At 40.3% G+C, this 72,089-nt stretch overlaps 2 protein-coding genes and 1 pseudogene across 4 annotated transcripts in view; 2 read left to right on the forward strand and 1 right to left on the reverse strand.

Moving 5' to 3' along the window:
- Positions 1 to 333: 333 nt before the first annotated feature.
- LOC105282163 lies at positions 334 to 6,941 on the reverse strand (annotated as a pseudogene).
- A 9,016-nt stretch (positions 6,942 to 15,957) lies between these two features.
- LOC105282162 (homeobox protein DLL-3) lies at positions 15,958 to 21,639 on the forward strand. Of its 3 annotated transcripts, XM_011343930.3 has the most exons (5): positions 15,958 to 16,156; positions 16,229 to 16,297; positions 16,471 to 16,650; positions 16,806 to 17,005; positions 19,103 to 21,639. In XM_011343930.3, the coding sequence occupies exons 4-5, from the start codon at positions 16,855 to 16,857 to the stop codon at positions 20,050 to 20,052; spliced, it is 1,101 nt and encodes a 366-aa protein (XP_011342232.1). In that variant the 5' UTR covers positions 15,958 to 16,156; positions 16,229 to 16,297; positions 16,471 to 16,650; positions 16,806 to 16,854; the 3' UTR covers positions 20,053 to 21,639. The 3 variants fall into 3 exon arrangements, with proteins under 3 accessions (XP_011342232.1, XP_019888117.1, XP_019888116.1); XM_020032558.2 differs by having other exon boundaries at positions 15,958 to 16,297; XM_020032557.2 differs by lacking the exons at positions 15,958 to 16,156; positions 16,229 to 16,297; positions 16,471 to 16,650 and having other exon boundaries at positions 16,694 to 17,005.
- Positions 21,640 to 50,975: 29,336 nt separating this feature from the next.
- Positions 50,976 to 72,089, forward strand: part of LOC105282161 (homeotic protein proboscipedia) — a 26,618-nt gene continuing 5,504 nt past the window's right edge. Inside the window, exon 1 of the mRNA XM_011343928.3 lies at positions 50,976 to 52,878. Within this exon, the coding sequence (XP_011342230.1) occupies positions 52,350 to 52,878 (529 nt within the window). The 5' untranslated portion in view covers positions 50,976 to 52,349. The remainder of the gene's footprint in view (positions 52,879 to 72,089) is intronic.

The raw sequence follows: 72,089 nt of genomic DNA on the forward strand, positions 1-72,089 counted from the left end.
AGACAAAAAAATTGTTACATTGATTGATGCATTAATTACTTCTACGTGATGGAAGATCTGGCATCATATTTATATGTCGGCATCTGCTAAAAGGCTACAAATTTACCGAAAGCAGTTGAAAATTTATGTTCAGTGATCCGTCGTTCGCACACCGAATCGATAAACCTTTTCCATATTACGAGATATTCCCCGATAGTGAGACTTGCATAAATCGTGGAAATGTCAAGAACTATCGACGAACTGGAAAAGGATAGAAGATCTTGCAAATGGATATGCGCAATGGCGACATACCCGTCACACTTATATGTGCGTGAATAATTGGAATCATTAATACCCACTACAATTGAGGAATCATTAATACTTACAGATTCCTCAGGTAAAGCCTAGATGTATTTCCTTAATTTACGTCTCAAGAAAATTGTTTACGGGACATTATTTTGAGTTATTCAAGATGGTATTAAATACGGCAATCAAAGCTCATTTAAACAAGTAGCAGCCGTGCTGCACGCAGCCAAGTCGAGTATAAGATATTTCTTAGATGCACATTAGCTCTAGAAACGACAAATCGCGAATGCTTCTGATAAGTTTATCAGTGTTGGATGGGACCGATCGCACAGCCGTCCCTGTGCTCGTTGACGCTCGGTTCGAGTCGTGGAGTCTCGGCCCGGAGTCCCTGTCAACCGCCCCGCTGGAGGAAAAGGGATGCAAAACCCAGGGGCCACCCTTCGTCTCATCATCTTTTCGCGCTCATAGCTGGGCATATCTGGTCTGAGCCAGGCCTGGTCTCCTCTCCTCTACTCCTCGAGGAATCGCCTGGAAAAGGTCCCTTTGCTTCGACCCCTTTTCGCTCCCCACAAGCACGAAAGTCTCCCAATGACGTAGCTTCCGTTCCTTCTCCGTTCTAAAGCGACGTATTGATCGTCTCTCTGCTCCTGAAGCTGCGAAGGCTGACACCAGAGGGAAACGAAGAGTGGAGAGAGAGAGAACGTGTCTATGGCGGCGAGAGGGTGAGGGTTATACCGTAGAGTGTGTCTTCGTCGACGCTTAGACAAGTGGGAGGAAGACGGACAAATTATGTATGTATGTATGTATGTATAACAGATAGAAAAAGTTAAGTAGGAAAAGAAAAGAGATACGTAGTTTGTGCGAGGGAATGTTTAAAACGACGAAGGAGTCGAAGCGCGATAAGATGAACGAATCAAGCAGAACAGCGATGAGCAATTTCCCCTATTGTTTTTCGCCATTAAAAATGTCGCTGTTGAAGAATGGATAAAAATAATCAAATAGAAACAATAAATAAATAAACTAACGGTACGTTATATAATATTTTTACTTACGCATAGTAAAATATTTTTCTTTAATATATAATACAATATTTAAAAAAATGAAAAACAGAGGAAAGAGAATCTGACTAATGTTATTGCACGTAGAGAACGAAATTTTAACGGAGAAAGACCAGGAGGATTTAACTCGATAAATCGTGACCACACCATTCGTCTCTCCACAACATCAGCCCCACGTCATACACCATTCAACTACCTTTCCACCTGTCATTCTCTCTACTCACACACAATATGTCTTCCTAAAGTTTGCGTACGTCTCATCATCGGGTAAAGTTGTGGCGTGGATGAATCTCTGACACCAGCATGAGGATCTCTGTCTCCTGATCATTCCGCAACTTTGAGCATGTCTTCATCAAACAAGCAGCTTGCACTTCGTAACGACTGATTAGTTAGACACCTGAACATAGATTAAGCATTAAGCTATAACAAATACATAACATGATCCGCATAATGCCTAGCCCGTACACTGATCAGTTCATAATAGTATTAATTTTTAATCGGTAATATTAACGCTTTTCTCAATATCTATGGCAAATTAGTTTCTAATCCCTTCATTGCAAAATAACAATCAAAATAATAATCTCAATCAATTTTTTAGTATTTATATATTTTCGATGATAGTTAAATACAAACTAAATAACTGTGAAAATGTTTGGTCATTGAGCGGCGCGTCTGCGTTCCCAGACAACCGTATACAGCTAAACCGTAATGTAGTTCACGCAGTAGCTACGTATTTATTGATTAATTCACTTGAGGTCATTGCCATAAAAGGCCGCTTAGTTCAACGCGACAAAAGAGAAATAATATACTAATAATATACTAATAAATAAAGTTCAATAATAAAAATTTGTTAAACATAACACAGCAAAGTGCTTTAATTACTGTTACATATTCTGAATTATTTATTTTCTATTATTTTAGTAGAAATCGTATAATGTGAAATTGAACGTTGAATAAAATTAATATAGCGTACAAAACAATATACTCTCACAGTTATAAATAAGATAATTTGTTTTAAACTGTAAATCAAATTTTATTAATTCTATTGATTTTATTAATCTTATTAACGCGGAATGAAAGAGTGCTTTTAAAGTGTAAATACCTTTTACGAGATCGGATTCGCAAACGTATCCCATTCGCGCCGCACTTGCACGTTCAGAAAGAAGTGTTGTCTTCAACTGGCACCACCCGCGCTGTGGAATGTTTCAGAAGGAATGAACGTCCAAGCAGCATGCTTGGAATAATAATCCGATAGCCAGTCGATTTCCTTTTCTGTACTTCGATGTGACATCCGCATTCGTAACTCGCAACAAATTTGAATCTGAAATCAAACTTGCCATAAAAGAATCGACAGCATTTTATTCAAATTAACCTGTTTTATGCGATCGTCACGCGATCAGATCAACAACGTAACAAGTCTTGAATTTTTAATTAACTGAAAAGTGCAATTTAATATCTAAACTTTACTTTTTCAAAATTTAATCCGTTTTCGTGTACGAATTGCATAGACTCAAATGCCGAATAAAAAGATTTTTTTCAGGATTTTTAATGTGATTATGATAGAGTTCAGCGAATTGTATGCAAACAGAATTTCTACAGAATAGATATAAGGCGACGCGTAATTAAAAGCTTGAACGATTAAGCTAATGTTATTAAGATAAATCTGAACCGTGGTAGGTGGGTTAAGGACTCTAACAAGAAATTGCAATACCGCCCACTACGGTAAAATTTAGATTGCCACTCTCGCTCTTGCCCCTGAAAAATATCTCTGCTGTACGTAAATTGCACCAGTACATACGCTGATAGAGTTACATTAAATGCGCGCTGACAGAATGATTGCGGAAAAGTTTTGTTACTGTTCGCATTTTATTAATTTACGAAAAAAATTATGTTCGGCGAAACGTATTGATCAGCGTAAAAGGAAACTATACATGAAAGAAACTCAATTGGTTGTTTGCTTGCTAGAAGCAGACAGCAGTTCGACGTAATCATCTTACGTTTGTTTTAGTACCAGAAATAAAACGGTTAATCAACATTTTCCGTTCTCGCGGTCGAAGAAGCGTCGTTGTATGTTGCATTAATGAAACCATAAATCATAAGGAAAGAAAGAATGGGAGAAGGTCAGAATCTGAGTGACGTCCGCCGAGAGAACTCATTGCCGTTGTGATCCTGTCCATTCGTGAAGATCCGTGAAGAAGTTTCACGTAACTTGAAAGGCCGTGGGTCGGGAAACGAAGGGGGTTCGGCTTCTTCTGTAGGACGTTGACGCAGCTCCCGTGGGGCACTTTTGCGGATAAAGACCACCCTATCTTATACTTAACATAGCAGAGGACACTTTGCTTTCTTTTTTTTTTCTTTGCGTCTGCCATTTTTCTCATCCTTTTATATCATTTTTTGATTCTTTACTCATATTTCTCTCTTTGTTAAGATGTTATCTTGATTAATATAATATAACAAACATCGCATCAACTGAATAATACATCAACTACTGTGTTTAATTTCCGTTTACCGTAAAATGAGATGCTAATATTTCAGAATTTTTAAATGAATAGAGAAGAATGTTTCTGCGTGAATAGCAATATTGAACTATAAAACACTGTAACATGCTTCAGAGGCGCTTCAAGATTCCGCAAAAGACGATCATTTGTCAAAGTGAAGTGGATGCGAACGTGAACACGTTATCGCGGCTTTACCGAGGTAATCTATCGCGTGTCTCTTACAAGAAAGAGATTTTTAGGAGAACGAGACCGTCATGTGACAGTAAGAAGCTCTGCAAGATTAAACGTAACAATGTAATTTTAAAGTTATGTGGCAGTTTAGAATTATACGACATGTACAACTTTCAAAATCTGTTATGACGAATCTACGACAAATTTTTAAATATACAACCTTGAAAACTTTTGGCAAGTCTTTTAATTAAACATAGATGTATGAACCAAATGCTAATAACATGAATAACACACACACACACACACATGTATTTGTGTCATTTTACTTAAAAAATATATTTTCAGGAAAGAACGAAAGGAAAAATAACTCTAAATCTGGAATTATATATATATATATATATATATATAATATATATTGCAATATATATATTCGTGACTTGTGGAGTTACATACCCCCATACATATAGGCATAGGCGGAGACGAGGGGTTGGCAGGCAGTCCAAAGCATTGGAAGGGGGTTGGATCGTGATGGCAGGTGGTGGCGAGGGAAGAGGAAGTTGCGATTCCATCTGCCAGCCTGTCATTCTGATACTACGTACAATGTCGGCAGTTGGCGGAGACGATCAATACATTGCAATCTATATAAAATGGCTGCAGTATTTGGAACGCCGTGCATAAAACGCTTTCCCTCGTAGAGACGAAAAACGAATAACTGCATATGTACGGCAAATTAAATCGGAATTACACGAAGTAAACTTGTTATGTGAATTGCACGGTCAGTGCCATCACAGCCCAAAATAGCCACCATTCTCCTAAAAAACTTGTCTCGAAAACTTTCATATTAGGGATGAAGTATATCTCCAATAAAGCTTCATGAAAGAAATATCTGTATATTATCTGCCATCGTCACACTATATTAAATTTAATCTAATGAAAACATTTGTAAGAGTTCAGAGAAAAAGCACACATTTATGTAAAAAATAAATTTACCAGAGAAATGGAAGATTTTCATATTTTATCTTCACCATAAGAGATAGATTCACTGAAAGATGAAACATGTTTGTTGAATTTTATTATAACGATTGGAGAAAATAATTTATGAACAAAGGAGATCAAAAAAGATACTTTAAAATTGTTTATTTAGTTTATTTATATCAATGTATATAAAATTTAAATAAATTTCACTCTATATAAATAAATTATTTATTTCGTAGAAAACTGTATGTGATATATCTTAATTCGATCTTAATTTTTATTCATTCAAATTAATTTACCTAGTTTATTGACAAATAGAAATTAAATTTATTATGCAATATGATTAGTGGATTTCTATTCTACTGGGACTGCTACAGAAGAAAGAAGCATAGCAAATTGATGTAGCAGCGTCACCTTTTGCATACCCGTCGATACTATATTTTACGGAGATCGCCAACAGATGGCAGACATTATACCAGTTGTAGTTCCTTTCTCAGTACGGAGTACCTTCAAGAAATAAGAATCGTTAGATTTAGACAGTATTCATAGTCAGATCTTGTATTTAAGACCGTCTTAAGGTTATCTGCAGATGCTGTATGGATTATTTCATTGCCTATGGAATATCTGAAGATATACTTAAGGTCTTAAATATAAGATTCGATTATGAATACCTTAGACAAACATTTACGCACTTACTTTTAACTATCTTACAAACATTTCACTCTTTTAAATTTTATGTTTTATAGCTATAGTTTTCAGTTTTCTTTTTAAAATTTTAAACAATTGAAAGTATAGATAGTGATATACAAACTTTATAAAAATTATGCTATTGTTTTTAAAAAACTTCACTTAAATTTCAAAATCATTGCACATTTATCGTTTTATTTTTGAAAAAATAAAGACATTTTATTTCAAGGTTAAAATATCTTATTATTGTATCTGTGCCTCGTGCCACACTTGTTATCACAATACATTTCTAAATACATGCAAAAATCCGCGACCATAAAATATTATCATGTGCATCACTTTTCAAACACCAATTCATATCACGATTTATATGTCGGTGTGCGTCGTGCCAGATTCAATATGGCTGAGATATATCGCGCGTGCAAGTAACACGTGATCGTACAATTAATTGCCGCGGCCAATAAAAGTTCTCATAAAGCAAAAAAAAGAGAAAAAGAATATCGCATTCCCAGGAGCACGAGACATAGACCGACGACGTGACTGTACAGGAGGCAGGCCAAGGCGCAACTAACTCAGCTTGCGTGCAATAAAGGAGATCATTTTGAATCCGTGCCGCTGAAATTTATGGCCTCCCACCAGGAGAGTTCCGGCCATTGGTGCAGCATAGTAAAAACCGGCTATTAATTTTACGTTTGGTATGCGGCAGGTTGTCCGGTTACCGCACACATTCTCTATTTTCTACAAATTTAGGAAAATAATTTAAGCCTTTATCACTAGAAAGTATCGAAATTAATCGTTTACTATTATGGCGATATAAACACCACACTATTTGTCAAGCGATGACAATTAGTATAGTGATCACGGCAATTACTCACAATAACTGTTCACAAAAACAGCACATTTCTTCATGTTAAAACTGCACACGCAAGAGGCACGAAGTTCCAACGCTTTTTCTCGACTGACGTTGCCAACAAAGCTGTATCCTCTGAATCTATTTCCAAACTTTTACACAATAGAAAAGAATCCAAATGTTAATAGGGTTTTTCTTAGAGATACATCTTAAAAGTGTACCTGATTTTCTGTAGAATAACTCGTTTCTGCGGTCTCTTCACAGGGGCAAGTCAGTTCCTCTTCATGCTACGCTCCAGGTGATGTTGACCGTTCGCCGATCAGCGGTGTTATGGTGCAGGAAAACGCCGAGGGGTAGTATTGCGGGAGAATGATTTATGACTTCAGGGACCAGGTAGGGCGCCATTCAGCACTAGGTTCGTTCTCTTCTTCCGCCACCTCTCCGACGGGCTCCCTCTCGCAGTCCGGTGACTTGCGATGTCAATGCGTTTTCAGTTGGCTTATTTGCGCAATAGGCATAAGACGTCCCTCGTGGATAAAATTGTGATTAAAGAAACATGCGTCGACATTTTTGTGCCTCGTGTGTTGTAAAGCAATTCGTGAATCGATCGACAATTGAACATCTGTACTCAGCTTCCGCAACGATGGAACGATTACGGTAAGTGTCATTATTCTTGTAACATATAATTAAAACTATTATTTCACGTGGTATATATATATATATATATAAATCTTAACTTTTGTATATATATATACAGGGTGTCTCAGAAAGAATGGGACAATGCTCGTGTGCAGATAGAGCGGACTGAACTGAGTCGAAAAGTCCTGTACCGTTTTGCAATTTTCGCAATAGTTAACGAGTTATTAATTATTAAAAATCGCTGTATTAGTCCGGCCTACCGCCGAATGCAAGCGCGCGGCGAGATGCGACCGCCTAGCGATCGAGTGCCTAGCGATCGCAGTGGCAATGGCTAGGCAGGCCACTTGTAATAAACAACACCCCGCGCGCCTAGCAACCTCGATCGCTAGGCGGTCGCATCTCGCCGCGCGCTTGCATTCGGCGGTAGGCCGGAATAATACAGTAATTTTTAATAATTAATAACTCGTTAACTATTGCGAAAATTGTAAAATGGTACAGGATTTTACGTTCAGTCCGCTCTATCTGCACACGAGCATTGTCCCATTCTTTCTGAGACACCCTGTATATATATATATAAAATAAGTTTTTATGTACAAAGAGGCTTTATAAAAGAGTTGTAAAATGACGCTATAAAGAAGTACTTTTGATGTAGTCTGTATATATATAATAATATACAGAAACCATATCTTACAAAACAAACTTAACGGTACAGAATTATAAAAATAGCATTAACATTGTAATAAAGAGATTCCATTGATAACGTTTCAGAAGACAGAGCAAATGCTAATGAATTAAAAAATAAGATACTTTTATGTACAGCTAAAATATCTTTCAAAATAAAAATGTGATTTGCTTTTTAAAAAGAAAGCAACAAAAGTAGAGTTATGCTATCTGAGCATTAACCACGTGAGAAAAAGATAGTGCACTATGTGTCAATGTTCATGTAGCTAATGCGTATTGCGACGCGGGATAAAGTACAGATCACCTCAGTCAAGATATCGAATTGGATTGGCGGCGATGCGCGGAACTTCGTCCGCACGCTTCGTCCGTCAAGCAAAAACGACAACCGGATATCACGTTTCTGTTCACGAAGGCCGGCGAAGGAAATTAGCCCTTGGAAATCAGCTGCGGCGGCGCGCAATATCTGGGTACACGCGTGAATTTATGTAACTTAATTTGTAACACGCCGCATGTAGCTACCCGCGCTGGCCCCGAGAAGTCAACAAGAAAATAAGAAATCCTCGGAAGCTCACATAAGTGCCGCGCTCACGCACATGAGGAGGTGAAGGCTACGCGCGCTCGAGCAACGAGAGGAATAATGGTCAGCCCTATGGGCAACTTTTTCACTTTGCATGTAATAACCACGAGAGGAACCAGCAAGAGGGAGAAAGGGAGTGGGAGCGAGGGAACGAAATGCCTCCTATGCGCGGAGGAGCAGTTTAATAAAATCTCGTTGGCCTAATGACGAGAGCAGCTCCGGTAGTCGTCGGGCGAGACAGGGGCGACGATGGGGAACGAGGGATGGACGGAGACGGTAGCAGACGGCGAATCCGTCGTGATGGTAGCTGGATAGGGGATGGGGAGGAAGGGGGTAGGTTGGCGGAGAGAAATAAGAGGGGTTGGGACGAGAGAGATATCGCCCGTGTCGCATGCGATGCTGCCGCCTTGCTGATGCCTTCGATGCTCCGTAACGGGCTGTTTTTATGCAAAGATGTTCATCAACGCTTTGATCTTCACCGGCAAATATGTATAAGCTTGTAATTCAGATGTACAATGATATACGTCGCGACAGAATTGTGACAAAGGCAGACGGGGAAATGCATCAGTGAAAAAACCTAGAGAGAACTAAAATGAAATATAATCTACAATATGAAACAAACATAAAGATATGTAATAACGCATTAATTGTTCGATTTTCATAATTGTTGATTTGACTGTATGGATTTAATTAAACATAATGACGTTAGCATATTTATGAATTTTAAATCTTTTATTGTATTAATATCTTTGTTATTATAGAATCAAATAATATCTCTGTTTGCATTTTATATTCATTATAAACATCATTATTTATAATAGCAAAATGCTGTTTTAAATTGCTAAAAAAACCATCGTTACTGTCTTTCACCTTTTCTTTTTTGTTTCAAGTTTTCGATGTTTTATCATTCGTCAATGTTCTCTTTTTTCTCTCGTACTCGTTGTCCCGTTTTCATGATTTTTCTTAACTATTTAAAAAAAAATTCGTCGTGTATCGACCTAGTACGTTGCACTGAAATTGTCAGGGAAACGAAAAAAGCTGGAGGGAAAAGAGGGAAAAGACAGACGTGGAGTCAAGACACAGCAGCAGCTACCCCGAACGATCATCAATCATCAAGAGCGAGACAATCGAATAGTGCAGCCAACCGGCGAACAGCTGTCGCTTCGGTGGGCTCTAAACGTACACGTTACACGTTGCTACTGCAGTTTCACAAAAAAGCACACAGGTCATTGCAGAAAATCAACTGCATAAGTAATGTCCTCGTGTCTTTTTATATATTTAAATAGAAATAAAGACTTTTAATCATGTCGCTTATATGAAATGCTAGCATAAAAAGAAAATAATTCATAATATTACTACAAAGAATATAAATACGAAGGGATGTAAATTAATGTAAAACAAAAGAATGTTTCTAAAAATGGCAAAAATAATGGAATTAAATAACGATAAAAACGTGATAGAAACGAGATAAACAGTATTTTTATGAAAGATCAGAAACTCATTCATTTTTTGCCTTTCAATTTCTTATAATTTATTTTCTAAAACGCTTCATACGTCGAACATTATATATCTCAACAAGCTCAATCCTCCTCGCATCGCATCACATCATATCAGAGCGCTACCATCACATGCCGACACCCTCCCTGCGTGTTCTTATATTGCCTGCTACGTTTCATAAATAACTCTCATATTGCAAAAAGTACAATTTCAATATTACAACCGATGGGCATGCCAATATTGCTCGGTGCATGATAGATAGACGAGCTATATTGTCTTTATAAAAAGCAAGTCGTTTGTTTTAAAAGTATACTGCATGTATCTCTCAAGAATATTCATTCAAGATAGTGTTCAAAAACTTCATCTGCTTTTGTTCACCATCTTATAATTATTAAAGATGAAATACTTATGCAGTTTTTCTTTATACATATTTTTAATGAAAGAAGAAATTTAATTGCTACGATAAATACTTTCATAGATATAAGAGAATTTCCAGAAATTATTTAGATAGCTATTTACAGAAAATATTTAGATAGCTTTCGAATATTTATCATATCTAAAACCTATTCAAGAATTCTAATATTGATAATATTTGTAGAAAAGCATATATTTGTCAGAAGAAAATCAGATATCTCTGACTAAACCTGACGTTAGTAAAGTAGTTTACTATACAGGAAATTAGTTTACCGACCTATGGAACATACAGTCTTAAAACACATTTGTAGACGACAGATGGAACTGACACAAAGGTATTTTTTCCCCGCTACTTTTTCAAAACGAAAGTTTCAAGTATCGTATGCAAACATATAAGTGAAATTTAAATAAAACTAATCGCAACACATTATAATGTCATTGTGCTATTCATGTAAATCGGAAAATGTAGATAAATTTAAAGCTTACCTTTTCTCTAGCCAATCGATGATTTGATTAATTCATTTATTCATGTAATTAATCCGCGCATGCAAATTAATTAGCTTTTAATAGTCCTCTGATTATTTATACAAAATGATATATTATCAATTGATAAACGTTATTCCAGTATTACAAGTGGATGTATTTCAATATTACAATTGGAAGCTATATGTACATATAACTTTGAATATTGAATTTTTATATTAAATTTTTGTCAAGCATACTGACAGTATATCTTATTTGTTTGTAAATTTTTCATACGACTATTTAAATCGTTATAAATTATAAACAAGATATAGCAACTAATCATATCGTAAGCCATTGGTTCACTTTTCTCCCATTTTAGATAATTAAAAAGAAATATATATTCTTCTGAACATGCACGTTTTATGACATGTATGTTATTTAATAACGATTTTACTTTAATAGCATTTATTAAAATTTTATATACGACTAATACAGCTTATACCACAGAGGAACATCCCCTCAAAGCTGATATCTCCTTAACATGATTATCAGTGAAGGCGTAGACATAGCCAGTTAAAAGTAGCAAGCAGAGATGGGAGGGTTGTCACCCTTGTCTCTCTCTGAACAGCGTGAGATGCCAGCCATCTTGAATGATATATGGCGTCGGTTACGAGGTCGACTGAGCGGCGATCACTCAACGCTAAGCTCCGCGGCTTTTGGGGACATACGTCGTCAAGCCTCCCGCTCTGTCCATTCCTTTCTGGCTTGCTATACATCGCGATTTACATTAATTGTTACAATGCAGATTTTTCTTAATATGATTAATAACAACTTTTCTTGATTTCTTTTTCAATTTTTTCAATTTGTGTACGCTTATGATAAAAACACGGTTACTGTTTCCATTTGATGGGCCGTCAATGACAGTGATCCGTAATCAATAACCGCATCAAGCTTACACACATTGTTCCATACGCAGCTCTTAAATCCCGAGCTATTCTGCTTCCTCCTTTTACCGTTATAACCCCCTATCAGCGCATTTAATATGCAATACCCCATTTACCCCATTGAATATCCCACTGAATCCACTCGAGGGAGCCTTGCGACCCACATTTCACCCCATCCCGCTTATCAACTTTTGCATAAGATTCCTAATCCTCAGAACTAAAGAGCGTAAGGTATCTATGAGTAAAAGAATATGTAAGTTCAGATTACATACATTAAATATGTTGAATAATATATAAATCGTGTAACGGACGTTCTGCCTAGGAAAAACTCACTTATCAAAGGAATGATTTCGCAAACTTACCTTAATTCAATCGCAATTTTTATACTACCACCGGCACTATATACTCACCGTCACAAGCAAACAAGAAAAGAAAAACGATAGTAAACTAAATTATACAAACCATTGCAATTAATTAGCCTTAATACAAATTATGCCAAGAATCGCAATTATAAGCGACTGTTAGTCGATGCTTCAATGAATCTGGGGAAAAGAAAAAATCTCAAGGAAAAGAGAAAGAGCAGGTCATGGAAAATGTTGGGAACAGTTTGCGAGCAATGCAGGGAGAGGAGTGAGAGTGAACAAGCGGCAGGAGGGAGGATGAAGGCGGGAAAGCGGACGAAGGATGAGTCCGGTTGCCGTTGGCGCGGAAGAAAAGAGAGTCACGAGATGCTGGATAGGTTTGAGGGATCCACAGGAGAGTTGCGGGGGGGGGGGGCGAGATGCGGTGGAAGCTGGGACGAGGAGGCCGGTGGACAAAGCGAGGGTGGTGGGAAGGAGAACGACGGGGGTGCAATTGGGGTGGTGGTTTGCGCCGCAACGGAAAAGGGAGGTCGGGTGGGTAGTTGGAACACCGGAGGATCGGAAGAGAGGAAGGCTCGAGGGCAAAGGGTGGTGGCGGGAGGAGGCTGGCACGCGGATCCTCCCGAAGCACCGCGCAATCCCGGGGGCCGCTTTAAATGAGTCAGCGTTTTTATGCCCCGCGATGTTGTCAAAGTGCAAACAGCGCCCGATAATATATCATCCGTTACGCAAGCAACTCCCCGCGCTACCCTTGTACACTTGCAACACGCCTGAAGGAAGACATGCTGTAGACATTACAGTGGACGTCCCTTGACCACACACCTAACAGGTAGCAAGATCTATGTAACTTGTAAAGATACTCATGATGTAATAATTGTAAACACAGATTTTAATTTCATGATTGATAATGCATAAACAAAATCAGAAAACATTTGTATAAACATCAAATAAATTCTCAAATTTAGTGAATAAAGACATGTTATAAATTAATAATGTTGAAAATATTAATGGAATAATCAATTTCTCAAATAATCCTAAGAAAACATGTTTGCAACTTTCAATAAATTACGTATTATGCAAATGAATAATGCAATTTTTTTATTTCTGCAGTTTACACTATATAGAGCAAAGCATGTATAATTGATTGTAATTTATAAATATTAAAGAAGGCTACTAAAAGATAAAAACAAATATTTAATTAATTTAATTAAAAGAAAGTCAATTTGATAGAAACACCAATAGCTGGATAAGAAAAAGGACAAGAGGTAGCCAAAAGGATGATGAGAGGGAAGACCCAGAATGGTGAGGGTGGCTATGACGGGAGACGTCAACCAAACTGACAGGGTTGCTTTTCTCACCGAAGTATGGTGCGGGCGAAGAGGCATTCAACCCCGAAAGTCAAAATAACTTCCTAAACTTTAACCTCCAGAGTATAAAAGTGCTATGCCTTTTCTATCTGCCCGCGCGAATCTCGGCATCCGGCTTGAAGTTGACGGCTTCTCAGAATCTGGCCAAGGTACCGTCGATAAAAATATGTCATATTCGCGGGTTGTTTTTACTCAAAGCCAAGTTCGGTTTCCCAGAAAAACGATTTTCAACTCATTCTGCCCAATGCATTTCTGCCGCAGGTTTTTTCCGTGTTCACGCGATTATGATGTCTCAATATGATCAAATCAATTCACATAAATGTATCAATCATAAATCTATGAAAGCTAATGCATTAAAAACATTGATAGTAGATTTACAGGATTATATATAGTGTGTATTTATATATTATAATAATAGTATAATAAATTGTAATTTATTAACATAAAACAAAAACATAAAAATGCATTCAAATGCCGACAAGTAGCAGAAGCTAGAGCGTATCTGTTCCCGTTACGCGGCTTTGCGCGAACTCCTTCTGAGGCGAGACATAATGTGACCCCCTCTTCAAGGATATACCATCTCGCGATGCCATTCGTCGTGTAACATATGCTTTTATCTAAATTAAACAGTGTCGGCGCGATTTTCATTTCCTGCCTTGAAGCCGCTGATGTTATCCGCAGGATAGCGCGTCGCGAGAGCGTCGCTAAGGGTCGGGAAAGGTTTACCCTCCTACTTTAACCGATCCTCCCGTCAACCCTCCCCTTCCTCCTTCCTGTTCTCCGTCGCCTTACTCACTCGTCTCTCTGTATGCGCGTTGTCTACTATCTCCCTATATTCCAACCGAGCCCTTCATGTCGTTTCTCTTTCTTCCTGATGTCTACTCACTCATTCTTGCGGTTAAAATATCTTTCTTCGTTTGCCATCTCCATTGGCAAACGTTGCTCTTTGTATCAATACACCGTCCCAATATTTCCAGAACTATTCATGTGCAACAGATGTAGTAATTCTGAATTATATAAACAGGAACATGAAAATTATATGAAACCAATTATGTAAAATCAGTAGCTGCTTTCGAGGTGTAACATTATGAGATTAACATACTCTCACGTGCAATAAAAGATAATTTTAAACATAATTAATCGCAATATAATGTATATTATTAAACTATTACGTTATTCTGTATTTCTTTGTTTTTTTTCTGTCTCTGTTCTCTTATCTCGTAAGAGAGGATATTAATTTAAATAAACGTTATATAAACGAGCAGCAAGTCCTGCCATTGTGTGATATCTGCGCATTTACTCGCATCTGTATATTTTCTTACGCGATGAATACTTTATAAGTTGAGATATCTGTGAATCGCAGCATTCTCGCGGATATCGCAGCACACGGCAATTATTCTCAACAGTAACGGAAACGGAGAAGGTGCGGACACGTGATCTCGCCAAAAAAGTTGATTGCATGAAAAGAACGAAAGAAGCAACGAGAGGATGCTCTCTCTTTCTTTTTTCCCCTTCGTATTACTTACCCCCATTCCCGCCATCTCCCTTCGACCGTCTTCTTTTTCTATCACGGTGATCTTTGTCTACGGAACAAGCAGGCAGTAGAAAAAGAGGACGCGCAGACGACGAGGAAGCTTCGGGGTGGATGTGGCCGAGAGTCCTTGGATGTTCGTCCTTAGGGTGAGCGAAGAAGGTTGGAAAACCGGTGGCGCGGATCTGCAGACAGCTCTCCGGCGCGGATGGAGAATGGCTGATTCCGTGAGAAGAGAAAAGACAAAGACGGAAGGAAGGAAAAGGAAAGAGAAGGAAAATGGGAGAGGATACGGAAAAGAGACGCAAGATGGACAAAAAGACAATATAGAATCCCGCGATAGTGGAAGGGAAGGAGGAATACCAGAGGAGTCCGCGGATAGACGGACAGGATGACGCTGATCAATCTCCTGGTTTCGTATCTCGAAGTCCAGACCCCAAACCGATCCGCGTTTTTCTGTCTTTCTCTCTCTCTCTCTCTCTTTCTTCATGGCTATTTCATAACATAAGTTTGTGGGGAAAATATGAAGTCGAAAATTTATCGTACGTCGATAATGAAATGCATTGAATGCAATTTACTTAAGAACACACACACACACACATTCTAAGTAAAATCTATTTATTATAAAAATTGATTCGTTAACTATAATTATTTTACTATTATATTTTGCAATTATAGTCGCGAAAATATCAAACATTTTTTTCAGTGTAGATATATCTGTTATACATCGTTGATAGTAAAGCTGAATTTCCAATGAAATAATTATCATGATGCAATGCATATGCCAATTTCCATCTTATATATATTTTAAAGTCAATTTATTGCCAGCTCGGTCGAGCTGGCAAAAATCATGCAACTACGTACACAACGTTTCGACCATCAATTTTGGTTCTCTTTAGGTGTAATATGAATAACACAAATTAAATTAAATTTGCACCATGAAAAACATACAAAGAAAAGAGAGATTGCGGAAATGATTTGTATTAAAAGTCAATTCAAAACATTCAACCTACAAAGAGACACAGATTGCCTGTTATTTATGATTCGATCCTGGAAAACATTTGAGTTCACCTTGCTGATACTTGAGTGGCTGCCGTCAGATTAGTCGGATGTGATATTGTGAGATTATGTGTGTTTATTGGTCATCTTCTGCCAGTAGGTATTAATATAATATGTTATGTATAGTTTTTAGCAATTCATTTCAAATTGTCGTGTTTTTATTTATAGAAGATGACTAATTTGTGTTGTTCATATATTACACCTGAAGAGGACCAAAATTGATGGTCGAAACGTTGTGTACGTAGTTGTATGATTTTTGCCAGCTCGGTCGACAATAAATATCGACTTTATGGTTAATTATTCTACTGGCGATATATAACATTATTTTTATTATATATATTTTCTTTATATTATCTTCATTCGAATCTATTGTTTTTGTCTATTTAATTATTCTATCTATTTTATTGCAGTCGAAAACATATATTGTTCTAATATTGAAATATCCTTTGAGCATAGCGCATAATATAGCAGCGACATCTACATTTGATGAAACAGTGACTTAAAATAAAAGTAAATAACTGCTGCACTTGCCCGAGATGCCTCTGTTAAAGAATAGTCTGACATGAAAAAGTGTGTCGAGAGGACGTGAGGTAAAGGCCTTCGATGATGGCTATTCGTAATCATCAAAAATAAAGAACGCAAATTAATTCATTAATACGAGAGAACTTTCTCAACTTCGTAATATGCACCAATGCGATAATTACTCTTTATCACCAAATTTAACAATAGCCTTAAACGATTGCAGTGATGATTATCAAATATTTTGTAACGATCACGTTGGTTATAAAAGTGAAATGAAAGTTGAACTAAGCCATGAGGAACCACTTGATTCATATTCAGTTCACGAGGAGTCGTTGACAAGACAGCAATTAACAACAACAAATGAAGAACAAGGAATGTTACAACAGATGCCAGACCCTACATCGTTGGTTGTTCAGAATCAAGGTAATTATTATAATTATTGTGCATTAATTATTATATATATAATGTATTAGCAAAATAACTAACGCAAATTGTCATATATAAAGAAAGAAATTAAGTGAATTAAAATTACATAATAGTAAAATTCGAATGTTATTTAACATGCATAAAACACACGTGAAAATTGCGATGGCTATAACGAAGAAAAATATTGTGAATTTTTAAATAAAATATTTGTGTGTGTGCGCGCGCGCAAAAATTTTGAGTTTTTTAAGCTCGTAAATTTACATAGAACTTTAGTAAAATATATTACAAATTATTATAACTATTATAAAATATATTTAGTAAAATAAACTTTAGTAAAATGATATTTTACTTTATAATTACGAAAGTTTTTATAATTCTTTTGTGCGTGCGTGCGTGCGTGCGTGCGTGCGTGCGTGCGTGTGCGTGTGTGTGTCAGTCAAATCAAGAAGATTATGTGTAGCACATTTATTTAGTTTAGATTAGCTGCGCATATATCCTGTAATAAAAAATCTTACATGTATCATAATTTTGTTAATAATTATTTAAGTAATATATCAGAAAGTATGAAATGCATAAAACGCACGTGAACATTGCGATGGCTATAACGAAAGAAAATAATTGTGAATAGTGAAAATACGTTCAACACGAAATTCATCAGCCCATGAAAAAGTTGCTATTTCTTTTAAATTTCGAAAGCTCAAAGCTCAGTAAAGATGTGTTATTCGGATTAAATGATTCTATACATAAAACATATAATTGAAAATTATTACTATATAATCAGAATAAAATAAAAATAGTTACACAGGTAATTTAGTTTATGCAAAGTACGTAAATTTTCGTACTTGTTATATACCAAATAATATCATTTATAATGAATGAATAAATCTCTCTCTAATATTTTTTGTATTATTATATTTAAATAAAATCTAAAGCAATATTTTGTTAAATGTTTCATTTCTTACTATCAAGATAAGACAAGAATTGAGACATAGCACAACGTAACTTTTTAGGAATGCTAATTATAAGATGTCGCAAGTGGACATTGTGAAATTCTGAAACATATCTTATCAATTATTAGTCATAATATTACAATTTGTATATTCCATATTAAAAATAGAAATATCCGAAAAATATCTATATTGGTGATCACTTTACTGAAACATAACTATATATTGCGTTGACCGGAAAGTCCGTGCAGGTTTTTTTAACAAAATTTAAACGAAAAATTTTATAAGAATTGATACGAAGTTTGCATTTAAATTTTGCTAAAATAATCCACACGGACTGTTCGGTTAATTTAATATATAGACAAACTAATCTCACAAATTAAAGTAATTGTCCAAATGTCTGCGAGTGATATATCACATATTAATATCAAAAAACAAAATATATTAATATAGAAAATCAATTTTGTAATTAGTGTTTCGTGTCACACATGATAAGATATTTTAAATTCTGTTCTTTCTTTACTATATTTTATGGAAAGTCAATTTTTTTAAAGTCAATTCTTAGCTAATTCTTGTTCATAGATATTTGTTATAGAGATTTGTAATACGCGCGTAATTATAAACCGAAATTAAGTATATAATGCAGTCATTACGATCGGTAACGATGCAGAATATATATAGCGCGTTCCGTATATCGGTAGGAGGGGGGAAGCGACTCTATTTTTCATGGACTGTGACTATGCGTATGTTTACACAGCAACGCTTTAATCTGGTTTAATAATAACCGCTGTTCTAACTATTGGTGTTAGGTACCATATAAACAGTGCTTTATGCCAATTATTGCATCAGTGTAATAACTCTATGCTAATGCTATAAATCTTTGCGTGTAAACGAATATCACTTGAAACTACAGTTATTACTAAACTGAATTAACGTTGCCGTAAATGTACGTTTATGAGAGATCGCACGTAGAGTTCTTGTACTTGAGCATGAAATATATATTGAATTCAGTTTAAGAAGATCCTCAATTCGGATAGCCTTTTGGAAACCTCCAAACACAATAATATTGAATGTTATTTTCATAAACCATTTTTTATTTTATATTTTATACACTTTATACATTTTATACAATTTCCAATAATTTCAGGAAACGCAAAGAGATTGACAAAGAGCAAACGCACCCGAACGGCCTATACTAGCGAGCAACTAATTGAACTCGAAAGAGAATTTGATCTCGGCCGTTACCTATGTAGATCGCGGCGTATCATGATAGCTAACAACCTCAAGCTGACCGAGAAGCAGATCAAAGTATGGTTCCAAAATCGACGGATGAAATATAAGAAGGAGGAAAGCTCAGCCGAAAAGTCCGAGTGTAGTAAATCGAGCGAGATGACCGACAACTACAAGAATCCGCTGAACAATAGTAGAGTGACAATGTCGGAGGCTACTTTCAAGACAGTGACAAGTGACTCAAAATCGTCGACTTGGATCACTCCCTTGGACAATTCTACCGTGCATAGCCCCGCTTCGAATACTTTATCTGCACATTCCAGTAACGTGTCGCAAAACGATCATAGGACATTATCAAATTATCAAATTCCCTCTTATAAGATATCTCAAAATTATCCTGACGCGATTGTATCGGCCACAGCGGCTACACCTGCCCAAACATCTAGCAATACTTTGCAGAATTGTATGTTCTATCAGCAGTTGCAGCAACGTTACCCATGTCAGCAGCAAGTCGATTATCTATTGCCCACAAGCAGCTCTACCCAATACCAGTCTCAGCAGAGCAATAATTTACCACAACAGTGGAATCAATCGCAAGTTCAGACTGGTACCGGATTCAATGATGCAAATTCTTATCCAATAAAACGAAGTAATTATATCTATGAAAATGTCACGAGTACTTCGCCTAATCAAAACGCATACACATTGCGTCCTCCCTTACAAACTGCTATTGTTCAAGATCTTTCTAATTTTGCACATAGTTCGGTCAATTTTCCATATTGGCTTACGGAAAACTGTACTGAGCAACAACCAATTTCTACTAACGAACCGCCCGATTACAATGATTTCAATTTGACAGATTTGTAACGACTAAAGCACAACACGTACCTCTTAAGATTTTAGTCGTAATAAGTCATCATAATAATTAATATAAAATTATATTTAATTAACGAAAACAAGTATACAGTAGCAGTAGCGCTCAAAAGTCTTTTGACAAATAGTTTTTTCTAAATTATTTTATTAATAACAATACTATGTATATATTATTATATATACTATACATAATTATGTATACATATTAAGCTTCATAATATAAACTTTGCATACACCAATGTTTTATCAGAAAAATACTATCTAATTGTTAAATATGCTTTGCGGTTCCTGGAGTTCTTCCCTCATGACTGGCGCGTGAGTTCGTTTATTTTTAATAGTGTTTGAGTAGGAATCGCATCCTATTTCCGACCTAATTCGTTAAAAAACAAATTAAACATTCTCAAAAGACTTTTAAGCGGTGATAAAGTAAATTTCCGTTTGTCTTATTCATTTAGTATTGGCCAAAATATAATTTCGTTGAAAACATGTACTATTATGTGCAAAGATTATATTATAAAATTATATATATATATTAATAATTATTAATAATATTTTATATATAGTATTATTATTAATAATTTAGAAAAAACTATTTGTCAAAAGACCTTTGAGTGCTACTATACATTTGTTTCTTTATTTTAAATATGTTTCATCTCTCATTATGTATGTACAATAAATAGATTTTAGAGATAAAACTTCTCATGAATTGTATTCATTGCTGTCTTGCTGTATATCATTAATATAAGCATGTACTATTTTGTAATATATGTGCATATATATATTGTTACCGTTAAAGTGTATAAGTAATCCGTTATTCTATGAAATAACTAGTTGAAATGAAATACCGGGTCTCGGTAGTTAAAGTATAGAATAGTTTGCTATTCTATACTTTACCTAGTTATTCCATAGAATAGCGGCTGCGATGTATGTAAAGTGTGTAACGAAATACCTCCTCTTTAACCAAATACTTCAACTAGTCTCATTATCTCTGGGCTGTGTAACTAGTTATTTCATAAAAATATGCATGTATTGTGTATTTAGGTTAGGTTAGTTTAGGTTTATATACATAAAAACATAAAAGTTTTTGTTATTTAATGTCTAATCGACCTAAGAAACCAAAAAGACTTTCAACTGAACGTCATGCCATTATGACAAAAACTTTTTTGTCAATGTAGCAAACTTTAAACAGGCTACTGAAACCTATCTAGTTCTTCAAGTTATAATCTTCGACCTGTATCTATTTATTTCACACTTTATTTTGCACAATTACGTTATTTCATAGAATAACTAGATAATGTATAGAATAACTAGTTAAAGTATCAAATAGTATAAGCACTACCGAGAACCGATATTTCATGAAATAATTAGTTATTAGTTATGAATAACAGCATTATACCCTTTAACAGTAACATGTATACAAAATATGTATATGTTACTATATATAGGAAAAAGAAATATTTTCTTATGTAAATTTAATAAATTGTTACAATCAGTAGCAGCAAAAATGACTTCAAGAAATTAATAACTAAAATTACTCAAATTTATTTAAATTGTACAAATGTGGAGTCCAATATGTAATAATTAATATTATAGGGAGAAAAAATTATTTTTCTATGTACATAAAAAAATTAAAAGATAAAAACTACATTCCAAAATATATTTATTTATTTTGTATAAACAATCATTGTGATGTATTTCGCAGTGCTCCTTATATTCCTTTAAAAATAGTATCAGCTGATTATATAAATCTACCTAATACTTAATTTTTTCCGCTTATCTTATTTACCCAATTATTTAAATTGACTTATTTTTTTAAAGCATATTTATTAGCAAATAACTTTTAAAGGTCGATTCAGACATATCCGTACCAAATCCGTGACGTATCCGTTCCATGCACTGATGAAAATATCTTCTCTATAGTTTTATATCTTTATATTTCAATATCGGATACTATCACCTAAAATAGAAACATCTAAAAAATTATTCAGAAAAGTAAAAAGAAATAAATATTTTTTCAAGAATATAAATAAAAATAAGCGAGCGCATGCAGACAGACATGCAAATCATAACTGGGTTTGATTGCAATATAACTATACAAATAAATGCAAAATCGTGCAAAATGTAAATATCGTTATGTGTGTAGATATGTTATAAATTATATATAAAAGACCGATCATGGAAATATATTTGTATTTTGGGAAGAGTGTGAGAGGTGCGCAGGAGGATGATACGAGAACGAAGTGTGGAATAACGCGGGGGTGGTGGCCCTCTCTGGCATAAGGGTGGTCGCAAACAGAATGGAGGGGTGCTCTCTCACAGTGGAAGGAAGCAAGGGTATGGGGTTGGGTTTCAACCATGATTTCCATTCGCCAGCCATCCATCTTGTTTGAGACTGGAAACTGACAGATAGACGCGGATCCGAGTGCCGGTGACGTGGCAAGTCTTGCATGCTTGTGTGCGCCTATGTGCGGCCGAGTGTGAGTGCGCTATGTGCAGCTTTGCGTGCCTTTAAACTTCGCGTTCGTGTGAAAAATTCGTTTTCAGCGACACTCGTACAGCAAAATTGCTTTTATATCTCATGCTCTGCGCAACACACAGCATCGTTTGCAAGTATGCAAAGAGTTGTGGAATGTTTAGAAACCTTCTCTTATATTTTGCATACTAATATCCTTCAAACAAGTATCGGTTCTACAAATTGTATAGAACCATTTGTATGGAATAAGATAACTTGATGAAATTTTAGTGATTATCTCGATGAAATTGCTGTTAGAGAAACGATTTCAAAGAAAATATACGCGTTAAGAGAGAAATACGTAGAAAGCTGTGAAAAGTAGTTTAACTTTCTAAAAAGTAATATTTGTTTACGAATTGTAACAATGATATCATTGTTCACGATTCGTCATTTACATTCGTAGATCTTAGGTTTCTGTCATTCGTTTTGATAACTCTGAACGAAGATGGCAAGAAAGTTCCCAAACTTTTGCACTGCTGTCTCCAATCGAGGCGCCATGCGAAACTTCTCCCGAGCGAAGTATCTTTGCAAACGTACATACTCATGTACGGATGAATGCGAGCACGCGTGCATAAACGACAGCGAACTGCAGAATATACGTACACTTACATAAGGCGGCTTTCACCCCGGTCGCCTGTTCCTACCAATAAATACAATGGACTGTGAAATGCCCGTGGATCTACAGCGGGATCTATGAGCATTTGAATCTGAATCAGGCGTTTTTCGTTGCTCGGATTTACCGCGAATGCGATTCCAAGAGATTCCACTTTTATTCCGGATGAATAATGGATGGATAATATCGAAACAGGATGGCCTATTATCAGAAGACGGAGCGGAGAGGTTTCAATATTTTTGACACTGCTCGCGTACTCCCTTCGTCATCATATTGACATTAACAGCGAATTAGAGAAAATATTATTTAAGCAATGTCGGAGACAGTATTTTCTAATAAAATCAATATCTCATAATCCTTTCCATCAAAATGATAAAAAAGCTTAAAATCCTAAATTTCCAATTCTAAAAATCTCAAATTAAAGCGGCTAAGATATTAAAACATGCTCCAAAGTGATTTAATGCAATTTGATATTAATCCAATACAAAATAATTTTATAGAACTCTTTTATTCCATTTCAAGGGAACAAGCAAACAATCAACGTTACGAGCTGCGAGATTTATCGAGCGCGCGTTTAGAGAATTCCTCACGTGCATGTGAGACAAGGTTCAAGTTTCCTTCGGTTAAAACGTAGAAATATTGAAATGGGCGAGGCGAAAGAATGAATAAAGATCAGAGACAGAGGTAGAGGGAAAGAAGAAGGAAGTGAAGAGGTGAAACCCCCGGTGGGTCGCCGGTTGCCAGCACGTAAAGCGCAACTTTGTGCGCCGTGGATGCGAGGTGAAGCTGCGAGGAGCGTGGGGGGAGGACGGTTTGCTCGTGCACGCAAGTGATATTAGGTAGAAACGCATGAACTTTGATATATTCGTGAGGTTGTAGGAAGAGAGGGTAAAGGAAGCAAGGATCGCGGGGGAAGCAGTCAGAGTGGAAGGTGAACGGTGCTCGAGTATGGCAGCACAAGGCGCCATATCGCGGCAAGTATTCCAACCATACGTGACCTGCAACTTTCTGGTAGCATCTTTCCTTAAGAGATATCGATCTAGCGAAAGTTCATCTACAAAGGTCCTCGCGATTTTCGAACGAGCATGCAACTGTAGCGACAATTAGCTAGCGTTTCTAAATATGATTGCTAGTAGATCTTCACCATTTGTATTCAAAACCCTAATTTGATTCCTGGAAAGTCCTTTTTCATGAAAATAATCTATTTCGACAGTTTTGTTAATGAAACATTAATCTTCAGTCTTTAGCGAAAAATATCACTTTCTCAAATGCGGATATTAATACATATTTATTATCACGTATTCGCTATGTGTTTGCGATAATTGTACTTATGGATATTTAAAAAGATGTTTAGGTACGAGAGCCTGCACTTGTACTTAAAACGTTCCCGTCGATTTCACTAATCTCGCAGGTCAACAGTGTGATGCGCCAAGCAGCGTCGCGAAAACGGCGCGAGAATTCGAGAGACCAAGAGAGTGGCGCAGGAGGAGGTGGCGACGCGGCGGAAGGCGGAAAACAACGGAAAATAAAGCAGCGGAAGAATCGCGTCGCAGGAAAAAGAATGAGGGCGCTGTCAGCTGGTGGAAATTATTCTGATTATGCTAATTCCGGTTCTGTTCCACTCCTTTACCCAGGCGTCCCCCAGCCCCATCGCCTCCCTGCTGCTGTCTGCGCCATCTTTCATAGGTGATATTTATAATACAGGGGTTCCCGAGCAGTTTCAAACTCTTTTTGGCCCCTCCGCTCCCCTTTCCGGGCCGTGCCTCGCGCGCCCCACTACCATTTGGCTTTCCATCGAGCTCTCACCCCGGTCTCTCACCCTTGCACCCCTTTGCCCTCCGACCCACCCCACCGCGGCTACCACGTACTCTTTCGATAAATTTATTCATATTCCGCTCGAAATCTGTCAGCCTTAAGTCGGTCACGTTGCTTTGCGCTGCGCGCTTTAAGTTAACTGCAGTCAATTTTCTCGATGTGAGGACACGTTCATAGTTTCTCGGAGATTCGCAAGTTCCGTGAGATGGCGCTTTGCGCTTACTCTCGTATAAAGATGTGGAATATGACTAATCGTTCTGTAGTTTTGTGAGTATTCGCCCGAATTTATTTTCGGAGATCACGCATGCGAATTTTATACACCAGTCTTCTTTCTTAAGTTAGCTAACCGAAGTTATTGTTAGCTGCATTATGACTTTTCTGTAGTGCATTGCATTTAAAATATGCACCTACATTTAAAATGAGTATATCCATTTCTGAATTTTTCTTTGTAACTTTTTCATGATTATCGATTAAGGAGCCAATATGTTCAACCTTGATACAAGACCTACAAATGCACGTGCTCGTAATCTCCTTCGAGGTAGTAAGTTTTCCTTTTTAATTAAAGGTGCTTTCTATTCATGCCACAGACCGCCACGCCCGCCGCAAAAGTTACGGTACGTTATTTCGTACTTCATGAAAAACGTTATTCGCGCAAAGCGGTCTGCGGGTAGTTTCGGTGGCAGACCGAACTGCTCATCGATTTTAGATAATTACCTTATACATACTAAATATCGCGTATACAGGGTGATTCATTAAAATGATTCATCTATACAGTTATTTATTTTCTGGAAACTTGAGAGAGAAATATAAATTATACATAAAAGAAAATAATTATTTTATTAAAAAAAGAACTATCTTTCAAAATACACGGAAAAATGTTTCAGACAAACGTTATTTGAAGGGCAACATATGATGCGAATCGTGTCATACATGTCGTTATTTTCAAGAAATTTTAAAGGCGACTAATTTCTTAAATGGAACTTGATTTTTTCTTGATAAAAGCTGTAGATTTCGTCGAGAAGTTTTCAAAACACTAATAATAAAATATGTTTTATTAAGTACTTTCTGAATTATGAAGCTTGAAAGTTATCAAATAAAGGTAAAGTCAACTATGTTAAAAGAATTACATTTGAGATAAAGAGAGGATAATGACTTTGATATGCCATCCTCAAAGTCGAGGTCACTTAAAATATTTTAAATAAATTTTTTATTCAAATTCTACTTTTAGCACTATCCAAAAACAACGGCATGAATATAATAATTTTCTGTTCCCTTTGGAGTGCTAAAGGATAGCGCTATATATATGAGAATTAAATTTCTTCATTGCTTTTCGAATGGTCGTACTTTGCGTCAATTAAAGAGATCGTTCGTCATAATGAAATAGTTATTGGTTGAATGGGACGGACTACTTGTCGCCACTTGTTCCATCCAGACTGAACAAACGCGTCTATGCAAATACGATCTAATGCGTGAAGAGCAGAATGTTTGCTCTGTATAAAGCCATGCGATTTCGGCTCGTATTACTTTATTTGAAAGGTCGATTCCACTCGAAACTTAAAGAATATAATGTTTGCTAATATGGATGTTTAAGCAATATTAAACATAACATCATAGCATACATATTTACAGCAATTAAAACGCAAACGATATAAATTATACGAAAATACTACGAGCACACGTGTATCTATTGAAGTATTCTTGAGAAATGTCCAAGAAATATTTAAAAATGAGTGAAAACAGCTAGTATAATCAAATGTCGAAGAACGCTTAGACCGATTAAAATTATAATTCATAAGATGTAACAAATCACTGACGTGGGCACGTCCGCGAGGACATGAGGCATCGAATAATGGAAAGCAGAGACTCTTGTCAGGTGGATCATTCATAAGCTTCGTAGGTGGGCACGATAAACGTCAACTTTAATTAATCACTCAACTGTATTACTTCCCATTTAAGAGGATACCTCGCGTCCCTTCACCGCGCAGAAGCACATCCCGTTCCCCTTTTCGACTACTCGACGCAATAGGTATTCGTAGACACATTCACTGGATAAATCGTAAGCAGCGCGCACTTTGCTTGAGACATATATACAAAAGAGGAGCACGAAAGCAAAGCCACGGCCACCTTTACAGACAGGCTTCGTATAAACATGTCAGTCTAGCGAAGCTCGTCTTCGAGGAACCGGCCCGCGATCATCCATCACTCCTTGGGCGTCTCTTGGCCCTCCTAGACTACGGGCCTTTGCTTCTTACGTACAATTCTTCGTGTCCTTCGCGAAAATTTTTATTACCGGCGCAACAAATCTCTGAAAATGAGAGAGCCCAGTACCATGGCTGGATTAACGATCACGTGCATGATAAAATTTTTAATTACTTCTTTTGGGCCTAAAGAGAGAAATGTTTATGATAAAATTCGATATGAAGTGGTTGAAGCAATTTCAAATGTTATCTCAACGTAGAGTAAAGAAATTAAATTATATTCTCGTGCATGAGAAATTATAACAAGAATGATAAAAAGAACAAGAAAATTAATGATAAAAGTAGAAAGATGATAGTTAAAAATTACAATAATATATAATTCTAATTAATTTTCCCTCAGATATCGCGTGAAATGACGCGAATTACATATTCGTATGGAGCACGCGCGACAATCATGCGTGAGAGACGTCCTTTTTCCCCTGGATTTTTTTTAAACGAGTGACAGCTTGCGCAACATAGCGCGCCGATTTCCGCGTACCGCTTCATACGCGATTGAAGGGCGTTTCGGGAAAATTCAGGGAAATATATGAACCGAGTACGTTTCAACCCCACCGCCTCCGATCGTAACTCAAGCAGCGAACGACTTTTTCTCTTCGCCGCATCGCGCGAAGCCTCGATGTGGTGGGCGAAGCTGCACGTCGCGCCGAAAAAGGCGGAGGAGAAAACGGCAGCAGGAAGAACGGAGCGTGAAGAAATAAAAAGGACGCGATAGATCCGCAACCATGGAAAGCAAAGAGCACATAAATGGCGGCGTGCAAGGTGTGTACCTGGCTGAAGTTACGCGGTCGCGATGAGCAACGTAGAAAAGAACGAAAAAGGAGAACAGCGCGAGGCGCAAGAGGAACAAGGACCTCTCTCGTGACGTATGGCATGTCGTCATGGAGCGTCACTTAGAGTGGCGGATGAGAAAGCATCTCGTAAGTTAGAAAAAGAGGTAGAGACAGAAAAGAAGAAAGAGAGAGAGAGAGAGAACGTAAGAGAGAGAGAAAGAGAGGGAGACGTCGACATGTCAGGATTCTAAGGCCGCCAGGACCTGTCTGCGCCGGTGACGCCGCATTGTTGCCAGGGAAATCAGACGAAAAGACGCGATAACTAACCGCATAATAAATGAAGTGTTCACGGGGGTGTGCATCGCGCCTGGTATGCTGATATCGAGGGATAATCGTCCCTCTCCGTCTTCTTCCTCGGGAGTTATCCTTGCGGCAGTTTCCATCAACAATGGAAATATCCTGAGACGACGATCGAAATATTTTTCGTCAAGTTGCACATGTGTCACATCGCGAGTGTTGCATTTTGCGTTTCTTAATCTTCTTACAAAATAGTTAATAAATAAATTATAGTAGAGTGCAGCAAGTACAAAAAGCAAACGAGTGATGACAGTAACAGATACAAAACTACATTCTTATAAAAAATTGCAAAAGTTGTTTTATGAAAAAAATTATTATTAATTTTATAATTGACTTTTATCTCTTCGGAAAAAATCGGAAGGAAAAAAGTTTATCAGAATATTATTCGATGCATGGGTGGGTGGGTGAGTGGTGTATTACTTGATACACGCCACTTAGCGGAATACTACCTCATCATCATCATCAGCTCTGGGCAAGAATGCTACCCATCTGATGAGGCGCATCGACTGCTAATTCACTGATAAGAAACACCCGGAGATGCTTTGCGCCACCCCATCACACCGTCTTCTCATCGGCTCAATACTTATTGGTTCGTATCTCGGCCGGCGCATAGTCTGATATCTGAAAAAGCCGGAGTTACTACCGTCTCCCATTCCTCATTACTAGGCATGAAGCAAGTCACGTGATCTGCTTCAGAATATGGAGATTTGTATTGTTTTAAGTAATGTTGGCAAATTGTGTAAATGCCTTACCCGCAAGATAAAGACGCATGATTTTAAAAGATAAGGTAAAATCTTTAAAAAGAGTAAGAAGAAGATAATACACTTAGAAATTTACATTAATTTGCATATGTTTAAAGTGACACATTTAGAACATTGTAAGATATACAATAATTTTCGTCTACCCTTATTTGGCGCTGCTTGTTTAGGCTTCTAATAAATAATGTTATACATGTAAAAATGAGAAGAAAGAACCACGTCAGAAACATAACTGGAGAGCGCAATCTCAAGATCAAAATAAGATTTTATGAGACTGGGGAAAGAGTCACGAATGTGGTAGAAGGGTGAAGGCGGTGTAAAAGTGAAGAGGCTGTCGGTAAGATGCGAAGGTAGGTGAGACGAGAGTGTAGCAGAGAAGCGAGGGAGAAGAGGGGTATGGTGTCTCGATGGGGGGTAAGAACGATAAGACGCCGTGAGTAATGAGCAATGCCGCGAGTGATATCAGCGTGCGAGAACGAGATACTTCTGGCCGCTTTAAGAAGTGAGGGGTGAACGAGTAACGAGAAGGAAACAGAGAGAAAAGAACAAACAAGAGAGAGAGAGAGAGAGAAAGAAAGAGAGAGAGAAAGAGCAAGAGGGTGAAAGAGAGAGAACCCTACAAATCAAGTTTTATACCGAGAAAAAAGTTCATTATTGGTTCGCCGTAAAAAGCTGCGGCTGAAGATTCTGTCGTGGGGTAGAGAGACCCTTTTGGCTTCGGCATGGAAGGGTGGAAGAGGAGCGCTTCCGTTGGGTGAGGTCGAATATGAAGTAACTGCGAGGAACGAGGAGGAGAACGCGCCTTAAGCATTTTGTCATCACCTCTGATAACGGATGTCGCGATAACTACGTTGATAATCATCAAGAGACGAGCGATATCACAGCGATGGCATTGCCGATGCTGTATATTTCGAAAAAGAATTTTTATTTTGCAGAAATTGTCAATTTTGAAAAATTCTCTATCTAGTTTTTTAAAAAGTCAGTTATTATTAAAAGATACTTTTAAAAGTGTATGAATAGTCGCGTTTCGAAATAGTTTCAGCAAAACTGCTGAGCAGCAAAGCTGTTTGTATTAAATAAGAAATTTTAATACAATTGACTCGCTGAGTCGCTCACATGCGACACGCTAATTTAATATAAACCACATGTATTATAATCGCTGATAAGAAGCAACCACGCTTAAAAATGCTCCCGTCGTCCATCGTGCTGCCCGGTTTCCCCGGCGCGTGCTGCAGCCTCTGTAAATCCAGGCGGTGTCGTTTCCACATCCTGTTTCACTGTTTTCCACCAAATAATTTCAGCTTCATTCTTCATTTAGCTTGGCACAAACTGCCGCAAACAACCGGCCCTCCCCCGCGCGAAACGAAGGCTCACCCAAGTCGCCTGCGCCGCAGCTGCATTTATATTAAAATACTAAGAAAAACTTCCCACCCACCCCGAACCATCCCCATGCCCGTCCCACCGTCGGTAGAATCGTTAATTTTCTGCTTCCATTCGCTTCCCGTAAATCCCCGCTACCCCGCCGGAGAAAATAATACGCGGAGGAAACGTTGACCATTATTTTCAGAGTTCACAACGCGTTCATTAAAATTATGATTTGAATCCGTGACATAGTGCCTCATAAGAGGCGAGACGTCTCGGAACGTGCACAGCTAAAAAATTCAGTTAGAATGCATGATACCGTATAATATTTAATTAACAACCTATATTCTCATTCAATAATTGCATTGTTTCGTGAATTCAATGAATAGACTTGTACAAAACACTCAATGCAACGAGAATTTTGCTTGCGGTATATTCCGTGTCCTCTTCCCGCAAGAAGATCGTGTTTCTGCGGTCATCACCCGCGATGAAACGGGGTTTTCGTGAGATCCAAGCGGATCATTAAGGAACGTACCTTAACGCGTAAAAGTTTTCTTACGAGACGGACGGACAAAAACGTTTTATTTTTTGCCATAACTGCGATACGAAGAGTTTTTATATATATATATATCGCGTTCTAAATATATATATTTTCTCTGCATGCTACCTTATATATGCATATACAAAGTATACGAATACTGGTGATACAAATGGTATCTCCACGTAATAAGGACACTATTCAGTATCGCGACTTAGAGTGTCCCAGCGGAGGCGCACACTGCTCACTTTTTATTTATTATTATTATTACCATCCCATTAAAGTTCAGTCATTAAAGTTGGATATCCTATTATCCGGCTATTTCCGCAACGTTCCGTATAACCGATGCGGTAGACCGACAACTCCGAGAGGGGTAGCATGGTCGGAGTACGCTACATTATGTTCCATTATCTCGTGTTCACTTTTTCAAAGAGGAGAACGTCGGAACGCATAAAGCCGGGGCACACACAGCGTCGTAGTCCGGAATTAAAACTCTTGTCTCTTACATGCGTATCAAGAGCCAACCGGCCGTCTCTCACCTCACCCCAATCTTCCGGATCCTGATTTGATCTGCCGGACACCCTGCGTATTCCAACCGTGACTTTCACCTACACACTGTCAAGCCTACCTACCGCCGCAGGTTGACCAACGACAAAGAAGTGACAAAGAAAACGCGTCTTTGAAAAGACAACAAGATATGATAAATGATCTATGTGAGAAACATCACGAGTCTCCGCGAACCTGATTCAAGATTTTAGAGAAAGGAAAAAACGAGAACTAAACATGCTTATCATATTCGTTTCCGGGTATGCCAAAAACGTTGAGAAGAACATTCGTCGTTTCATCACACACTGGATCGCGATATCAAGCGTTCAAATCAAGCTAGATACCTTAGCGCTCCGTTGAAAAGTTCCTCGAAAGGACGTCCACAATAGAAAGAGGAATGATAATTAATTCCTAACTCATCGCAAATACGGCAAATTGTTATCTTGCTACGCTCTCCCGCTCGCCAGCAAGGTTGAAGACATTGAACAAAACATTAAACTATACCAATTTACGCAAGTACGCCTGGTAGTAGTATGTAAGTAGTTAACGTAATTACAAGGTATGCGCGAAGCCGGAGAGAAGACGCGCAAGACTCGCGAAGGAAGAGTGATGATGCTACATGCCTGTTGCTTGCTCTTCTCCGAGAAATCTCCAACGCACGGTTACTAGCCGGCTGGAGAACCTGGGTCCACGAGGAGCAGTCCAGGAACCTGTAATGGGAGGAGCCGTGGATTCTTCAAACGGCGGATCGCAGCCTGTGCACTTGACTAATCGAACGTCAAACGCTAATAAGCAACCACCGATTGCCGGGGCAATTTCATTCGCCGAGGCGAAAGCAGCTTTGCCACGGTTGCCCTTCGCCCGTTCCTACACGCTCTTTCCTTTCTCATCTTCTCTCTTTTTTTGTAGAAGCTCTACAGTTCTCGGATCCGGACTCTTCTCCCGCGAGTTAAGTTTTGCGGCGTTTATTACCGTCAAACCGCGATCTGACTCGCGATCGTTTTGCGACATTGTCAAAAACACCATAAGAGAAAATATATAGAAAATTGTTACCACAGCAAAAACGGAAGAATGAAATATTTTGTGCGTTCGGTACTACGATATTTTTTGCAAAAGAAAGATCTTTCTTGCGCCAAGTCTTTTGTGACGGTTTTATGAAAACGACACAAAACGAGGATACCGACATACGCACATTCCGTATAACATATTAACGGATAAGAAGCGGTTTCGTTCCGCTAAACGGCGTTAGAAGAGAAGGAAGAAATTAGCTTCGTTAATGTACGTCGCAAAGTGGAACGGTCGCTGGTCATACATGAAGGATGCAATTAAAGCACTAATTATCGTGCTGTACATGCCACGGTGTATCTCACTTCATTCTCATCACCTGTTTCACATCGTGATCTTTCTTTTTCTCCGAAACATTAGACAACACTTGGAATATTGCAGTGTTACCGCAAACGTAAATTTTTGCTGTGATAATTAGCTCAGCCGTGTCGTACGAGAAGCCGGAAGACAGACTCGTCACAACCAGAGACCTATCATTTCGGGTGGCACGGTAGAACGAACCGTCACTGTCCATTTTTTACCGCATACACCGTGTGTCGTCGCCGGCATGATTATTTATAATTGCGTAATAGGCACGAGAGGCACTAGAGAAAGAGGGACAGAGAGAGGGAGAGGGAGAGAGAAAGAGAAAGAGAGAAGAGGAGTCATGGCGCGCGGCGCGCGAGGGATTACAAAAGACCGAGCCAACTGGAGGAGTCTCGCATTTGCAAGTAGATTATCATTCTGAGAAGTGCCGGAACTTCCTTCTGCTCCGAAAACAACTGGGCAACGTCTTTGTGCTTGACGTTTGACAAATAAGAAACAGGGTCCAGCCGTATCATTACCCATCCTTCGCGGTGGATTCGACTTCGCTTCGGAGCCCGGGCATCCTCAAAAACTCCTTCGGCGATCTAATAACGTCGAGGACGCACCGCCTCATTAGTCAAGTCCAAGCTCCTCACCCTGGGGCTCACCCTATTACAAGCGCTTGCATGTAACCGTTGCTACGTCACAAGCCAACCTGAATATACCCTGCCTATGAAACGCTTCCTTCTCCATCTCGCCGAGACGAGACACGCCGACACGCAAGTCTTCGCCTTCCTTTTTAATTCTTTTTTTTCCTTTTGCACCGATGATCGATCGTTGATACGGATGCTAACAAAATCGGAATCGGATATTGTATTTCCCAGAAACTTCGAAGAGCACGAAGAAGACGTACGCGTGATGAGATGCACATTGACGAATTATCAGCAGTATGCAACAGTATAGATAATTAATCATAGAATTACAAGAAAATTGTTTCCTAGAATAAAAAGTATATCTCCTCTTTTTCGTGCCGAATGAGTTACATGCACAAACACAGATGAATAAAACGCATTAAAAAATTTATGAACAATTGCTTTTATTTCTTATCGTGCAAGTATACGTCTCGCATCATTTCGATCAATTGTTCAATTGCTGTGACGATGACGATACGGGATGTACGTACATGGGATATGTTCGCACATCCGTCGGAGTCCGTCAACACGGACGTGTCACCCATGGATGGGGGATGGGGTAAAAATCAAATAAGTGGTAATCAACGCGTGTCAGTCCAGGCGGACCACGTCCAGTCAGGCCGAGCCACGGATCATCTCCTCTTTCGCATCATTCTCAATCTAGGAACGGAAAGCGCCGGAGAGACCGCGCTGGAGAAGGCCCGCCATAGGTGATGGATGGGTCTCGCCTCTAACAGTTTTGTCTATACATACCCCCGGCGCTGTTTCCCCAATTAAACAATTGCATTCACATCCATCCACCCGTCCTCTCCTCGTGAGATCGTGGGGTCTGCAATGATCCGCACCCCCGCCCTCGTTTCTTCTTTTCTTTGTCCCTCATTGTCCCTCGTTCATCCCTCTCTCTTTTCCTCTATCCTTTTTCCGCTTTCTCTCATCGTTTCGTCCAGTCGTACTCGTCGTACGAGCCGTACAACGGACTCGTCACCAGAAAAGATTTCGCCTCGAAGCAATTTACGATCAAATTGCACACTGGAAGCCCACCACGTAGCAGCATTCGCTCGGGCGCGCGACCTGCAAAACGGCGGATACGTGATGTCTGATCAGAAGTAATTGCGCTCAGCGCGGAAGGTATACCCGATGATTTGCATGCCCGCGATGCCAAGCTAAGGCACTTTTTCGCTCTCTTCCACGTTTGGCCTTTTGGCGTTTTCCATCCCGATGAAACGATTGTATATTTACAAGAGTAGCGATAATATTTCATTTCGGACATTGTTTACGAAGGAAGAATTACGTCATTGATCCATCGATGAAAAATATCATCGACAGATGAGGGCTCCTGACTGAGGAAAACTGATGAACATATGAGTAATCCTTTTTAACTAAAAGCTAAAAATTGTTGAAAGTACCTGAGAGAATCCTGATGTCTCGAATATCTTATGGACGTCCGTTAGAGTTTTGTGCCATTTCAGATTTACTGAAATATAATCGAATACGTTTGATACGTATGCGGAAGCAAAGGGGTGCTGAATGTAAAGCACGACATACAATCCGTAATCATAATTCAACGTAGCATGGTGCGTCGCCGATTTTGCGACCAATGACTGTCCGTGGTTCGTCACGTCTCCCCGTCCATCTCCTGAAATCACGGCTCTCGGGTTGGAATTTTATGTAAAATCCGATGCGCCTGTTAGTTTATGCGGGCAGCATACATTGGCGGTGGTCCCACGAACGTGCCCTACGTACCAAGCCCCACTCTTTCTCTCCCTTTTTCTTTTGTTTCTTTCCTCCCTCCTCCACCATCTCCTTCAACGACCCCAACGTCGATTTGAACCGTCCTCGATATTTCGGTGCGATCGCTCACGGCGATACCGAGATTTAACGACCCCGCCAAAAGGGAAAAAAACGAGCATAAAAGATCGGCAGAATTTTTTTACTTTTCCTTTTTTATTTTTCGCGGTGCGGGGAAGAGAGGAGGAATGGTATAATGGATGGTATTGAAATTAGAAATTTTTGAGTGCGCCGTTCATTTTTCTCGCTTGCAAGCGTCCGTAACGATTGATCACGGAAACGTCGCGTCGTGTCGCGGGAGGAATTGCAATAATGTGACTCTCCGCGGCCGGATCAGCGCGCGAATTCAATAGGCAATGTACCGCACGCGAAATGAAAGACACGGAAACGTCAAGGAGGAAGAAAGACGCATTACAGGCATAGGGCAACAGACTGTACGCTGACGTTTGACATCGGCGGCCTCGGCCTTCCTCTCGTTGTCTGTCTCTTTTACGTAGCATCGTTGAAAAATGATTCTCTCCACCATGCCGTGGCCCAGCTAAAAGCACAAAAATATTTTTTCGTCCGCTGAAAGATACGTCTTATAACGGTTTGCGAGTGTTAAAGCTGTACCGCGAGTGCTTCCATAGCTCTTTCGCTTTTATCTTTTAATTCATAGACATCGACTTTTTTATATCATTCAATATAGGATAGATTTTTCTTGATACTTTGACATATCAAAATTGCAAGAAACGCAGAATAATTATGTCATGTGCTATAAAATGACAATAATAAGTTATATTAAAATACAGTGAATGCACGTGTCCGCTACATCTTAATTTATAATATAATATGTGTTTTTTATATAATGTTTATTTATGGATTTCTTATGGGAAAAATGTAAAATTCATCGGTTTTCTTAACAGTTTTAACAAAAACTTGCCGCGCAACTTCCGTGAATATGCATATCCAATTCTTTTAACCGCAGCGTGACCACTGAGCACGTGGTACCCAGCTTCGGGACTAGAATTTGTTCCGCTTGCAAGCGCGCGGTGTGTAGCTTGCTGGATAGAATCCTAAATCCTATCCAGCATGCGAAATTAATGCATTTCCTGGACACGGTATGGCTAAGAAGAAAAGCGATCTTTACGTAAAGAACGTCTCACGTAAAATTCACCGATGATATTAAAACGTAACTTTAAATTGGACAAATAATAGAGAAATGTTGTCCCTTTAATAACCTTTGCTAAAGTAATGTTACTTTTTAGTATGATATTTTTATCGTAATCATTAATAATATAAATTTTACTAAAAATTGAGCACTTATTAACTTCTGTTATTAACTTCTTTGTCGACAAAGCCCATCAGCTCATCTGTCATAAAATTCATTCAGAAGATACGGACGCTGTTGGCTGTTTAAAAACGAAGTTGATTAAAGCAACGACGCACGCCGTCGTTGCGGAAGCAAGCCATGGAAAACTTTCGCGGCGAGTAAATGAGTCTCGCGGCTAGCCGGAATACGAGGAGGTCGGAGGCCACAGGTCGCTGGGGGTTGTGTCAGCACACGGGGACGGAAGGGAGACACGGCGAAGCAGCCACGGGACGTGGATACGCACGGAGGTCCTAAAGGGCGAAAGGACCGTCCGACGCAGTATTTCTTGCCAGCTCCGCGCTATATGCTCCCTGGTCAAACGCTGTGTCGCCTTTGGTATTTATCGGGCAAGTTCTCACCTCAAGCTCATTTGTCTTCTCGCCACGGGGAGTTGTCCAGGAGGGGTTCAGCCAAGAGGTGAGCCTGTGACGGCACACGGCTGAGATAGTGGGGGTGGATGAAGAGCAAGAGTAAAAGAGAGAGAGAGAGAACGGGAGAAGGAAAGAGATCGTTTTGGAGCTCTCCGTAGAGCTACCAAAAGCTTGCCGACCGCGCTCTCACGGTGGCCGGGCCAACTTCGCGTCGCCATTCACTTCATAAAGCTTAGGTTTAAAGGACGTAAGCGCCGGCGCGTGAGTTATCGAACACGGGGCAAGCATTTAAAGCGGCATTACGGAACAGCTGGGAAAACACATTTGATGATAGTCCATTGGCACTCCGCATCTCCGTTACACTTCTATCTGCAAACTTGTAGACGTACCGCCGTTGGTGCTCATGTACATGCAACGATCCGTGTGATACCCTACTTTGCAACAAGTTCTTCCGTTTTTCTCTCCTTTTTATTTTCATTTGCTCTACAACGGTTTACACTTAAATGTTCGCGTAACGAGAGGAATCGTGAGCATCAAGGACGCGCGTCAAGCGCTATTTTTCTACGGATTTGGTAATAGAAGGTGTACATACATATGTATATACATGTAATGTACGGCGTTCGCGCACGAGAAAAAAGATTGCGTAGCACGGCTCGGCGTTATTAATGACACGCTCTCCGGCCGCATAATATTCATTACCACAAATAGTTGATTATGTACGTTAGCTCATATTTTACGAGTGGCCGACAAAGGACGTTGCTACGCTGCGAGGCCATGACGAATTAATCTACTGATTAAAGCAATCCCCCTGACACCAGCGGGCGCTACCACGCATTTAATACGTCACCGAGAATCAAATTCCGGCCGCCCTTACTCGAGCTCGTCTTCTTTTTCTAACTATCTGCGTCGTTCGCCTCGAGATCTGAAAATTTCTCATTGAAGATCGCGATTCGTAACACACGAGCATGCGAGATACGATGCCAGATCACATCATTAAACATTTACTCCGATGTTATTGAATTATCGTCGTCAAAAGTGTTTTACATGCACGTGATTAATTACAAACATGTTTCGACAACAGTCTTCGCAATCCTTAAATATCGTATAGTATATATGATAAATATTATATAGCAGGCATATCGATAAAAGAATTTTATGTGAAATGTTGCACGTGCGCATGCAACAAAATGATAAATTCAAACTAACTATGCAAAAAAGTTAGCGATTATGTGATGTAGGATATCATTTTAGCACGAATGCACCCTTCGTTACTTCACAATGCAGAAACAATGGGCGATTTATCTTTGAGAGAAATGCCTCTTTCAAAGTATGCAATATGTATGTGTGCATTCATGAGAATGCACTTCAAACGTATATTCTAACGGTAAAGACGCATGTTATTAAGACACGGTACGAGATAACTTATTAGGATACACGTAACAGATTCTGTCAATGTTTATAGGCAGCGATATACCATCCATCACCATTTTTCAGTGTATCTGCGATCATCCATCACCAACACTCCGGAATCCCGGGGTGGGCCTGACGCGAGCTGCCCTTTCGGGCTAACAACTTGTTTCTGTTGACACTATCGAATGAGTTACCACTTTCGGATGGTTTTTGTTGACACTATCAAATCTTTACAGTTTACGAACAATTATGCATGATTTATCACCGCACGCCGATTCGACTGCCAACATCAGCGCAGCTTACCAGGCATGTTGCACGACTCTTTTTTCTTCTTTTTACGGAAAGCATAATCGCGCTCGGCGAACGCGAATGACGGGGCTGTAATGATCCCGATCCCGAATGCCCTTCAATTAAATCTCATTTCGTAATCAAGGCATTCTCTACGTTATACAGTATGATAGTGAACTATCACGCGCGTGTAGATCCGGAGATTGGACTGTCGGAACAGACGAAATTTCCTTCTGGCGTTTACAAGTGTTGTCCCTAACCTGGCAACGAGAAGCGCGACGTACACGCGAAGCCGTACTTAGCATCACGAATTGATATCGAAGTCGGACGGGTCACGTGACCTGGAACATCAAAGGATCTCTATGCACGGAGCATAAATGTATACCAGGGCGGATCTCTGAAAGCCGATTGGCCGACGTACCGATCGACATAGCGTGTCACGTGACACGCCTACGAGTCACGCAATCCGTCTCCGTTCTCGCACCGAATCCTGAAAATCTCCAAGTTCGCCCAACGCAAAAGAAGAAAAACTCTGTATAACATTTCTTCGAACTTAAATCGTACTTTCGGCAAAATTTACAAAAGATAGATAACGCTCGAACAAAAACGAGCATCATCGTCTCATGTCTTTATTCCGTACGTGTGAAATCCTTAATGCAGATGACATGCGCTCGCGGCTAAATCTAGCCTAGTTTCTACAATACGAATCTTGCATTCACAACGGGTTTATTTTCTTTCGGTATTTCGCAAACTGACATTTCGAAATTTGCGAATACCTATCGTCAAACTACATAATTCGTGGGTAAAAACTTATGTTCAAGCTAATATCATTATATTAGCCCAGCGCAGGGCTTACATTCATTTAATCTTTCATTGAATCATATACGTTCATGTTTATTGTAAATTTATATGAACTTTTATGAAACTAAATCAAACGAAGCAAACCGTGTACATGTAAAAACTTTTTAGACTTACACTACATTTACGTGAGCGTTACTTCTATCATAACTTACGATAATTCGCTGCGCGTTAACGGAGGTCTAGCCATTATTAACTATTGGCTACTACGAGAGTAGATAATTGAAGCAAGTTACTCAAATTAAACAATACTTCCCATGCTAATACCTTGCGTAAACGGTGAATATCGCAACATAAGGTCTGTTTTTTTATTCCTGCACTGCTCAACTGATGCAATAAACGTTAAAGTGAGACAGTATATTTTTTCTCACTCTAACTTATTGCACCAGTTCAGCAGTGCAGGAATAAAAAACAGATCTCAATGGTGCAGCGCAAGCAAGCCCGCGACAATTTGAAAATTATTCCTAGGAGTGTCACGTGGAAGTGTCGATCAAAAGCAAGTGATATTTGGAAGTTATACAGGTATAGAGGACAAATAAAATAATGTAATTTACAAAAATAAGTAATAATATATATAATAATAAGATAAGAGATGGTACAATGTACCTCTAAATCGCATTACGTCTTTAATAAAAATACCGCCGTACCGTACGAGGGCCTTATTAGGCACTACATATTACCTGCGCTTTCGAAATTATCGTAGAATACTACGATATGCGTAAACACTAAAAAGTTATCGTATATTAGTCACGCGTAGTCCCGCTACACAAACACAGAATTAGTCACAGGGTTAACTTTCTTTTATCGATCTTAAATTTTCATTTGATTGTCCAACTTAATAAAATTTCGAAATCTCACTGCATGCCTTGCTTTAAGAATGTGTCACAATTACGTGCACGATGGGCAATTAATAATTGTGGAATAGTTACATAAATGTGTATTACAGAAATGTTTGTCTTATCAATAGCCTCGATTACTTTTTGAGAATTTGTCAACACACGATAACGATTTCCTTGACAACGCTTATCTGGACGGTTAATAGAATAGCGGAGCTCGTACTCGCGCGGCTGCGTCTTCGTGAAGTTAAGCGGACCGCCTCGGGCTGTTCCGTCGCGGCTTTCCGTCCCCGTTTTGCGGCATTCGAATTGCAAATACCAGAATGTTTGCATGTTGTTGTCACCGCATCGGTACCCGGAGGGGAAAAGGTAGAATGCCGCGACGGTGGCGGCGGTGGCGACAGCGATGGCGGCGTGAGGAGGAGGAAGAACTCCTCAAGAGGAAATGGAGAGGAACCGACTCAAGTCTCAGATAAAGACGAATAAAAATAGGCGAGCAAGCGAAGAGATAGAGGGTGCAGGATGGAGACGGCGTTTCCTGCCTGGGGAACATTAGCGCCCTCGATACTCCCCCGCCCCCGTGGCTCAGACACCGTCCAACCACCCACGTTGGGAAAGGGGCCACATTCCCCTGCCCAACTATTCACCTCTCTCGTCCATATGACAGACATTGTGTGCAAGAATCAAGCAAACACACACTGTCGAAAGCGCCCATAACACGGGCACGTGGGTCCTTTTCGATTAAACAGTCTAACATATGTCTGATTCTCTTGCCGGTCATAGTGTATTAGCTACTTCGATGCAAAAGAATTACGTGCAGTTTGTAGGAATTACATATAATTTATAGGAATAACATAATCTTGACGAAACTTTAGAGAAATATATAAAATTATATATATATATAATTATAATATATAATAGTTTTGATGTTACTGCGTTTATATACATGTAGATATCTTTGCGAGTCGACGTCGAATATTGTGCGATCTTTGTTAGAGTTCAGTATAAACCGAAGAGAGACTGGATGCTATATGAAACTCTGTCATAAAATTCTTACCTGAGACATTTATATTAGAATCATGAGACTTCTTATCTCTCTGGGAATGTTCTTCGCTCCCACTGTTTATACCGCTCGCCTCATACGATCCGCGAGTCTTGATCTTGCGTTATGCGAAAGGAATGTCGAGATAAGGATCTGTTCGCTGTAATGCAGATGCTCACGGCGTAACCTCGAGCAGTATACGAGGTGGCAGATAGACCTTCAGCGGTTCAAAGCAAGAAACGGTGTAAATCTTTACCTCGCTTAAGATTTCCCGGCTCGATTCAATGAGTTTAACCTTCAATTCAATTTCCAATGGATCGCGAAAAATACCGCTTTGCCGTTTAAGCACCGCGATGGACGTGCGATGGGTGCGCGAGGACGAGGAAATCATCGCGCGAGGAGAGAAACGAGCCAATGGGGCCTCAGGTGTAGAACTTGTGATTTCGCGATCATCGTACACGATGATTGCGCGCGTGCAAGGATGCTGGGAGGTAAATGTCGGATCCGACTGTCCCTATTATAGAAGCCATTTCGTTGGCTCCGGACATGGTGGATGGCGCATTACGATAATACAGCCTAATAATAGAGTGCTGGGAGAGAGGTAGGATCCTGAGAGACGCCGATTGGCCGCCTCAGGCATCGTAATTGCGGCCGTCCGATGATTATTGGTGGCAGAGGGAGCTCGATCACGATCGAGAGTCCCGGCGTCTTCGGATCGCCGACTGGCTGGGACCTTCGGGATACTCGATCGCTTCTCTTGCCTGCCTGCTCGCCTGGATCTCTCTGGACAGCTTCCATCGAGACTAAACATACTTATTATGCTGAAAATGCGACTTTGATGATTGGGTGCGCCGCATCTGAGACGAATACGCGGTACTTCTTTAAACGTGCTTTCCTCAAGCACGTTCTGGACCAGGTTTCCATAGATTTTGTTTTTTAATTCGGCTGTTGACCGCTACTTACATTTATCGAAAGCGTAGTGGTCGAGGAGTTTGACGTTGTGATTTATATACGCCAGTCTTGTACCTTAAGTAAAGTAAATTATAACGGTTAAGATGTATCAAAAACTTTTCTAATTTATGATTAACAGAATTGTATTTAATATTCGAAATGTTTCAGATATATGTTTTATACAAATATACATAAAGTGTTCACAAAGTGAAAGAATAAAATTGTATTGTACTAAAGAAACCCTCTTATGAAATTATAAATATGAAAATTTAATGGAACAAATTAAAGTTTACGGATTCAATCTTCTTTTTAATTGAACCAACAATTGTATGTAGGTCGCGAGGCCCTTAATGAGAAGAACCCAGAGATGCATCCTAATGAATCTAAGTAGGTTTTTTGCGTTATATTACTTGCACGGAGAGGGTAAGTCACCATACGGTCGCTTTGTTTCCATTTGTCGTCCGCGTGGGGTGGACTTCTACCGCTTCCACTTTTATTGCGGGTCGCGCTAGCATATGCGCTATGCGGCGGCCAACATGCAATTAATTTTAATTATAAAAATATTATTATCCTTTATGGCGCCGGGACAGGTGCTTTGTGGTCAAAGGTTAGTTTTTGTTGCCGAAATCTTACAGTCACTATTCCTATGTGACTATTCTTTTGAAACCATTCATAATTTCGCTAATCTCACATACATATCTCAATATATGAAAAGTAATATTATTTATTAGGTACGAAAACTATCTTCTTATCTTGTTCGATTCATTAACTGGCATGAATTACGACGACGCTAATATTCAACAAATAACCGGTTTGTTAAAGCTAGCCGTTTACGGTTATAAAACTATAGCTGAAAAGGAATATATTTGCGCAGCGCCCGCCATGGATATTATTCAAAATTAGCGGGGCAGCGAAAGTCGGAAGTCCCAATTTCACAGAGGGGGGGCGAAGACAGTGAGACCTGCCCGTGCGCTTTCTCATCGTCATTACTTCGTAAGCTCTCGCTTACGGTAGCCGGCAAGCTCGCCTGCACAAAAGAGCGAGAAACTTAATTAGGATTCTTTTATGATCCGATTTAACCGATCACCGGTCTTGTGAGGCCGGTAGCCTCCGCAATGAAACGTCTGACGTGAAATTTCGCACAATGTACGCGTAAAGTATTATTGACTATTAGCAAACGGACAATGGTGTGCCTTTCCCCCCTTTTTCCCCCCCTTTTTTTCCCTACCTTCATCGGGCATCATCATATATTCCGACTTTTATACGCGGCAGATCGAATGAACTGCACCGCAGAAACGTAATTTACAAATAGGGCTCGTTTCTTGACAAATTGCGCCGAATCCCGCGGTTACATTGCCCGATGAGAATGCGGTATCGCTTAACCTACAGACTGCGGGAGCCTTAAAACAACGAAAAAGAGCCATCGAGCTATTGGGAGCCCGGGAGCTATTTAAATCTGTTGAATGGCTCGTGGAAGCAGAGCAACCTTCTCTTTCAGCACGGGGATTCGGCAACAAAGGCGGAGGTTTTACTTTTAAATTTAGTACACGGCCGAGAGCCCTCTCCCCCGGTACCCCGTCCTCGTCTTTGCCGTCCTTTGGTAAATAAAATAGGGATTTAGTTCCACCTTGAGTTTATTCCGAAGTCGCTCTCAAGAGCGAGGGCGGCCGGATAAATCAGCCGGCGGAAAAGTCGCGTGTAATAATGTAGACGCGATTAAAACCGCGTAGAGGCGGTTAAGGTTGTGATTGGACGACTACGCTGTAGTTTATTAAAAATTTACGTATAAGTTAGTACTCATAATTAAAAAATATAAGCATCTATAAAGAAAAGTATCTCAAAGAGGACGGATGTGATACAAGAATTCCGTAGCAATGCTAAGTTAAAAAAAAAGAAGAGAACACAGATAAAGTTTCGTACAGGCAGCGAGCGTAGATAGCGAGTTGATCTGATCGGCACGGATCTCGCGGAAAGGTGCACAACTTTCGGAAGTGTACTGGATTGCTCGTGGCACAAATTACCTCTTTAACGGAGGGCTACCTACTTTTCTCGAAGGATCCAGTTCGAGGAGGAAAGATGGAGTAGTCCCAGGAGGAGGAAGAGGAGCGAAAGGGAGGAAGAGGGCAGCCCAGTGGAAAAGAAAGACTGCGTATACGACGTGTCGGACTCTGGCCAGGCGTCACGACGCCCTACTGTCTTCCCGAAGACGTCTGCTACGAGGCGGTCCAAGTGACAAATAGATGTACGTCGTGACCGCACGACAATTTACTCCTTGCCGGCGGGAGGGAAGAAGGAGATAAAAGGTTTCTGACAAAATTCTGCCACGATAGCGGATCTCGCCATTACGATCCTATTGTTTCTTCATAACCAATCGATTCTACCAACTGCATTGCATCTTACAGTTTTTTTATCTTTGCATTCGCGCGGGAAAATGTAACGGAATGTTTGGTGCGTTTGACACAAATAGGCAATTTACAATTAGCGTATTCGCGCGAATGTTATTAATGTAAATGTTTTTTATTTTCTAAACAAGACCGATTCTTCTTCAGCGGCTTTCTTTCTCGATAAGTTCCACGCTCTTTTCTTCCTTTTAACGTCAGCGTGAAGGAACGGACGGGCGTCTTCTTCCGGAACCTCTGCCGGTATCTTCCCGCCCACTGCCGGTCTCGCTTCCTCGTTCGCCTGCTCTCATTATCTCGAGGAAATTAAATATGTCATCTGATTCTTAAAGTTAATTGAACTTTCGACGCTTTCTCGTTGAATGCCTGACCAATTTCTAATTCATAAAGGTGACGTATCGAGCACGTGTTTCATGTGGAAAAGCTCGTCTCATGTCTATAACGGGATTGATATGCGCCTGTGAAATTGTGTGCTGTCAAAGTATAACCAGCAACGTCATCCGATGATCCTATTTTCCTAGTCAGGGATAAATGGACATATGATTCAAACAGACAACGATCTCGAAGGCATCGCCGATCGCACATGCACATGAGATTCACGCCGCATGCTCTGAATGTCTGGTCACGAATAATGCAAGTCATCGAGCTCCGTAAGAGGGTGATGAGAGCCGCCTAAAGTTAGAACATTACTTTGAAGGTGTTCGTGGATAACGTGATACAGCCAACGACAAATGCGAAGCCATGTATTGCCGATCGATTGAAGAAATATTATTCCTCACCATTGTATAACTTTAACTAGCAAAGAAATAATTTTATATCTTTTGTGTTTTTAAAGATCTTTTAAAGTGAAATCATCAAGAACTGAATTGTGAAAACTGAATGTGGTATCGTTCGTTGAACTATGACATCATGACGGTAAAATCCATAATAATACAAATATTTTAGAAAGCATAGCATATAGATGTTATCGCTTAGTCAGAAGACACTCATAAGGCCGCACTTTGTGAGACCTCAAGCTGATAATTACCGGAAAGCCTAAATGCCGACTCCTACTGCAACTAATAACGATCGTAAATATCACTAATGATCCCGTAAATATTTTAAGAAGCCTACATGAACACAAAGCTAATTACGATCTGCTTTATGAGTTACAGATGTCACGATTTATGGAGAAATTCACTCAAGAATGATCAAAACAACTTTCTTCGTTCGACGAAATTTTACGTTAAATCATATACGTTTAATTTTATCTTATCAACTTCTTCGCAATGATCGCAATAATACACCGCATAAGAGCAAGGTTGACAAATGTTAAGTAACTGCAATTAATTATGCTCGATCATCGTCGGACACACAGTCCCATTCGGAAAACCCAAGTCGACCTAATCGCTGCCAATTTATTTAATCGAATAAAGAAGGGCTCACGCTGGAGATCCCAAATTCCTCGTGTGTGCGACATGGTATTCGCATTACCGAAGGCCAGGTCTGGGTTTCTGACCGCCCGAGTAGCAAGTGTGTGCAGAGGTTACAGTTAAGGTAGCCTGTTAAGGACGGAAGGGTTGGTAGGATTCATTCGAGGACGAGTGGAATATGAGAGACCGACAAGGGTAGGGAAACAAAAGCATGCTTTCACCCGGTATATGGTAAACCGCTATATTTTTAAATGCATACGTGATGTGCTTTGCTTCTTTTACATATATATTGCACGCGTCACTTTTACTAACGCAATAGTATAATTGTGCTGTATATAGAAACAAATATCACAAATGAGACATGATGTGTATGGATGATAGAAATGTATATTCTCGGAGAAAAGTAGCGATAAAAGATTCCACATGTTCAACCTCGATTTGCGACATCCAGGAGTAAACCCGTATGGTCAGGTGGTCTGCGAGAAAAGAGGAGCACGAAAACGCACGCGGGGGAGGTTTTCGGACATGCGGCGAGTCGGTACGGAGAAAGAGGAGGTTTACGAGAAATGCGGCCACCGCAACACACGCGGTGGCCGAGACCAAACCAAACCAAAGATTAATGTACTACACTTACTGGGGCAATTTGCGCCAAGTGTCGGCTGTAGAACTGGGTATACCTCGAGTTCTGGAGGTAGATTTGTTCCACGAGCATTCGCGGGGAAAGATCCCTCTCTATGTTTTTCTCTCTCTCTTTCTTTCTTCATCCTCAAAAAATGATTCAAAAGAAAAATTCCGAATCTATGAGAAAGAAATCAAAGAAGAAACATAAAGTCTCTTGTGAGACCTTCAAAATTTAATTGTAATGCACACGGTGTCGTTACTGACTTTCCCGTTTCCATAAAATTGCGAAATGGAAAATGTCTTGTGCGACAATCCGAAACACCGTGAATCAAAAGTCATCGTGACAATTTGCTAATTAACGTTGTCGACCAAATGAACGATCACCACTACCCAAGTGGAGGCTCCACTCCCGTCTGCGTATCACACGCGCCGGGCGGAATATAAGCAAATTAAATATGCATAATTAAAACGAAATAGCGACGGGATAAACGTCGCTCGTGCGGTTCCGGCTGGCTCGAATCAGAGGGAAGAGGACTTAAGGCAAGGAACATTCTCGTAGCAACATCTGGCCGCTATGAAGTATAAAGAGGCATGCGATATCATCCACAGTGAATGCTTAATTAAAACCTCAGACTCCTCAAGCACGGAGTTCCCCCTAGACGTGCGCTAATCGCAAGAACCATCGTTGCTGTTCAACGAACAGCTCACCTTTACGTGCATATCCCTGTGGTGACAATCGCTTCCTTCACGTTCGCTTTGCAAACAATTTTCATTTCTGCCGATCTTTTCGTGATTATATCGTCACACTATAATAGCGTTACTAATATCCAACCATATATGATAATACCATTAATATAATCATTTCTGTTTCGAAGTTGCAATTAGAAGCAGATAAAAATTCAAATAATTTTGCAAATTAGATCGAATCCTTGACAACTCAATTTTCTTCGCATGAGGCTGAATGAGAATTTCCAAATTACTGTCGGAGCAACGTGATAAGCGACAGGAAAGGCGAGTTTGAGAAACGGCAGTGAAAGTAGGCGCGCTATAGCGCGTCTATAGCTACAGCATTTCCGGTGGCACACTAGCCGTCCAGTGGGACGGGAGAAAATTTCACTTGGAGCGTCTAACGAGTTCGCTTTTACCCCAGACGACGACGAAAAAGAAAAAGTTGGAAGAGGATCGGTGGGGAGCGGAGTTTTAGGTACGAAAAGCGAACCTCTCCTTTTCAGCGGAGCAAGGACGGCAGAGATCCGTTTCAGTGATCCAGTGAGATTGACAGGTCGAGCCCTACTCGCGGACCCGTGCCGGTTGCCATGCTAAAATGGCGATGAAAGATGGTTTACTTTTAATGGCGGATACTTTTAGTAAGCGTTCCTTTCAGCTAATTATAATGACTTGTCCGACGAACCAACCATGACCCAGACAATACAAGGCAATTTCCGGAATCCTTATAAGACATGCTACTTGAATTTCCATTTGCGAAAGAAAATTGGATTGGATTGAAGATTGGGAAAAGAACAATCGATTATTGCACACATTATTAAATTGTTTTCATAATCAGGGATTTACAAATTATTGCAATACCACGGTTTGCGGCAGGTACGCGTTTTGTGTATCAGCCGGTAGCGCATATATCTCGCGTCATCGCGGGAGAAACGGTAACGTCAATATATATGCAAACGCCGATATAACGATCTATCGGTACGTAAATATACAAAGGGCGAGGTCGAGCGTGGGAGAGAAAACGGCAGTACGAAAGAAAAGGAAAAAGGGTCGAGAGAAGCGCGCGCAGAAGAAGAGAGAAAGAGAGAGAGCGAGAAAACTCTCCAAGCTTAATATAAAACTTCATTTCGCAATCGGCAGCAGCCGGAGGAAACGCGGAGATCCGACACGCAGAAATTCCGCGGTCGTCACAAAAAAGAAGGGAGCACCAGGGAATCTTATTTTTCCGGCATTAAGCTTTTCGCGGTGCGCATTGTCCTAAATATAAACTTTTCGTTTTCGAGAGAATTGCAGTACAGTACGTGTCTTAAGTAAAAGATGCGAGACACCTAACTCTAGACTCTGACAACTATAAAGCACTGTTGAAAACGTGAAGTGGCAGGACATTCTGAAATTTAAAGCGTAAAATAAAGTGAGATGCCAGATCCAATCAAAAATTATCAATATAAGATTTCCAGAGAACAACGTGTTACTGACAAAACTTCGTCAATAATCGTTAAAGCGAGTGAAATAAAAGATCGGCGAGGAGAGACAACGCAGTTGCCTTTATCACGCTTTGCAACTGTGTCGATCTGAGCAACGCACTCCTTTCCGCACCGCACTCTTCTCGAACTTTTCGTCCGTATATTTCGAGCCTTTCTTCCTATATGCTCTCGGGGTGCGCCTAAAAGAGAGAAGGGGTCGAGCTGCCGAACATCGGTGGCGCGAGCGAGGCGCGCGCGATGAAACTTTTAATAAATGGCAGAGTCGATATGAAGTATAGGACTTTGACATATCGTGTGTCTGTAATGTATAGTTAAATCTGGTGGCAGATGTGGAGGGTGTTCTCTCTCTCTCTCTCCCATCTCCCTCCCCCTCTTTCCCTCTCTCCGTCACCCACCCGTTCACTATCCCTCTTTCGCTCTTTCGGTCTTCTCTCGCCTCCTCCCGCGCCCACTTTGCTCCGATATGGTTGGCACCCTTGCTATCCCGCAGAAATTTCCTTCTAACCCACTAACGCAATTGAATATATTAATACGAACTCAGAGAAGATAGAAATTAATACATGCATCATTCTTCACGCATAGGTAAAATTTCCCAGAAAAGATTTGCTCGCTTTTCTTAATCGTTTTCAAGATGTTATTTCATTACTATCATCTTTACTATCATTTTATTTTTATTCTTCATTGTTATTATTTTTAGCATCATTTGCACATAATTATCAAGATTTATGTAAAAAGAATATATAAAAGACTCATGCAAATTTTATTCTTACTTCACTGTCGCAACGTGATATGTAAACGTTTCTACTACACCTATCTATCTATCTAGTTCAATAGTGCAACATGTGGAAAACATGGTGGATCTGATATTCTGATATTCTCACGCCAAAGGAGACCGATTGTAGCAATTTGCGTGATGCAAGCTGCTCGATGAGGGTTAGTAGTAAAATTTTTTTGCTTAGAAGTGCGACAATGAACTTTTCAATCAAACTGCCTGTCTAAGTGAAAGCTCCTCCACAAAGCAGATCAGGGTAATCTGTCATCAAAACTGTTCCACAGCGAGCCATCGCAATACCAAACGGTGCCCCCCCCCCCCCCCCCCCCCAGCAACCCCAACGGTTGCAACGGCTGTATTCAATGCACTATACATCGACTTAGTTCAAATTTTTGTTCTCTTTCTCGAAAGATTTTGTATAGTATATTATAGTACAGTATCATTTTGTGTAAATCTACATGTAATGGTAAAACTTTTTTGACAGATAATTGCAAGAATAATTAAAGATCGCAAATTTGGATGCTCTCAGAAGGATTCGGTGCAAAAGTCATTATTATTGGACAGTATCAAACATGCATAATAATAGATCATTAGATCAATTCTAAGATAAATCTAAACAAGTGGCAAGATAAAAATGATGCGATTTAATGAACTGTTTGTGACTTGCCTGATCGTTCCGAGGATTCAACTGAATGGATCGTGGATTGGCAGTGGTCACTCACCGGGGGTCAGTAAAAGCGGGAGACTATCGTACCTCTTTGATTCAGACGCTGATCCAGCGAAGGTGGAGAACCGCGTGGTCGAGCACGTGAGAAAGTTCCCCACCACTTGGCACGATACCGAACGACGCGCTCGCGCGTACCGCCCACAGTTGTGCCGAGTAACCGTGGCCGCCCAAACGGGCCTCGTGTTCATCCGTACGAGAGTCGCCCGCCTGCACTCTCACAGCACGGACCTGATCGCCGTACCCTCCTGGTTGTGTGCCCTCCGAGCCCTCCAAGGCCACCGTCGCCACGACAGGCCAGCCCGCCTACGTCGGCGGAGGGCTGTGCTTCAGCGTTCGCGTTACCGCTCTACGATTGGTCGCTCCATTCCGGCGAGCGGTATCACGTGACCAGGCCGACGCCACATTAAAGGACGACTTCCACCTCGATGCCGAGGTGGACTCCCAGCCACCCCCTCCCGGAACGGGGAAAGAGACAGCAGTAACAACAGGGACACCGGGAATACCGGAGAGGCGAAAAAGATCGTGGAAATTTCGGTCCCTCGCGACTGGTGAGACGACCGTCTCTTTCTACGACGGGGCGTCCTTCGCTTCTCCTACGGAGCGCCTACCTACGCTCGGCAAGTACCTCCACCACGGACCTCTCGGACCTCCACCTCTCTCAGCCTCTATCACTACCACCTCTCTCACTCCCGCGTCACTTAGTGAGTACGCTGCCGATCGGTGACTGCTTGGCGTACTCTAGTCCGCTTGCCTGCGTTTGCCTGGCCGATCGGGTACACGGTAACGGCATCGTATCGTGGCGCGGTATCGTGCGATTCGGCACGGCATTCTCCATAGATCGGTCGGAACTATCGATCAAACCGCCTCGTGACAGTACGTGTGACAGTAGTGATCTGGTGCTTGGTTGTTCCCGCATTGAGATCGTGGAGATCTACGAACTGGATTTGTTCTTCGAGCGACGTCAACCGCGAGTACGCAGTGTTATGTCTGTGGCGTGGTCCGAAGATTCGCTTCCTGTTTCCATCAGATTTCTACGTTGCAAGACGAGTTATTCTGGTTAATTTGTAGAAGGAAATAAGCGCAAGCAACTTATGATGACATATTATAGTGAGTACCATCATAGTGAATAGTGTTTACACGGTAAACAATTGCAGTTAGTTAATGGAAGATCGATATGTTGCCTTAGCACGACAAATGTTTGAACGTGACTTAAGTATGTAATGTGTTTAATTAGGAGAAAGCGATACTGATAGGTATCGCATAAAAAAGAAAAGTGATCGATTTTGTGTCGTTAACATAAAAGGTTATTAGTGAGTAATGTCGCATTGTACTATTGACGATATAGAAAAGAGAAAGTAGATAAAGAAAGCAGATAAAAAAAGTAGATAAGAAAAATAAAGGGAATCTAGGCGAATGCTTTTCATGTTTTTCATGCTTTTTCGAAAGCGAATTCTGACTCAAGCTTTTTCTAGTTTATAACACATAGCGATATAATCTGATAATTGGAAGGTATACTAAAAGCATGTTGCTATCGACATTCATCGAGTGAATTTCATAGTGTTCTTCGAGAAATACGAGCTGCACATAGTTCACTAAAGAAACATCATTTTGTATATTATTATTATTACATTTAGCGTCAAGAAGCAAAAGCAAACTGCGAGTGCAAGTTGATGCGTGTTATCCCATGCGCGGTAAGCAACAAACGTTAGTATATCCCGAAGAGGACTCGTATCAGTCGCAGTTGTCCACTGTGAGCAATCTGCATCTCGGCGGCAGTCATCTTCAGGATTTGGTCCACGCGAGCAAAGAACTATCGACCTTGAAGACGAGGCCGACGACACCCGTCCTGGCGAACGACGGAGGGGGCGGCTTCTGGCTGGCCACGGTGGCCACGGGGGCAAATACCCCAGCCGGGCTGCCCCCGCACGGAACCCACCATCCAGCCATGGACCCAACATGCAGATCCACCGAAACCGGCTTTATCAATAGTCAGCCCTCCATGGCTGAATTCATGACGGCATTACCGCAATTAGCTGGGGACAGCAGTTTGCAACACTCGCCGGGGACCGGCGGGTCTATCAGTCCTGGTGCTCATCATCCAGCATACCACACGATGATGGATCCCCACGGCGTCGCTGATCCCTCGGGTGTCAATGTTCCTGAATATCCTTGGATGAAGGAGAAGAAAACTACTAGGAAAAGTAACCAGCAAGGTAAGTCGTTATATTTCTCAGATTTTTCCTCGATATCTTTCTGGTTTCGTAAATGATTGCATAGTTACTAGTGCGAAGATGTTTCATGAGAAAAAACTTTTATGAGAGATTAATTTTTGAATTTTCAAACTGTTGGTACTTTTACATTATGGTTTTAAAGTAATCCATTAATTATTTAACAATATATTTTTATATGTAATACTTGCTCGTAAAAATTAGGAAATTAGGAAACAAGTAAAATTACAAATCAATAGAGAAAAATAAAATAATGTAATCGAATAAGTCTTTAGAAAATTTGAGGTTGTTATACGCGTTGCTACATAATATCGTTTAGAATATCGTCAAATACCTTATATAAAATGTAAATAGAAGAAATGATGTACATGTTTATATATGAACTGTGCGACCAAAACAAAAGAACCAAACATTATCGAGTAAGACCATGAAAATATCGGCTAAAAGTCGCTTTTCTTTTGATATCTCTACAACAGTAAATTCGTATGCAAACTTCTGCTCGAATTGTTTGTTGTTTCTGATTAGAACTTACTTTCCCTCTCTTCTTTTAATAACTTCTTTTGATAAGATTAATTTTGATTGCTAACTAAATTTGACAAATTTGAGAAAACTGAAAGTAAACTCGTTAAAATTCAACAAACCTAACCTCGTTGCTCGTATATCAATCCTGCTAAGATGGACCATGTCGAACAAACGTGATTAGAAATTTGTCAGGGATGTAAAGTGACAAACGTGAAAGTCAGTTAACGGTGGCTGTTAGGATTCGGTGCGCCGTTTACAGCATTAGGAGTCTATTGGCTTCTCGCCGCTACATTGTGGCTCGCCACGGGGTGCCTAGTATCCGACGGCTAATGACAGTCCCAAGCCACTCCTTTTGTACCTACCGGTGCCGCACATCTGGAGTATACAATGCATTAAAACCACATATTTCCGAACATTTGCAAATATTGGGCGGCAAATTATGATGCATTGTCTCGCCGATCCATGGCGTCCACATGATTTTTGGGATTTCTCGGAGACAAACTACAGAAATGCCAGGCTAGCCAAAAGTGCACTTTACGGTCATTCGTGCAACTCGTCCTGTACGCTCGTTATTTAAAATGCATAACTAAATTTATTAATACCTGATATATTTATTAAAAAATACATTCTATCTGCTCTATTTATTTTATTGCTTTTGATACACACTCAAACTTGATCAAATTTCATACGATACGCGAAGCGCTGAAAGCTGTACGTGCCAGTTTCGGCACGTTGAATCGAAAGGATATCCGCCGACGATCCGTTTTTCCAACAACTTGTTGGCGAGGTTTTCCGAGACCAATAAATTCGTGGGGAGACCCGCGATACAAATTTATTAACCCTCGATAGCCATGCGGTAGCCAACAAGTTGTTGGAAAACGGGCGCCGGCAGATATCTTCCCGACTTAACGTAGCGAAGCTAATTCGCGAAGCTTCCAATAGATAACTAACTGATATTGCACGAAATATCGAATCTTATAACACAACCAGTATAAAATGTATGTAACAAACGGGGTGATAAATCGAACGTAAAGTATGTTTTCGTTGCTAAAGAAGCATTTTATATTTGAAAATTGTACTACGTGTTTCTACGCTCACACATACGCGATGATGGATGGCAAAGCAATCCAAAGGGCTAACTTTATAGACCAGTAGGACCACTATTCGACAAACGTTCGGTAATCCTCGGTATATTTATCTATATGTCTCCATTTATATCTCTCTCTTTTCCTCATCGGTGATCTCGTGGCTACAACAGCGATTTAACGTCGTGCCGACTCGAAAACGCGGTCGGACCATCCGCAGGACACGTCGGAAGATTAAGTGTTTGGCACGGAGGTTAACCAGCCGCTGGCCAGGCGGTAACACGCGGAATCATCTGTAAATTGAGCCTTGGACTAGCGGGTGAGAGCGTCGGGACGGCCATAACTCACATGGGGTGCCGCCACCGACGCCTCGTACACGTCGGCTCTTTGCTTTCAACTACCATGTTATCCCTTATCGTGCACTGCCCCGGTCATCTCTTTGTGATTTGCGAGCCTATCGTATCTCTTTATAATTATATTCCCTGCGATGTGTGCGGGCGAACGAAAAATTCGCGTTTGCTGAGACTTGCATTTAATTACTCGGAAATATTAAAAAATTCACTTTCACGGTATCGTCAGGAAGATGCGATTATTAGGATAATATTCACCAAAAACTACATATCAAGTTCATCGTTTGGCGTTCTGCTGAATTTGTATTGGCTCGTTGTATTTTCTTCTCTTCGTCGAGCTTGTATTCATAAGTTTCAATCGTAAGCTGACAGAAATTAAACTCATTATCCCGTTATTACAATTTTAATCGTCGAGTCCGCGGTGACGAATCCCTGCTCACAACGGGTATTATCTCCTTCGTCTTCAGTAGGTTTCAGTGAGAATCGACGATAGGCCCTACGAGACCACGAAACGTTAAGTAACGTCCCGTCTTTCCGTATGTGTCACCATGCTGCTCGTATTAAATTTCAATCTGCTACATCTACGTGCCCTCCTACGAGCCGAGATGTTTTAGTTCCGGGGAGGGAGGCCGCCTTAGATGGGACGATGAAGGGGGACTAGAGGTTCTGATTAGTTGAGTTATTTGCCAGGAGAAGAGGCGCGACCGACGGTTCCATGCTTCGTCGGTAATTCTTGCCGGATACCTTTTCTACAAAAAAGCCACGAATCTACGAGTGTTTTTCCCGACGCCTTGTTCCGAGGGTCTCATCAGTCACGTCGGTGGGTGCCAAAGCGGAGGCGTCAGCCCAGCAGACTCCTCCAAGACGCCGATGTGTCAATTAATCCCTGCATCCCACGGGATAGGACTAGGCTAGTGGAAGCCGGATTATCATCATCCTCTCGCGCCGCTATCTTCCGGTCTCCTCCTTACGTCTCTCTCCTGCGGGACGGCCATTTTCGTGGCCGAACCGCTTCTTACGCTAAACTACGCCGGGCTACGTTTCCGCCATTAATTAATATAGCGGTGATACTTGATGCCTTTAATAGTTCGGCATGTTAGCCTGCAAATTCGCTGAGTAACATTATTACGTAGCCTTCGAGCGACTACGCGAATGGAGTGAAAATAACGACGGCAGTTAAGAGCGAGGAATTCCTAAGAGCCTACGGCAGGAGTTACAAATATCGGCAAGCGAACCGAGCCGAAGGGGGGACGTAAAGGTTCGATAACGAAAAGAAGGGTGGAAGGAATTGACTATACTCGGCGATTCCATGATATAGGTGATTGAGCGAGCGGGACTTTACCCTCCGGGGTGGAAGGCAGTACGAAAAGAGCGGAGCATCTAATTTAAAGATTCATTGGCGAGTAAATCCTCGCTGAATTAGAGATAACTCTCCTAGAAAATCCCAGCTACTATGATACTCCGCAGCCCGCTGTCGCCGCGGCTGCTCGGAGGAAGAAAAGGAAAGAAAAAAAAAGAAAGTCTTAAGACGATGAAAGCGAATTCAATGTACGATAAAGCATGCTGGAAAAACCTTTCCAATATCCGATCGCGTATATAAAAATGTTTTATCTGCAAAAATATCGTGCATGATATAGAAGAGATCTCATTATTAATTGTGCCATCTAATTGTTCTCGATATTATGCTATTAAAACAAACGAACAATTTTAGCAGCCACTGCAAGAAACGATCATAAACATTTGCGGGATTCGTCTTACATGACAAAATAAATTGTGTGGAGAGAAAAGGAGGAAGAAACGTAGTTTCTATATGCGTATAGTTTTTCTCGGCTCGTCGGTGCAAGCATCTGCAGGAATAACACCGCATAAAATATTCCAGATTATCCCCCAAAATCGACGCTAGTACGACGTCCCGCAGCTGCAGGGGGTTTCCCTGTCGCAAGATGCGGGTGGTTCGCGCCTGTTTTCCCTCTCTTTCCTTTCTCGCCATGCTCAAATAATAAACACGGTATAACAAATTGATAATCTGAAAACCCATAATCGTACGCATGTTTCGGGGCCGGAATCGGTAGTCCGACACTAAAAGAAGTTTCCACGCTCGTTGTTACGCCAAATGGACCGCTATAAAAGCGTGGGGTTCGTATCGCTGCGTTTTCTAGCTCTTTCCCTCCTTCGCAGTTGATGTTCTCTCTCGTGCTCGTGCAATAAGATCTCACCGAGGTGGATCGCGATATGATTTTTCGGAGGGTGGGAAGAAATCCATGCGCTACCATGCAATGTTCCCTTTTTGGTGGGATAAATAAAATTATTTATCGTTAACACACATCGATAAAACTGTGACTGTAAAAAATATGCAGGTATAATACGATCAGGAACATAATATGAGCCAATTGGGCACTCTATGACGTTCCATAAAGAAAGTGAAACAGCCGTGATTTTCCGCGGCGATAATAATTTTATGCAAATGTTCGAAGGTGAAGTTCCGGAATAGCGACGATATCGTCAGATAGACATCTCTCGTCGTGCTTCCCTCTTCTAGCGGGGAATAAAAGACGTTGAGGGTTCCTATATCTGTGTTATTCCACACTCATAAAAGGAAAGTAGGTGTAAAAATTTGCAGAGAAGACGATAACATATGCCCGAGGGTTAGCTGCAGGTGAGCATAGAAGCGAACGCGTCATCTTTCGTCTTATTTAATTTCTTCGTATTTAGTTTCAATTTCTTGTCGAAATTAATTAAGTGACGAAATTGTTAACCATTCTTCTGGTTGTGCTTAAGACACAGCAGTGCGGAAAATTATTCTGACTTGTTTTTTTTCTAATCGTATTAATTGGATGCAAAGTCTGCTTTCGCCAAGTTTCTCTGATATTCTCCATATGATTTCTATAGTCTTTCTAAGTAATTCTCACTTGTGCGCTAAATCTCCATATCGAAAGCACAGATTGTTATTAGACTGTTAACTTGTAAGTAATCCGAATCACATCTAGATTTCGATACAAATATTGTTTTAGAAAATTTTATTTTACCTAGAAAGATTACCTGTTCTGCTAAAATAAAGTTAAAACGACAAGCTATGTTGGCCTGTCACCATTTCATCACCATTTAGATCCGGATTACTTAGTTAATAATCTAATATTTTGTTTCAAGAATAAGTTCCAAAAATGACCTAATACGTGCAGATTCGAACGAGAAAAATACGAGAGAGTTTCTATTGTGCAAATCTCTGAAAAGAAAACTGCGTGTTTGAAATCGCGCTAGCGCGAAACATATTCTTCACGCGGTCCACGTTCAAAGCCCTGATTGCGCGGGGCCTAATAAATTGCAGAACTGCTTATAAATCGTTTAAACATTAGCAAGCTTCGTGATGCACGCGGAAATCTGAGAGGTACGTGAGCCGTGGAACAGAAGGGTGGTTAAGAGGCGATGAGAATTATGATGGATGGACAGATCACAAGCTACACACGTGACAATGGGAACCAGAAATTATCTATTTACATTTCCAATATATATATGTGCCATCTTAGGACTTTAATATCCGGAGAATCCCGTGCAATGATGCGTCCAGCATTTTCACGACAAAAAGTAGTGCCGTCCAGTGTCTCAACAGGCAACGCAAACAAGACATGTCTCTATCGTGATAAATTATCTAGCATAGCGACTTTTGCGAACCATTAGATCTTCTTCCTATTGCGGATTCGTAGATCTGGAGATAGGTGATCCATAGGGCGATCGCCCATATTCTTTTTGCCGCTACATCCCGGAAGATCTCTCATTCCTTCACTCTGCCCTTCCACGACCCGCGCTTTATATTAAAAATGAACTGTCGCTTCCACTGACGACACGGACGGGTATTTGACTGTACTACCGCTTTTATTTGATAAATCACGGTGCGACCTCCTCTCCCGGTCATCTGAATTTCTAATGCATTATTTTTCCCGGTCGGCACCATCCGCTCGGCTACGTTGAATCGCAGGGGGTGAATCGCGCGCCACGCCAGACAGGGACGTCGGCTGGCTGGCTGGAGAGAGCGATTAAGGGTAAAGCAGTGGAAAAGCGACCAAAGACAGCGAATCCAAGCGGACTCGAGAAACCTCCGATTTCTAGTAACTACGGCGATTACTATTAACGTTTATCGCAGTTTGAGTATCACGTAATCGCTGGGAGAAAGCCTGCACTATTTCGACCAATCGTTTGGCACGCTTCACGTCCGATTGGAGTTTCGCCAACGCGCGAGGACCTTCTCTCGCAAAGAAAAAAGGGGATCAACAAGTTCACGACGATTTTAGCGTTTCATAATGCGTAATATACTGGCTGCAATGCTACTTGCCATATTTCTCTAAGATTTGCCGCAGTTCACTCGGATTTCACCGCAGACTTTCTAAGCGATTAATCAAGACTTCGAAAATAAAAAGAATAATGGATTATTAGATGGTTTTTAGTACTGATACGTAATATCGAGCGATACAAATATGGATTCGATTTATTAATTTGATTTTTAGCATACGCGCGCATAAAGTAATTTGGAAAGCGCGCTCCGCGCTTCCTTCATCTCTTCTTAGTCCTCCCTCGCCCTCCCCGCGAGTGGATCAACCAAAACCTGTTGCCTATAATGGGCCTCACAGAGCGATAAAAAGTTTTCAACTCTACAGGAGCAAAAGCCTACATTTCTTCTTCGCCGACAGTTTAGCTTCATAATGCAAAGTCGCGAGTCATTCGGTGATCAAAGTGCCGCTCTCTCTCTCTCTCTTTCTTTCTGTTGAAGTGGGTACGCTTTCAAAAGCTATTCTGATGTTTCTTTGAGTCGCCATCGTACGTAACATCAGGACATTGACACAAGGAAGCACCGTTTTGCAAGACAAGAGACGGTAGGGCCACAGCGGTGGTACGACACATCCTTTTTATTCGTTTTAACGGCAGACGGAGGATTGCATCCTTTGGATGAGCAAACTGCCTCTGAATACCCGTCCAGAGAATCCAGACTTCGATCTTCGTAATTTAATTTCGTAATACGATTTTCATTTTAACTCATCGAATGGAATAGCGCGTGTGAGTTAAGCACAAAATGAACAAAAATGTTCAGTATATTTCGAATTTACACGCAAAAAAATGCAACTCTTGTAGCACCGAGAATTATTTGCATCTTTCACACACATCTTTTGTTGTTAACACATTGAATTGCGTGCGAATCTCAAATCCGCAAAGATCACTGTAGACGCTATAGAATTTTTCGCTGTTTGCTAAATTTTATCGCTTCGTAGATAAATACCGCACAGATTAACACAGATTTAAAATTAACTTAGCGACGATCGCGCGGACGTTTACAACCAACGTGGACTAAGTGCTTTAGGGTACATTAGCCTCGAGAGCAATGGAGAGCTCACCCTCTCTACCAGCGCTTCTTTTCTTCTCGCGAAGACAACGCACGGTTACGCTAGGGTGGACGCCGTAGATCCAACGGAAAGAGAGAAAGAGCACTGGTGCTGGCGGGGAAATCGTCGGCAGAAGGGAGTGAAACTGTCTGAAGTAATTAGCTAACCGGGCCAGGCCAATATCGCGCTGAAAGATTTTCAACTCCCCGTCGTCGACTCGGATCCGTCGCGACGGGAATAATCCCAGTCTCAAGCCACTCTGTTTAGAAAATGTCAAAGTGCTAATAAAAAGTCATGCTACATCAAACAGTAGTAACGAAAGAGATAAGAAAGAGAGAGAAAAAGAAGAGAAGAAAGGGAGAGAACGAAGAGGGAGCCAAGTTCATTATCGATTAGTGCAATTACTAATAAGTACTTCCGGCCTCCCACATCGTTTTATGTAACTGTATATGTGAGTCTTTTGTGTACGCGAGGAATAAAAACCCCCATGTGACCTCTCTTCTTCCGTGACACTTTCGAAGAAGGTTACTTTCTTCTCGGGAAGGGAGATACGCGCTACCTTGTGATGCCTCACTTTCTCACACAATCCCATTGATTTCGATATGGATATAAAGATGTCCGTGAATCAAAGATGCCGCTGCTCACATCCTTTCTACGTGCGTTATCATGCGTCTCTATCATACGAAGAGAAAAGAGACTCAACCGTTGCAGTTCTCATACATTTCATCTGAAACCAGATAAATTTATCATATAATTACTACATAAAGATTTGATATCGATAACATGTATCTGTCTAACTCGTTTTCGTTGTTCGCATACATTGAATAATTTAAGGCGGATTGTTCAACAGCGTGTGTTACAATTTCTTCTCGCTATTAATCGACGAACTCGGAGACCGCACGTCTCTACCCGGCGATTCCTTACATCTGTATCCACCTCGCGGAAAAGACCGAATAGAATTCTCAGACACGGCAAGATAATGGAAAGAACAATTCCGGAATTGGATGTTAGTGCCCGGCTTCAATCGATTGTCAGGATGACAGTCCAAGCATGACTCGCGGATTCGTAGGTAGGAAACCTCCCGCGCGAAACTCTGTACATGCTGGACGTGGCTGACCAGCCGGCCGACTGACGGACGGCTGACTGCCTTTCTGATTGATGATCGCTACTGGATTCTCCGCCGCCATGCATATCCTACCAACACATCCTCCGCCGTCCTTCACGGGCGTCCACCATCCCCCGTGCGCGTTGCGAGTGCCAGCCTTCACCCTCTTCGTTCGCTAGACGCGTCGACTCATTCCCAGAATCGCGCCTTCACCCTAATCTTTTTACACCGCTCAAACAACACCTTGTGCTTGAGCAAAATCATATCGAAGATGCGAATCGAGTTAATCATCGATATACGGAAAGTATAAAAGGAATGGGATAATCAGAAATTAATGAGCGCTGTCTTTTATTGATTTTGTTCGGACAAAAAGATATTTGGGATTAAAATTAATGATCGCTTGAACTGAAACGGATTTAGGGAGGTGACAGGTGATTTTAAAGTGATGAAAGTGTGAACAAAACATTATTACATATATTCGATTTATATCAGATACCACTTTGATTAACGTAATAATGCAATAACATTAGGTCATTAACTAAGTAATCCGTTTAGATGATGATACAAACATTGTAGTGAAGAATTTTGTTTTTTTGTTTTTTAAAGGTTGTGTATTCTATTATAAATTTAATGTATGACAAGTTATGTTGTGCTGCCATAAGTGTAAAATATTCATTATGTAAGATATCCGTTATTCATTTTGATTTAGGCACGTTTCATGCGAGCGATTGTTGTTAGATAACATGGCGCTTTGTGCTACAAGGTTTTGTTTTCCGCGCAACCGCTGTCTCCGCTGGAGGAAGAGAGGCTTCCGACCGCAAACACTCTTAGTTTGGAAAAGTCATTAAGAAAAGTCGTCATCACATTATGTTAAGTCGCGATTAGTCATATCGCATCGTTTAAGTTACGCGAAGATTCTTTAGAGAAATTGTTACAAATCTGATATTCTTTTTGTAACTAATATGCTTTACTTTATGATCCTCTATTCTAGATTTTATAAAAGTTTAAATAAATCGCCCAGAAAGAGTTAACATTAAGAACCTAAGTATGTTTGCTTCATCGCTATTTAGACGCAATCCGGATTATCTAATTAATGACCTAATAATAACAGACATTAACAATATTCTTTGTAATTCGATAATAAAAATTTCTAAAAGAGTGTGTATAATCAAAATTTGCAAATAATTCTGACAAAGACTTGGAAATTATTGAAGCATCATTAAACTTAAAATGACAAAACCAAACAAAAATATCCCAGAAGATCGGAGCCGGAAATGTGCGGTTGATTACGTGACAAGTGCGTGCTGTTTAACTCGTAATCGAGCAGAATTCGAGTATGGATGACCCGACACGAGAGCCGAAAGAACAGTTACAAGTGAATGGATCCACCCTTGTACTCCGCAGCGCCCCACCATCGTGCAGCCCATCGCCCACTTCCTTTCACTGGGAGCAATATTTCTTTTCGCGACTCCCCTCGTAGGGCCTTTATCTAACAAGGAGCAAATCATTTCCCTATTATTTGCTCGCTATCGCACTCTCGCTCTTCCAGACTTCCTCTTCTGAATTCGTTTTACCAAGTATTCGGGTTCTTTATCCCTCTCCTTCCTCCACTTGCCGTTGCGTTCTTCTGGTCACTATATCTCTTGGAGACCATCCAAGTCCTATCCATTGTGATTATTCTCTTGCTAGGACTTATTTTTGAACACTCTGTTTCATATTTCTTTTACTCGTAGCTTCTTTCTCCTTCTTCAAAGTGTTCATACTGTTTCAGAGAATATGCCATTGTACAATGTACAGTGCCAGATTTCAATTTTATTTTAATGCTTGCATACTAGTACAACCCATATAAAACTCTCGATATGAAATAAATACACCTTGAATTTTGTTGCATTTATATGTGAAACTTCTTCCATTTGAACTGAAATAAAGGAGGGTAGAAGACCAAAACAAAGTTTGAAATTCCATTGATTCATTCTGAAGAAATAACTTTCCGTTAGCAGCGTTTCTCTCGCTCGACCAAAGTTCGATAAAGCTCTCTTAACAGATTCGAAAAAATTCTTCTCTTATAAATCCTCGAATTACATTGTACAATATTATCTGTGCGATTGGTACCTACACACTTTCTGAGTTTATTGCTGAATAAATATCACATATTTTATGCAAAATATTATGATCAGTTTTAGTAACATGATTGCTGAAAACGCAATTCTTAACAGTCTGTACAGTATCGTATTTGCTATCTAATTATTTAGAGCAAGTAAAAAGAGAAGTAATTCAATCGTAATAAAGTTCCTAACACGCCCTATGGTAAGTACACGGGACTCACAGAACCAAATAGGTCTCAGGATGGTGTTTGAGTCGGACTAAAGGGGTGGCCAGTGGTCGGTTTAAACAATTATCACGAGGGTTGACCGCGTGCACAAGTCGACACGGGTGGTAAATTATTACATACAGGGTTACTTAGGACGTACCGGGCTCTAGAGCCTTTTGGGTTCGGGCCACGTTAGCGCAGCAGTATCGCTAAAGACCAATCTCTCTCAAGTAACTCATAAAACACACGTTATATTAAATAATTTTTAAGTAAAATATAGGTGGCATTAATAAAATCAAAAATATTTATACATCTGCATTAAAGACGCAAAGAAAATCGTTTAAAGCATCAGTCAAAGTAATTTTACCACATTTCAATATATTTTATTTACAGCTTCGAAATATTACTCATGTCACATAATATACGAGTACAATTTAGAGCATAATACAAAACTTGTCAACGGGAATAAAATTCATGGTCTTTCGTCGAATCGTTTGTTATAAATTCTTACGCATGTTGCGATCAACTTAAACACAAGTGGTACATGCTACCTCTTACCACTGTGTCGCTGAAGTGCGATATATAAGAATCGCACGGAAAGGAGCGCTCGTAAATCTGGTCGCGCTAGAGAAGGCTGCACCCCGTGTTCCTCGTGATGAGGGGTGAGATACAGGGCGAGTGTCCTTTATAGCATTGTTAACAACTAATGTATGCGGCTCGGGTGCCCGCGCGCAAAACCCTCCTACATTTAACATTCTTTAACATTATTATACACATGGCGCCCGTCTGAGTACTCTCCACGTATCCGCTCTTTCCTCCTGCCGCCCTACCTTCCTAAGAACGACCCTTCGTGCCCTCGGGGGCCGATTTTTGTCAGTTTTATTTAACTGCAACCACGGAATCCCTTTTCCTGCCACCCTTTCCTGCTTTCTTTCTTCTTTTCACAGTACGAAACGAGGCGCTTTCTCTTTCTCTTTAAGATGCCAAGCACGTTTTAGGACTTACGATCAGCACCGTAATTTCGACGAACAAGTGGCGCTTACTACTTTCTGATGCGACTTTAGGAGCGCACAACGAGACACTTGAAAATAATACATCCTATAAATAATCTAACGGATACATTATGGACTGTAAAATTCAAATATGGTCAATAATAATTGAATAAAAGGCCGTTCCGTGATCTGGAATAGCACTAGGATATTATAGTATACTTAGAGCTTTATGAAAAAATCTAGACTAAGAAAAATGAGAAAAGTATAACGGCCGGAAAAAGATCGGTCCGTTATCAGATTTGTTCTCGTGAAATAACTGTTACCCTGCTCGCCGATTAATTAATCGTTATGTTCAGAGGAAATTGATAATTATAAAACTACTTTCGAAACGGTTCTTTTGGCGTTTTGCTATAAGCCAATCACGTGATTTTGTAATTACCTGAAATGCCGGCACACAGTGTAACGAACGTTCTTAAGAAATTCGTGTAATTAATAACCCGCTCGTCGCGGTAAAACGAAGAAAAAATCAGGAAAGGAAACCTTGCGGTGCCGCTGGGTCGAGACTAATTAAAGGTAACTCGTGATATTAGTTAATTTATTGCCGGCTGCGTATAAACGTCACTTCCTATTGGCCGTGTGGACGCTCTGATGCATGCTTAGAACCGAGCTACTCTTTCGATAGATGTTTTCCGCGGCTAATTCGAATAATCGGATAGGATTTCTGTTCATTCGTTACGTCAGCCGCAATAACTCATCATGGTAACGCGATTAATGAAGCATGCTCCGCGCTTTGTTTTGCTCCTATACGCGCAGAAGACAGGAACGGAATTTCGATGAATTGCCGTTATGATTTTTACACGCTGGAAATATATATCTTCGGCTACTAGTAACTCTAACTGTTTAATATTGCGCATCTTCGAAAGTGCGCCACGCAATCATCACCTGTTCCTCTCATCCTCTCATCTGCTCCTAACGTTAACCGAAGGATGACTGGAGAACAAGTTCTTCTTCTGGCTTTATTCGCGCAAACTAATGTCATTGGTTAATAGATAATGACCGGATGTATTCATGAGCTCACATACATGCAAACTTGGAAAAGAAAACAGCCTGCACAAATTGCTCGCAGTTATCGACCATGCTTCTCTTTTCAGACGTGAGTCGACCCAGCTGACAGACGCCTAATTACTGCGATATTGATCCGTCGAAACATCGTGTACGATTCTTCACTCTCTCGAACCATACGCCAATATCGCGCGGAATACTGTTATCAATATTAGTCAATGTCCTTGCATGTGATATAATACTCATATGCATTATATAACAGCATAATTGCACAATGTATCAGTAAAAAAGTGCAAGATTGTTAGATACGTGGAATTAGTTTATGCTTGCCAATTATCAATGTTACAACTTTATCATATTGTACACTATGCGAATATATATATATTATCATATATCATATATGTTATTACATTGCATTAAGATAACGTAGAAATTCATTAGTAGTAATCGAAAGTAATTATATCATGTGAGAATAGAAATTTGAGTTTTCTGATAATAATGCTTGATAATTACCGCAATATTGATTCGATGACAGTACACATTATCAGCAATAAGTAGAGCGCTCGGCAGCGCTCTTTTGGTATTTATATTTCTCCATCTGTGTATAATACCATTCTTGGGTATACCTATATAATTAGACACTAGCATATTACTATTTCATCGTCCATCGACGAACTGACAACGTTAAATATGTATAATAAGTACTTTTCGATAATGTTCAACGATAATGCTTCCAAATATCAACTGATATTTGGAAAAGTAAAGAAGAAAAGCACATACTCGGAACTTTGAAACCTATTCAACAACAACATGTAAACGATTAAAGGAATGTTAAACAAGGCAAAGTAGGGCAAAACGTAACGTCTCATGGAATTGCCATATTCTCACATAACAAGGAAATTTTTTTCAAAGTATTCGGTTAGAATATCAAAAAGATACATGATTTACAAAATGGGGGTCGCGAAAGATGAAAGAAGTTGGGGGAAGAGATGGGCTAACTCTTATTTTCTGTCGCGATGGTTTACATGGACGTTGGAGTAAGCCGCGAAGGATTTAAAATTTGTAAAGATTAAAATAAACTTTTTATCCGACTGCGACTTCTCGGTCTCAGAGGAGGAGGAGCAAGAGAAGAAGGAGGGGTTGAAGACGACGGCGGCAGACAAGAAGCTTGCTCCGGGACAAGAAGCTCGGAAGAGCTCGGAAAAAGGTGGTCGTAACGCGAACGGAGAATGTAATGAGAATCTCTCAACTCAAACCATAATTCAAAAAATTGTTGAAGGATTCTACGCTCCGTGCCGCAAATTGTCGTGAAATTAGTTTCGAATTTGTTTCTCGGGGGAATACCACTCGGCGAACGTAAACGGAAGTGCCTTAAATATTTATGAGATCTAAAACTAAAAAACGCCCATATAAAATTGTTACTAATGCCGATTTCATAGCTCCCTGGCGTGCAATCGCATACATGCCCGTGGGCATGTTTTAATAATCTCGCATCCTCATTGGCTGGCTCGCTGGGATCGTCCACATCTGATCCCAATTTATTTTTAACCTCAATTTGCCGCGCGTTAGAAACGCAGGAAATTGATTCGGGAAAATCAGGAACCGTTATGTATTTTGATCATCGCTGGATTATTTTAATCACATTAGTGTTCGAACGTCGGGGCACACCGGCGTCTCGTTACGAAAAGGAGCGTTCACAAAATCAATCTCGCGTCTAATGGAAAGATGGCTTTTCATCCCCCCTAGAGACCACTCCCGTTTCGCGTACCGAACGCCCTACGCCTTAAGCATTACTGCTACCTTTCGACTGCATCTTTTCAATACGTAATTATAGATTTTCAATGCGGCCTTCCATTTTACAAAATATATTGTAGCATTATGATTGGTTTATAATTATTAGACTGTCAAACATTTTCTTCACACAAATATTGTCCACATTTATTTTATGTCTTCTCAGATACAGCTTGAAATTTTTAAAAAGCTGAAAAATATTTGTAAGATTGCACACCGCGAGCAACACAACGTTGCACATACGTATAGACATTGGTATTTAATCTGCGAATTAAAATGATGAAGATATACGCGCCGGAAATCGATTTTCTTCAGTATAATCTTATATAACCCGTTATTTAAATTGTACGAGCATTGCAGCAATTATGAAGGAAAAGAATTCTGCAAAGCGGCAAAATACTAGACATGGAACACAGAGATACTCTGTGAATATGTGTGCCGTAATTGCAGAATTAACCTCGACCAATCACAGACCGCGAAGCAAAATTCCAGTTAGCTTGGTCAGCGGCTGCACTTATGTATCTGCCTTATTGCGTGATAGTTACAGGTTCGTGTGTGCCATAGGCGAGCATGCCAAGTAGAGATTTGTTACGATGAAATTAAAAATAAGACTTTGTGTAGAATGATATAATGATTGTACAGTACAACCATCTAATTGCCTGTAAAATAAAATCTTTTAAATATATCTGCAAAAACCTAGTAAAACTCATATACCCTCTCTCTTTCTCCGTGGATTATGTAATTAGCCGATTAGTAGCCAATTTAACCCATTGCGATCCGCGCAATTTTCACAGTTTCGTTTCAACTGGTCAGCGCTACATTCGCAGTTTCGTAGCAGCCATAATATGCGACGCAGCTCTTATCTTATCTCTATTAGTATCAAATTACAATATACACAAAGTGTATACGATTATAACTACGGAAAATATTCTTAGAACAACTGCTGTTGCATTCGAAACGTGATGCCGAGTCATACTCGACATAGGACCGCAAAAGGTTAAAGAACGATGATAATCATCGTGAAAAGAGTTTATATTATAAAGTAACGTCAAGTGCCATTACAGCAAATGGCAAATCGAAAAATCATTAATCAGAGAGATCATATCCCTCCAATTATGACCCACGTTACTACAACTGTTACGAACGCCAATTTTTGAGTGCCAGGCCAAGGTCCGCACCTTTGTAAGCGCAATCTTTTATCGCAAATCAACATGAGCGGCGAAACCGCGCGCGTTCACCGCTCATGCACGAAGAAGTCGAATGCGCCCCGTGTGTACCACCCCGATGATTGCAGGTTGCACCGGCACGCCTTCTAACGTAGACCAGCCAGTCTGAACCACGCATATGTACGTCTTGCCTTTCTTTCACCGCGGGAGAGATCCTTGCGTCCAATTTTCTTGCACGAAGGGCCGCTCGCCGTCGCGCCCACCATAATCACAGGTTGGCGAACCTGTGCATGGCCAACATGGCCGCGGTCGGTGCAAAGCGCCGACGTTGCCATGTCTTCGGCAGTGCTAAGCCAGCGCGCGGCGACGGCTCGCGCTGTTGCCAGCAACTTTTTTCGAACACGCAAATCTTCGTGTGCCGCTTTTATATCTTTTTCCTACCATCACCGTCCTTTCGTTCTTGTATCTCTATCTTTCTTTGTTTCCTCTCATCTCTTTTCTTTTCTCTTGTCTATTCTACGTATCAGCTAACACCGCGATTATTCTCTTTTCTCTCCATTATAATAAGATGATTACATAAAGTGTCATGCTAATATCCCAAATATTATTGTTAAGCCGAACACGATAAAACTAAGGGAAAAAGATGCAAATGTACAAGGAACTGAGAACTCGAATAATTCCAATCGTGATAGTAATCAATGTAGAAATCACAACGATACAACACGAGAATAAATTCCCTAGGACAATGGCCCTATCAGCAAGTGAGGTAGCCACTTGAATGTAGCGATGGGGTTCCAGCCAAACTGGAACAGGAAGGTACGAAATATTTTGCGGCCGTGGTCGGTGGTCGGCCGCGGTTCTTGTTTTGCTCACTGTTAATTGATTATAGCTCGTATCCAACACGCGGCGGAGGCCGCCGCAACCCCCGACAGCCCACCAAAACCAAAGCAACCAAGAGCCCTTCCTACCAGCCATTCCACTTCGATTCCCTTCATTCTATTCCCGTGCGTTTAGTTTTGTTCATTGCCCACCTCCGTTCCCCCTTGTGCCATGCCATCGTCCTATGTCTTGGTGTAAATCTGTAATGAGCCATAGTTTATGCCGATTCCACCTCTCTGTCTTTCCTCGCTTGTCCGCCACAAATTACCCAATGGCACATTAAATATCTACTTTATTCTTACGCGATGAATAATTCGTCCATCGCTTCAAACAAGCACGAAACATTACAATGTAAATTTCTATCGGTGCCACATCAGCTCAGTTGACCTGATTTGGAACCGTTAAACGAAAATTAGGATTTGACTCTCCTGAATTTGTAACTGTCGTGTGTGTTGTTTCTCTCTTATACATTAAATAAAAATTTAATTTGTTCCTCACAATAGAGAAATTCATAAAAGAACTTTATTAAATTTACTTGATATATCTTGATGCTAAAAGAAATCCCATTGTCGCAAAATCGAACGATGATCCAAAATTAGGGCATAATGTTGCGTTTAATAAGACATTAGGGATGTGGCATTTTAAAGTAGATCATTCCCTAAAAATTGCAGTTCGGCAAAAAGAGTTTGAGATGCTTGGAAGAATCCGAAACGATCAAAAAGTTATCGATCACAGTAACCTTCCTCACTGGCCGCCGTCTACCTGTTTCGGACACGTCAAAGCACAGGCATGGAGCCGGCTGTCTTCTCGTTTGTTTCAAATTCTCGTCACTCATTTTTCATACGTTTACGCTGCCGACGCCGTCGCGCCGTCGGTTCCTCTCGATACTAAAAGAACGTGAGAAGGAGAGATAGAATGAGAAAGAGAGTAAATAGGGGAAGGAACATGGTGAAGAGAGAAGAAAGGAAGAAGTTGAGGACAGAACGAAGAGGGGTAATCGTTCTCTTCTCCACGCCGTTCGAGTAGTGGTTCTTTCCGCCCTTTGTTCTTCTTCGTAAGTTTTCTTCCACCAGGCGCAGGGGAAACAAAAGACAAATTACAGAGACGCCCATCATGTGACCCTTCCCACCTGTCTATGTACGACCTGGTCCAGTCTACAGAAAATGAGAGCACACCAAAACGGACGCAGAAGGGAAATCCATGATCCGGTCGCGTGTACACTAGATTACAGATCAATTTTTTCTTTATACCTCTAATAGTCCTGTTTCTCTCTAAAATATCTATGGAAATGAAAATATTAATCCACAAATATCTACCACCATATATATATAAATTAAATGTGCTAATTTCTTTCTTTCTCTTTTTCTTTTAAAGTTGAGTTCGATAATATGTCGAAAAATTTTATAATAAACACGTTTCTTCTTAAAGAAGCGAAGCAGAAACATCACATAACTTATAAAGTTACATTTCATCAAACGGATATTTTACTCTATCTCTTAATCTACACAGTCTAATATAGGTATTAAAAGCTTCTTAGTAATCCTCTTGTAAAATACTTGTAGTAACAGTCTTAACCGGATGAACATGTAAAGGAGGCTAACAACGTGATATACGAAAATACGGTCTCTATTTTCGTGCTCTATCGTTCTCACCTCGTATACGATCCTGTCAGGTCGCGCTCTTCATTTTGACTACGCCTTGACAGTTCGTCATCCGCTACATCGTCTCGCAAGAATGAGAAGCGCGCTAGCAACGTCGACATTTTCGTCCGGTCTCAAAAAAAGTCGTTACCATTACACAGCAATAAAGTCTGTCAGCTCAATTCAAGAAGAAGCGATGACACATGTCTAAGACACTGTCTGATTCTATTAAATCCTAATAATATACGTAAAAGTATGTAAACATTTATTTACACGAGACATAAAGAATTTTGAAATAATTTATAAGCATCTATACATAAATTCTTTAAAAAAATAATATTCCACTCCACGTACTTATTTTTTTTAATAATATTATAGTATAAGTAGTTTATACAATTTATTATATCGAATCGTTATTTGCCATTTCAATATTGCTCCATATATTCATTCTCGGATTGAATTAAACTCCTGGAACGATTGAACAGATACAGGGCGTGGAGTGGAATTTGATCGACAGTTTCGTCCAACCAATCGCAAGACCGAAATGCTGATGAGGCCCACGTCAATCATGCGATACTTTCATCTCGCTACCATCGCCCTCACCCTATGGAAACTCCACGTGCAGGATTTGCTAGGTTCAAAGCTTACTACATCTTCAGTCTACACCCTTCTCCGTCATCCCCAAGAGTGTCTTCTCTCTTTCCTATTCTTTCTCTCTCTCTCTCCCCTTCTTTCTTTCTAACCATCTCTCTATCACACACCTTTTTCAGTCACTATATCTTCCTCTTTTTACCTTTCGTCTTCTCTATGTCTCTTTTCTTCCACTTTGTTCGCCCATTCTCCTTCTCTTTCTTCTTCGACCCCTGACGACTCATCCTACTGTCGAACCACCCCTCAGCCACCCCTATATCCGCTCGCACGCTA

This window comes from Ooceraea biroi, chromosome 10, assembly GCF_003672135.1.
Source record: "Ooceraea biroi isolate clonal line C1 chromosome 10, Obir_v5.4, whole genome shotgun sequence".
NCBI classification, from domain to species: Eukaryota; Metazoa; Arthropoda; class Insecta; order Hymenoptera; family Formicidae; genus Ooceraea; species Ooceraea biroi.

Excerpts from the sequence above, each read along its gene's own strand:
- LOC105282162 (XM_020032557.2), top strand. The coding sequence starts at position 16,744 with ATGCACCAATGCGATAATTACTCTTTATCACCAAATTTAACAATAGCC. Across the intron at positions 17,006-19,102 it reads GTTGGTTGTTCAGAATCAAG|GAAACGCAAAGAGATTGACA; the intron begins GTAATTATTATA and ends CAATAATTTCAG.